Source organism: Rhinoderma darwinii, chromosome 4 (genome assembly GCF_050947455.1).
Source record: "Rhinoderma darwinii isolate aRhiDar2 chromosome 4, aRhiDar2.hap1, whole genome shotgun sequence".
In the NCBI taxonomy this organism is placed as follows: domain Eukaryota; kingdom Metazoa; phylum Chordata; class Amphibia; order Anura; family Rhinodermatidae; genus Rhinoderma; species Rhinoderma darwinii.
The window spans coordinates 273,985,809-274,057,897 of NC_134690.1; positions in this window are offsets into that span (position 1 = coordinate 273,985,809).

Here is a 72,089-nt window from a genome sequence, read left to right on the forward strand (position 1 = left end):
TCAGTTTGATCAGTAAACTCAAAGGACCGGGACAGGGCGTCTGCTTTGGTATTCTTCTCGGCTGGAAGGTAGTGTAGCACGAAATTAAATTGGGCAAAGCAGAGCGCCCATCTAGCCGGCTATGCAATTAAGCATTGTGCAGTCTGTACGTGGACCAAATTTTTGTGATACGTGAAAATAATGGGATGTACAGAGCATTCAAGCAGATGGCTCCAATTTTACAGCGCCAATTTAATGTCCAGCAGCTCCTGTTCTCCAATAATATAGAGAAGACATAGGTTACAGCCCTCCCAGTAGGACTCTTTTGCATCAGCACTGCATCGCAATCAACAGAAGAGGCAACCACCTCCAAGAAGAATTGTTTGGAAACATCTGGATGTTGCAGAATTTGAGCAGCAGCGAAGGATTTCTTTCATTGAGTTTTCCCTTAATCATTATTTATCCCCTATCCCCGGTATAGGAGATAAATATCTCATCGATGGGGGTCCAACCACTGCTCCGCCATCTACGGCAGCCCCAAAGAAATTAATGGAGCACGCATGCTCACTATCGCTCCATTCCGATGGTAAGCCCCTTTTCGTGAACGGTAGGGGTCCCAGCGGTTGGACCCACACGATCAGATATTTATCACCTATCCTGTGGATAGGTGATTAATATTGATTATGGGAAAGCCCCTTTAACTTTAGAAAGGCAGTTTCCACCTGTGGTGTTCATCTTTTGGCATCTACCCCTTCTTCGTTAGGGCTGTTATTGGAGCCATTAACGAGAAGAAATAAGGAATGAATTGCCAATAGAAGTTCACAAATCCAAGTAAGTGTTGAATTGCTCGAGGACCCTGAGGGTGAGGCCAATTCAATACAGCAGACAGCTTGTCGGGATCCATTCTTAATCCCTTGTCAGAGACGATGTAACCAAGAAAAGAAAGGGAGTATCTCTCAAAGACACATTTCTCCAGCTTGGCATAGAGGTTATTTTCCCACAGCTATTAAAAAACTTGTTGGACATGTTTCCGTTGAGCAGTCAAACCGGGTGAGGAGATCAGGATGTTGTATAGATAAACCCCCACATTGATGTGTAGCATGTCCCCGATAATGTCATTCAGAAAATGGAAGACAGAAGGAGCAATGCAGAGTCCGAACGTCATTACGAGGTATTCATAGTGGCCATCACTAGTATTAAAGGCTGTCTTCCACTTGTCAACTTCACGGATGCAGATAAAGTTGTAAGCTCTGCACAGATCCAATTTAATGAAGATCCTAGCTCCATGAATCCTGTCAAAGAGTTTGGCAATTAACGGCAGTGGGTTCTTATTCTTCACAGTGCTCTTGTTAAGACCACGTTAGTCTATGCATAGGTCGAAGAGATTCATCATTCATCTGGACAAAGAAAAATCTGGCTCTGGCTGGAGAGGAAGACTTTCTGAATAACCTCCTTTCCATGTTTTCTTTGATAAATTCAGACATGGCTTGATTCTCCAATAGAAACAACAGATAGACTCAACCCCAGGGAGGAGTTGTCCCTGGCATAAGGTCAATTGGACAATCATAGGGTCGATGAGGAGGTAATGTCTCTGCTTCCTTTTTACTGACATCATCAGTATACACCACGTTCCAAATTATTATGCAATTATTATGTTATTTTTCGCTGATTTTCCTAAATAGTCGATGCAAATTACAGTCAGTATAATCTTCAAGCCATCAACCGTTGGAGTATAATGCTAATTTTATTGAACAAATATCCTAATGATAACAGATTTTTTTTAGAAGTAAAAAACTCAAAATGCACTGTTTCAAATTATTATGCACAACAGAGATCAAAACATTTTAAATGTTGTAAAGAGAACTAAAATGGTAATTTGTTGAATTTGCAGCATCAGGAGGTCATATTTATAGAAATCAAAAGCTCTTTCAATCAAAAAAAAACTGGACAAGTTACATGTTAACATAGGACCCCTTCTTTGATATCACCTTCACACTTCTTGCATCCATTGAATTTGTGAGTATTTGGACAGTTTCTGCTTGAATATCTTTGTAGGATGTCAGAATAGCCTCCCAGAGCTTCTGTTTTGATGTGAACTGGCTCCCACCCTCATAGATATTTTGCTTGAGGATTCTCCAAAGGTTCTCAATAGGGTTGACTCACTCCATGAGTTTCTCTCCTTTTATGCCCATAGCAGCCAATGGCAAAGAGGTATTCTTTGCAGCATGAGATGGTGCATTGTTATGCATGAAGATAATTTTGTTACGGAAGGCACGGTTCTTCTTTTGTACCACGGAAGAAAGTGGTCAGTCATAAACTCTACGTACTTTGCAGAGGTCATTTTCACACCGTCAGGAACCCTAAAGGGGCCTACCAGCTCTCTCCCCATGATTCCAGCCCAAAATATGACTCCGCCACCTCCTTGCCGGCGTCGCAGCCTTGTTGGGACATGGTAGCCATTCACCAACCATCCACTACTCCATCCATCTGGACCATCCAGGGTTGCACGGCACTCATCAGTAAACAACACGGTTTGAAAATTAGTCTTCATGTATTTCTGAGCCCACTGCAACCGTTTCTGCTTGTGAGCATTGTCTAGTGGTGGCCGAATAATAGCTTTATGCACACTTGCACACCTCTGGAGGATCCTACACCTTGAGGTTTGCGGGACTCCAGATGCACCAGTGGCTTCAAATACCCGTTTGCTGCTTTGCAATGGCATTTTAGCAGCTGCTCTCCTAATCCTATTAATTTGTCTGGCAGAAACCTTCCTCATTATGCCTTTATCTGAACGAACCCGTCTGTGCTCTGAATCAGCCACAAATCTTTTCACAGTACGATGATCACACCTAAGTTTTCTTGAAATATCCAATGTTTTCATACCTTGTCCAAGGTATTGCACTATTTCACGCTTTTCGGCAGCAGAGAGATCCTTTTTCTTTCCCATATTGCTTGACATCTGTGGCCTGCTTAATAATGTGGAACGTCCTTCTTAAGTAGTTTTCCTTTGATTGGGCACACCTGGAAAAAAATTATCACAGGTGTCTGAAGATTGATTACAATGATCCAAAGAGCCCTAAGACACAATACCATCCATGAGTTTAACTGAAAAACTAATAATTAAATGTTTATGACACTTAAATCCAATGTGCATAATAATTTGGAACACGGTGTAGAACAGGTGGTATCTTTCCAGTCCCACTTGGGACAGTAACACTTGTTCCCATTGGTCCAGTGTTCTTTCCGACTGTAAAGGGGGTGGTAGTTATGTTGGTCGTGAACATAGTAGGTAATGTAAAGGAAAAGATAGAGGATGGGACTGAGGTGGGTACTCTGGATGAATTCTCTAGGCCAAGATGACCGGGGGAAGGTTGGTTTTGTTCCTTTACAGTCGGGAAGAACACTAGACCAATGGGAACAAGTGTTACTGTCTCAAGTGGGACAGGAAAGATACCACTTGTTCTAAATACTTTGTTTCCTTTTTTAGGACCACCCAATCCAGGTTGGAACCAAGTATATTAATGGAATCCAGCCTTGCTAATTCTCAGACCATAGAAGACAAAATGCAGATTTGCAATTTGTCCACCTTTCAACTGAATCCCCACCAGGTGGTACTTCTACAGAAAGGTTTATCCTATACCCCTACCCCTATCTATGATGAATTCATCTGGATCAAAGACATCAACCTATTCGCAAGGAAGTTAGCTCTACATAAACATTTTAAGGGCAACCCATCTTCCAATACTTCTCTCAATAGTAATGAACTGAGGACCCTTATTGATCTTGAAGAATTACTTAATGAAAATGAATGTAGAGCAACCATTGCCACGGGCCCCTTCTCTTCTCAGTGCAGACCAACGGAGATTTAAATATTCTAAATCTAAAGTTCGGGGTAACCTTAGCAAAATGGAGCAGGTTGCGTTGGACGAACTCTGCAAAAATGAATCTATTATCCTAAAGCCATCCGACAAGGGGGGTAATATCGTGATTATGGACCAGGACGATTACGTATGTATGGTCCATAGGCTTCTAGATGATGTGTCCACCTATACGATTCTGGACAAGAATCCTACTGACCACTTTCTCAGTGAACTACATCCCCTCATTATTGAGGCTTAATCACAGAACCTTATCACGCAAGATGAATTTAAACGGATGTTTAATCCTAATCCAACCTTGTCAATGTTCTATGCCCTGCCCAAGGTTCATAAAAAATCTCGCTCGATACCCGGTAGACCTATTGTCTCCGGGAACGACAGCCTTACACAAGGGATTAGTTTATATGTGGACAAAATGCTCTCATCCTTTGTCACAGCTTTGCCCTCATATCTCAGAGATACTAAGGACACTGTCACCAGGATCCAGGGGATTTCTGTCACACCAACCACATTGATAGCTAGCATTGACGTCAAATCTTTATACACCAACATCAAGCACGACCTTTGTTTAATTGCTGTCCAATATTTTTTGAGCACTAAGGGGATTCAGTTGCAAGCATATAATAGATTCATCATTTCACTATTAAATTTCCTTTTGACTCACAATTACTTCATTTTTTATGGTAAATGTTATTATCAAATAAAAGGCACCGCCATGGGCACAGTGTGTGCACCCACCTATGCCAATCTCTTTTTAGGGTGGTGGGAAGACACTTTTGTTTTTATTGAAGATTTATGTTGTTTCACGTGTCACATTTTGTTTTGGGGTAGATACATCAACGACATTCTTATTTTTTGGGATGGGGCTAAGACACTTTTTTTGGATTTTATGGAGATTCTTAACATCAATGATATAGGGATAAAATTCACCTATGAGATACATGAGAAAGTATTTAATGTTCTGGATCTCAAAATCTCACTCGACCCTGATGGCAGTGTCCACACTGACATTTATCGTAAGGCTACAGCCCCTAATAGCTTTCTACACTGGGAGAGCTTTCACACACCGGCCCTTAAAAGAGAAGAGAAACTGCTCTGATGAACAGTCCTTTCAATCCTAGTGTGATAATCTGTACACTAAATTTCGTGCACGTGGGTACCCCAAAAAATCTTTACATAAAGCTTATGCTAGAGCTAGGGCTGCCACTAGGAGAGAGCTACTCCATGGAAAGGGGAAAGTAAATGTCCCTTCTGCAGCATCCATCAGATGTATGGGAAACTTCGATGTATGTTCTCCTCAGATTTTTAACGTATTGCAAAAACACTGGCCCATTCTTTAAGCCAATCCTGATTTCAAGGATGCTATATCCATCACACCCAGTATCACCTACCGTAGAGGGAAAAATCTCAGAGAATTCCTTGTACATAGTCATTACTCTAAACCTCATATTTCGAAGAGCACCTGGCTCCCCCCTCCCAATAAGGCATCCCATCCATATGGGAGATGCTCATTCTGCTACCTCATGCCGACTACCAAGACCTTTACCAATCCGGTCGATGGAAAATCCTTCGTTATTAAGCAATTTATCAACTAGGCAAAACCATACAGCAACTGAGAAGGAGAATCTCCAAACATATCAGTACAATTAACAATGACGAAGATACTCCATTATCTAGGCATATTAGATTGATATACAATGGGAATATTAAAAAGCTTCAATTCTGGGGAATTACCCATTTGAAACTGGGCCCCAGAGCTGGTAACCTTGACAAAAAACTCCTACAGGAGGAAGCTCGATGGATTCATAGGTTAAGCTCCTTGAGTCTCCTTGGCCTCAATGAGCGCTTTACTTATGCTGCCTTCCTTCTGAACTAAGGTGGCCCTGTTCCCACCCCTCTGTACATAATTATTTTTGATCCCGTGTTAGGGCCTTTACTATCACTGACTACTATAACTTCCTCCCCTTGATCACTACCTACTTGTGATCTAATATATTTACATGTAAATGTTACTTCAGGATACGAGTAATCACACGGTTATATATATATAGCCTAGTTATATACTTAGGCTATAAACTCTTCTTTTCTAGTCCCTTCTTCTTTCCTTATACCTCCTTCCTATCTACTCCCCAATAAACCTAATGTTACTTGATTATACATTATGTTCCAATAACTGGTCCATTTTGTATGGATGATAACCCATACTAATCTCAATCGCTTTATAACTATGCTGATAATTTATTGATAATTTATTTATCTATCTTATCTATTTCAATATATAATTAACTTCACATAGTTCCTATCCATAGGCATCTATGGCACTGTATATTAATATTCCTCACCCTTGTCGATAGCATATTTATTTCATCTACTTACATTATTCTAGAATTCCTTCTTTATTTTTCAAAGTGCTGCGACACGCGCACTGCCGGTTTTCTTATACTTCTTGATTCAGCAAATACTTGCACATTTAATATGCATGCACGCTTACCTTGTGTTTTGTTCCCTGCTCTATCTCACGCATTACACTGAAATTCTTACTACTATTTTTCTAAGTGTCGTGACATGCTCACTCCTCGCTTTCCAGTACTTCTCGTCTCAGTAAACACTTGGATACGCAGTGCGCAGGCGCGTTCCCTGTGTCTCTGATAGGTGGAGGTTATAGGCCATCACGATTGGCTCTATGACCTCTCTGTCTCAGAAATGAGGGCTGTTTTGTTTAGCCCCTTTTCATTGGCTCCCTGTGGACCCACGTCCACTGTCATGGCGGCCCGAGGTTATAAGAAGGGCGGATCAGCAACACACTGCCAGTAGCCCCATTTGAACCCCTAAGGACACTACGTTTGTAGCGAAACATGTCGGGGGGGCTCCGTTCTATATTTTAATATCAATGCTCTACTGACAGCTAGCTACGGTTACCTGTTCAATTCAGTAAATCACAGCGCACTGCAGGCGCTGCCCCAATACATATATACCTTACTGCACTGATTGTATGTATTCTTGGCATCTTGCCACGCTAATCTCCTGTTGCCAGTGAGCATTGGCTGATTTTTAACAAGTGTGATTTTTCGTTTTGGTCTCTTTAATTGTATCCAATAAAAGTGATATTTTATTACTCCATATTAGCTAGACGGAAATAAGGGCATTTTTTTTGCTTAATTGAAAATCAGTAAATGTGTGACAGTACATATATGCAGCACCAGAACAAATACAGCTCAATTTAGTGCAACCCCTGCCGTATAGGTTTGTACGGCGTAAAACTGTTTCACAGAAAAAAAAATCATACCACCCATCATCTCGCTGCAGATCACACAGTGACTACAGTTCTGATTAGAGGCAGAATAAACATTTACATTAAGTCACTCACCGGTGACGTCTCAGATTCTAGTTCTTTTCTTCTCCCTCCGGTCCAGACCTCTATGATGGATTTCTCCCGGCCATGACCCATTTCTGCAGTTTTCCGCTCAGATGTCTTCAGCTTCTCACTTTGAAAACATTTCTGCACCTATAAACAAAGTTAAAATTCTCAAAACCTCCAAATATAATAAAGCATCATACACTGCACCTCTAACTATAATAGCGCTCATACACTGTGTCCCTGATTATAATAGTACCCTACACTGTGTGTGTAGATAGTACCTCACCCCCCATATATAGTGTCCCACATATAGCTCCCCCTGTATATAGTGCCCCACATCCCCACATATAGCTCCCCCTGTATCTAGTGCCCCACATCCCCATATATAGACCCCCCTGTAGATAGTGCCCCACATCCCCACATATAGACCCCCCTGTAGAGAGTGCCCCACATCCCCACATATAGACTCCCCTGTATATAGTGGCCCACATCCCCACATATATACCCCCTGTACATAGTGGCCCACATCCCCATATAGACCCCCCTGTATATAGTGGCCCAGATCCCCATATAGATCCCCCTGTATATATACATCCAAACATATAGACCTGACCCCCCATATATACAGAGGCCCACATCCCCACATATAGACCCCCCTATAGATAGTGCCCCACATATAGACCCCCCTGTAGATAGTGCCCCACATCCCCACATATAGACCCCGCTGTACAAAGTGCCCCACATCCCCATATACACCCCACTGTATATAGTGTCCCACATATAGCTCCCCCTGTATATAGTGCCCCACATCCGCACATATAGCTTCCCCTGTATATAGTGGCCCACATCCCCACATATATACCCCCTGTACATAGTGGCCCACATCCCCATATAGACCCCCCTGTATATAGTGGCCCAGATCCCCATATAGATCCCCCTGTATATAGTGGCCCACATCCAAACATATAGACCCGACCCCCCATATATACAGAGGCCCACATCCCCACATATAGACCCCCCTATAGATAGTGCCCCACATATAGACCCCCCTGTAGATAGTGCCCCACATCCCCACATATAGACCCCGCTGTACAAAGTGCCCCACATCCCCATATACACCCCACTGTATATAGTGTCCCACATATAGCTCCCCCTGTATATAGTGCCCCACATCCACACATATAGCTTCCCCTGTATATAGTGCCCCACATCCCCATATATAGAGCCCCCTGTAGATAGTGCCCCACATCCCCACATATGGACCCCCCTGTACATAGTACCCCACATCCCCATATAGACCCCCCTGTATATAGTGGCCCTGATCCCCATATAGATCCCCTATGTATATAGTGGCCCAGTACCCCATATAGATCCCCCTGTATACAGAGGCCCACATCACCACATATAGACCCCCCTGTACATAGTGCTCCACATCCCCATATAGACCCCCCTGTATATAGTGGCCCAGATCCCCATATAGAACCTCCTGTATATAGTGGCCCACATCCCAACATATAGACCCGACCCCCCCCTATATACAGAGGCCCACATCCCCACATATAGACCCCCTGTATTTAGTGCCCCAAATTTAGACCCCCCTGTAGATAGTGCCCCACATCCCCACATATAGACCCCCTGTACATAGTGCCCCACATCCCCATATAGACCCCCCTGTATATAGTGTCCCACATATAGCTCCCCTGTATATAGTGCCCCACATCCCCACATATAGCTCCCCCTGTATATAGTGCCCCACATCCAAATATATAGACCCCCCTGTAGATAGTGCCCCACATCCCCACATATAGACCCCCCTGTACATAGTGCCCCACATCCCCATATAGACCCCCCTGTATATAGTGGCCCTGATCCCCATATAGATCCCCTATGTATATAGTGACCCAGTACCCCATATAGATCCCCCTGTATACAGAGGCCCACATCACCACATATAGACCCCCCATGTATATAGTGCCCCACATGTAGACCCCCCTGTATATAGTGCCCCACATCCCCATATAGACCCCCCTGTACATAGTGCCCCACATCCCCACATATAGCTCCCCCTGTATATAGTGCCCCACATCCCCACATATAGCTCCCCCTGTATATAGTGCCCCACATCCCAATATATAGACCCTCCTGTAGATAGTGCCCCACATCACCACATATGGACCCCCCTGTACATAGTGCCCCACATCCCCATATAGACCCCCCTGTATATAGAGGCCCAGATCCCATATAGATCTCTATATAGATCCCCCTGTAAATAGCGACCCACATCCCCACATATAGACCCGACCCCCCCTGTATACAGAGGCCCACATCCCCACATATAGATGACCCCCCCCTGTAGATAGAGCCCCCACTGTAGATAATGCCACTCACAGCTTTAGTAGAGAAAAAAAACAACTTTACATGCTCACATGATCCCGTCCGATGGCAATGCAGATCTGCTCTCTTGCCCGGCCATTCAGCACTAATGCAGGTATTTGTACCTGCGTGTTATAGACACAGGTATAATTACTGCAAGACGGGGTGTGCTGTCGCTAGCACCGGGCCCCCTCCGGTGCAAGCGATGCCCCCGGGCATGAGGGGGCCCCATGTTGCCCGGCCCATAAATGTTAGAGGCCCGGCAGTACGGGGCCCGTAGTGGCGTCGCTACAGCAGTAGCAGCCATAACGGCTGCTATCGGCGCCAGCGGGCATATGAGGGGGCGTGTCGGCTAGCGGCACGGGCCCCCTTTAGCCACGGGACCCGTAGCAACCACTACAGCTGCTACCGCGGTAGTTACACCACTGATGCCACCCCCTATTTTTGCCTAGGTGGCGCCGCCTGAGGCTGTCGGCTCGACTCGCCTCATGGCAGGTGCGGCACTGTCTCCACTCCGAGCTCCTCCCATTCTTTGTCTTGCCCAAAGCCGTTAACTATGTGCTTCTGGGCCTGCCTTGGCTCTGACTACATGTCCCAGTCCTGGACTGGAACTCTGGAGAGGTTCTCCAGTGGGGCCCCGAGTGTCACAACCGTTGCCTGCTACAGATTCGTTCGGCTCAGTCTCCTCTGTCTCAGTCAGTGGCAGGATTACCTGGTCAGTATGCTGAATTTTCGGACGTCTTCAGCAAGGGGGAGGCGGAGATGCTGCCCCCACACTGGGCGTATGACTGTCCTATCGAGCTGATTCCTGTTGCATCCCTTCCCCGTGGTAGGGTATATCTTCTCTCCTTGCCAGAGACTCCTTCCCTGTCTGCCTATGTTAAAGAGAACTTGGAGAGGGAGTTCATACGGAAGTCTTCCTCCCCAACAGGAGCCGGGTTCTTCTTCGTCAAGAAAAAGTATGGTTCCCTGCGTCCTTGTATCGATTACTGGGGTCTCAACCAGATCACGGTGAAAAATAAGTATCCAATGCCATTAATCTCAGAACTGTTTGATCGTATACGTGGTGCCAAGATTTTCTCCAAACTAGACCTGTATTAGGCTTACAACCTAATCCGGATTCACCGGGGTGACGAAAGGAAGACTGCATTTAACACCTGTGATGGACACTATGAATATCTAGTAATGCCCTTTGGCCTGTGTAATGCTCCCGCGGTCTTCCAGGAGTTCGTTAATGACATCTTCTGTGACCTCCTCTATGTATGTGTAGTAGTCCATCTTGATGACATCTTGATTTTTTTCTCCAGATCCTAAGACTCATCAGAGACATGTCCGTCAAGTTTTGCTGGGGTTAAGGGAGAATCGTCTGTACGCCAAGTTGGAGACGTGCGTGTTTGAGAAAGATACTCTACCCTTAATGGGCTACATCGTCTCGAATCGGGGTCTCCAGATGGATCCTGAAAAGGTAAAGTCCGTCCTGGAATCGCCACGCCCTCAAGGCTTGAAGGCCATACAGCGCTTTCTGGGATTCGCCAATTTTTACAGAACGTTCATCCCAAACTTCTCCTCACTGACCTCTCCTATCTCTAACCTCACCAAGATTGGCATGAACGCCAAGGTGTGGACTCCTGTGTAATGCTCCCGCGGTCTTCCAGGAGTTCGTTAATGACATCTTCTGTGACCTTCTCTATGTATGTGTAGTAGTCCATCTTGATGACATCTTGATTTTTTTCTCCAGATCCTAAGACTCATCAGAGACATGTCCGTCAAGTTTTGCTGGGGTCAAGGGAGAATCGTCTGTACGCCAAGTTGGAGACGTGCGTGTTTGAGAAAGATACTCTACCCTTCCTGGGCTACATCGTCTCGAATCGAGGTCTCCAGATGGATCCTGAAAAGGTAAAGTCCGTCCTGGAATCGCCACGCCCTCAAGGCTTGAAGGCCATACAGCGCTTTCTGGGATTCACCAATTTTTACAGACCGTTCATCCCAAACTTCTCCTCACTGACTTCTCCTATCTCTACCCTCACCAAGATGGGCATGAACGCCAAGGTGTGGACTCCTGAGGCAGAGTCTGCATTCAATAGCCTGAAGAGTGCCTTCACGTCAGCCTCTATCCTCCATCATCCAAATGTTTCTCTACAGTTCTCGTTGGAGGTGGATGCCTCCTCTGTCGGTGCTGGTGCACTCCTCTTCCAGAGAGGTTCCAAGGGCAAGTCAATGGTATGTGGATATTTCTCTAAGCTCTTTTCTTCCGCAGAATGCAACTACTCGATTGGGGATCGGGAGTTACTGGCCATCAAATTGGCTCTGGAGGAGTGGAGAAATCTACTAGAGGGCGCAGCTCATCCCATCCTAATTTTTATGGACCACAAGAATCTCACCTACCTCCAGACGACCCAACAGCTGAATCCTCGTCAGGCCAGGTGGTCACTGTTCTTTACCAGGTTCCAGTTTGAGCTCCATTATCGCCCGGCTGACAAGAATGTGAGGGCCGATGCCTTGTCCAGATCTTTCGAGACAGAGGACACCATGGAAATTCCACAGAATATTATTGACCCATCTTGCATTGTCTCTGTCAACCCCCTGCAAGTTGGGGACATTCCTCCAGGGAGGACCATTGTGCGCCTGGCTGACAGAAGGAAAATCCTCCGCTGGGGACACTGGCAGGTCATGCGGGGACCCATAAAACCCGAGACCTGATTGCCCATAATTTCTGGTGGCCCACGCTGCCCAAAGACATTATGGACTTTGTTTCTTCCTGCTCAGTGTATGCAGCAAACAACGTCGCTCACTCCAGACCTGCTGGTCTGCTCCAGCCATTGTCTGTGCCTGATGCTCCCTGGCAGCATATAGCTATGGACCTTGTTACGGACCCGCCTCCCTCTGTGGGATGCAGTACTGTCTGGGTGTGGTGGACCGATTTTCGAAGATGGCCCACTTCGTTCCACTGACTGGTCTTCCGTCTGCTCCTCAACTGGTTAAACTTTTCATCCAACACATCTTCCGCCTGCACGGCTTGCCATGGCATATTGTATCTGATCAGGGGGTTCAGTTCACCTCGAAGTTGTGGAGAGCCCTCTGCGGACTCCTCGGTGTGAATTTAGAATTTTTCTCAGCCTACCATCCTCTGTCCAATGGTCAGGTCGAGAGGATTAATCAGATCTTGGAGAACTACCTACACCACTTCATATACATACAAACATTCATATGAATTATTAATTTTATTAATTCTACATATCAAATAATTGATTGTTGGGGTCGTTCATAAAGTTATTAATTATTAGTCATTCAACAATTTATTAGTTGTAAAGATTCAATTGATTATATATGTATACGTAATATATACATATACACACACATTTAGATAAAATAATGTATTCCTATATTTGACAGTTCTATTAATTCTAGATACTAATTGATTCATTGTTAGGGTCGTTTATAAATTTATTGATCAATTGATTAGTGGCCTTTTTCTTTGTTACTTTTATTACAATTGTTACAAAAAATAAGTTAAAAAAAAATACGTGACAAAATGGCACGCAAGTTATATACCGCTGAAGAGGCATTTGCTCTCTTGGATTCTAATAGTGAATGGGATCACTTTTTGGGGGTTTCTGCTGTTTTGGTCCTTCCAGGGCGATGCAAATGTGACATGGCATCGAAAACCATTATAGCAAAATTTGAGCTTCAAAAGCCAAATGGCGCTCCTTCCCTTCTGAGGGCTGTCATGTGTTCAAACATAAGTTTATGACCACATATGGGGTATTGCCGTAATCAGGATAAATTTCTTTACAAATGTTGGGGTGCTTTTTCTCCTTTATTCCGTGCAAAAATTAAAAATGTCTATGTTTCTTCAGAAGAAATGTAGATTTTCATTTTCACAGACTAATTCCAATAAATTCAGCAAAAAACCTGTGGGGTTAAAATGCTCACTATACAACTAGATAAATTCCTTGAGGGGTGTAGTTTCCAAAATGGGGTCACTTTTTGGGGGTTTCCACTGTTTAGGCACCACAAGACCTCTTCAAACCAGACATGGAGCCTAAAATATATTGTAATAAAAAGGAGGCTTCAAAATCCACTGGGTGCTCCTTTGCTTGTGAGGCCTGTTTTTCAGTCCAGTAGCACACTAGGGCCACAGATGTGATATTTCTAAATACTGCAGAATCTGGGCAATAAATATTGAGTTGCAATTCTCATGTAAAACCTTCTGTGTTACAGAAGTTTTTGTATTACAAATGAATTTCTGCAAAAAAAAATTACATTTGTAAATTACACCTCTAATTTTTGCTTTAATTCCTGTGAAACGCCTAAAGGGTTAAGAAACTTTCTTAATGTGGTTTCGAATACTTTGAGGGGTGAAGTTTTTAAAATGGGGTGATTTATGGGGAGTTTCTAATATATAAGGCCCTCAAAGCCACTTCAGATATTAACCCCTTCCCCCTGCTTGCATTCTGGGCCCTAATGGCCAAGCCATTTTCTACATTTTTCCATTGTCACATTCGAAGAGCTATAACTGTAAGGTCTTGTTTTTTGCGGGATGACTTGTAGTTTTTGTTGGTACCATTTGAGAGTAGATGTGACTTTTTTATCACCTCTTATCACATTTTTTTAAAGTCAAGATTAACAGAAAACAGCAATTCTTCCATAGTTTTTTATTTTATTTCTTACGGCGTTCACAGTGCGGGTTAAATAATGTAATCAATTTATAGTCGGGGTCGTTACGGATGTGGCAATACCAAATATGTGCAACTTTTTTGCTTTATTGTGTTTTTTTTTTTTTAATAGTAAAACAGTTTGTAAGGGGAAAAAGTGGGTTTTTCATTTTTTTTTTTTCACATTTTTTTTACTTTTATACTAGTCCCACTAGGGGACTTCACTATGCGATCCTCCGTTCGCTTTATAATACACTGCAATACTTTTGTATTGCAGTGTATTACTGCCTGTCCGTTTAAAACGGACAGGCATCTGCTAGGTCATGCCTCCGGCATGACCTAGCAGGCATTTACGACAGGCAGACCTTGGGGCCTTTATTAGGCCCCCGGCTGCCATCGGAGACACGGACACTCTGCGATTTTATCGCCGGGTGTCAGTGGGATGAGAGGGAGCTCACTCCCCCTCTACAAAACCACTCAGATGCGGTGCACGCTATTGTGCACCGCATCTGAGGGGTTAAACGGATGAGATCGATACTTATATCGATCTCACCCGGCAGAGTAGGGACGCCCCCAGCCCTCAGCTACCTCTGCTAGCTGAGAGCAGGGAGATTTGACAGCTCCCTGCTCTGTTTACTTTATTCTAATGCAGCGCCGTGGAATGGCGGCGCTGTAAAATAAAGCCCATTAATGACCGCCGTGAAAAGGCTTATCGGCGGTCATTAAGGGGTTAACTGGTCCATGAAAAAATAGGTTTTGGAAATTTCTTGAAAGTGTGAGAAATTGTTCAAAAAACGTTATAAAAATATGCAAACATAAAGTAGACATATGGGAAATGCTAACTAGTAACTATTGTGTGTGGTATTAATATCTGTTTTGCAAGCAGATACATTCAAATTTAGAAAAATGTAATTTTTTGCACATTTTCTCTAAATTTTGGTGTTTTTCACAAATAAATACTGCATTTATCGACCCAATTTTTTCACAGACGTAAAGTACAATAAGTCACGAGAAAGCAATCTCAGAATCTCTTGGTTAGGTAAAAGTATTCCAAAGCTATTACCACATAAACTAACGCATGTCAGATTTGAAAAAATCGCCTGCGTCCACAAGGCCAAAACAGCTGTGTCCTGAAGGGGTTAAGAACTCTAGGGTGTAACCCATCTGGTCCCGGGGCCTTGTGTACATTCCATCTCCCCAGAAATATTGGGGGGTCTATAGATTACAACTAGAGATGAGCGAACCGGGACAACCGAACCCGGTTTCGGTCCGAACTTCCGGAAAAGTTCGGTTCGCAGCGAATCCGAACTTCACCGGGTTCGGCCGAACCCGTTTTGACCGAACCCGGTCAAAAATATTATACAAATCGGCAGCCACTTGTCTCTATCAATCACTGATAGAGAAAAGAGGCTGCTGATTAAAAATAAAAAGCATTTCATACGTACCTGGTCGTTGTCTTGCGGACGAGTCCCTCTTCTTCCTCCAGTCCGACCTTCTTTTCTGACGCGGCAGCCTGTGATTGGCTGCAGAGGCCTCTGCAGCCCGTGATTGACTGCAGAGGCCTCTGCAGCCCGTGATTGGCTGCAGAGGCCTCTGCAGCCCGTGATTGGCTGCAGCGCTCACATGGGCTGCATCGTCATCAAGGAATGTCGGGCCGGATGTCGCGAGGGACGCGTCACCAAGGCAACGGCCAGGAGACCGGACTGGAGGAAGCAGGGAGTTCCCGGTAAGTATGAACGTCTTTTTTTTTTACAGGTACTCTATATTGTGATCGGTAGTCACTGTCCAGGGTGCTGAAACAGTTACTGCCGATCAGTTAACTCTTTCAGCACCCTGAAGAGTGACTATTTACTGACGTCGCCTAGCAACGCTGCCGTAATGACGGGTGCACACTTGTAGCCACCCGTCATTACGGGGCCTCATGCACACGACCGTAAAAACACCCGTTATTAAGGGTCGTAATTACGACCCGAAATAGCGGGCCCATAGACTTCTGTTAGCCACGGGTACCTTCCCATTTTCTCACGGGAAGGTGCCCGTGCCGTTAAAAAGATAGAACATGTTCTATTTTTTTATTTTACGGGTCGTGCTCGTAATTACGACTCGTAATTACGAGCACGGCCGGCCACGGGCAGCCGGCTGCTTTTACGAGCCGTGCTGTCATTATAAGGGTATGTTCACATGACAGCATCAGTTACGGCTGAAATTACGGGGATGTTTCCGCCTGAAAACATCCCCGTAATTTCAGCCGTTACGGCATATGCAGGCGCTTGAACGCCGCGTCCATTACGGACGTAATTGGCGCTGCTATTCATTGGAGTCAATGAATAACGGCTCCAATTACGGCCAAAGAAGTGACAGGTCACTTCTTTGACGCGGGCGTCTATTTACGCGCCGTCATTTGACAGCAGCGCGTAAATTACGCCTCGTGTGAACAGACAAACGTCTGCCCATTGCTTTCAATGGGCAGATGTTTGTCAGCGCTATCGAGGCGCTATTTTTGGACGTAATTTGGGGCAAAAACGCCCGAATTACGTCCGTAATTAGTGCGTGTGAACATACCCTGTGTTCACACGCACTAATTACGGATGTAATTCGGGATTTTTTTGCCCCGAATTACGCCCGAAAATAGCTCCTCGATAGCGCTGACAAACATCTGCCCATTGAAAGCAATGGGCAGGAGACGTTTGTCTGTTCACACGAGGCGTATATTTACGCGCCGCTGTCAAATGACGGCGCGTAAATAGACGCCCGCGTCAAAGAAGTGACCTGTCACTTCTTTGGCCGTAATTGGAGCCGTTATTCATTGACTCCAATGAATAGCAGCGCCAATTACGTCCGTAATGGACGCGGCGTTCAAGCGCCTGCACATGCCGTTACGGCTGAAATTACGGGGATGTTTTCAGGCGGAAACATCCCCGTCATTTCAGCCGTTACGGACGCTGTCGTGTGAACATACCCTAAATTTTATAGCAGCACGGCCCGTAAAATAGAAAAATAGAACATGTTCTATTTTTTTAACGGCACGGGCACCTTCCCGTGAGAAAACGGGAAGGTACCCGTGGGTAACAGAAGTCTATGAGCCCGTTATTGCGGGTCGTAATTACGACCCGCAATAATGGGTGTTTTTACCGTCGTGTGCATAATGGGAGCACGGCTTGGAAAAACGACCGGCTGCCTGTGGCCGGCCGTGCTCCTCTCCTGAAATACTCTGTGCTGCCTTAAACTCTGTGGACAGGTCAGGATCCTGTTTCTTTTAAATGCTGCTAGGGAACCTGCTCGATCCACTATATAAGGCTGCGCTACAGTGCAGCATTTAAAAGAAACAGGATCCTGACCTGTCCACAGAGTTTAAGGCAGCACAGAGTATTTCAGGAGATGAGCGTGCAGATTCAGTGCTGCTGTGAACTCTGCTCTTACCATTACGTAGCTCTCAGTCTGTTACCTCTCCTCCACTACTGTCCTCAATGACACCTTCATGATTGGCAAGTCACCACGTAACGGTAAGAGCAGAGTTCACAGCAGCACAGAGTATTTCAGGAGATGAGCGTGCGGATCTTGTGCGCAGTGGTGACTTGCCAATCATGTGAAGGTGTTCTTGGGGACAGGAGTGGAGGAGAGGTAACAGACTGAGAGCTACGTAATGGTAAGAGCAGAGTTCACAGCAGCACAGAATATTTCAGGAGAGGAGCGTGCAGATTCTGTGCTGTTGTGAAATTTGCTCTTACCATTACGTAGCTCAGTCTGTTACCTCTCCTCCACTCCTGTCCTCAATAACACCTTCACATGATTGGCAAGTCACCACCCCGCACAAGATCCGCACGCTCATCTCCTGAAATACTCTGTGCTGCTGTGAACTCTGCTCTTACCATTACGTGGTGACTTGCCAATCATGTGAAGGTGTTCTTGAGGACAGGAGTGGAGGAGAGGTAACAGACTGAGAGCTACGTAATGGTAAGAGCAGAGTTCACAGCAGCACTGAATCTGCACGCTCATCTCCTGAAATACTCTGTGCTGCCTTAAACTCTATGGACAGGTCAGGATCCTGTTTCTTTTAAATGCTGCACTATAGCGCAGCCTTATATAGTGGATCGAGCGGGTTCCCCAGCAGCATTTAAAAGAAAAAGTGTGTGTGTTTGGGTATGTGTCTTTGTCTGTTTTTTTTTTTACATGTGTGTTTGTGTTTATGTGTGTTTGTGTATATATGGGTGTGTTTGTGTATATGTGTTTGTGTATATATTTGTGTGTATATATGGGTGTATGTGTATATGTTTGTGTGTAGATGTTTGTGTGTGTGTGTGTTTGTGTATATGTGTGTATATGGGTGTGTATTTATGTGTGTGTTTGTGTATATATGGGTGTGTTTGTGTATATATATGGGTGTATTTGTATATATGTTTGTGTGTAGATGTTTGTGTGTGTGTGTGTTTTTGTATATGTGTGTGTTTTTGTATATGTGTGTGTTTGTGTATATGGGTGTGTGTGTGTATGTGTGTGTGTATATATGGGTGTGTTTGTTTATATGTGTGTTTGTGTATATGTGTGTGTTTGTGTATGGTTGTTTTTGTGTGTGTGTGCGTGTATATATGTGTGTAGGTGAGTAGAAGTATTGTTATTGTTCACATTGATAACTGTTTTTTTATGTTGTTGCAGATTTTGATGTACCAATTGGACTACGTCTTCGATTCGTTGGACTACTGCGTAGATCTACGTTTTTTCAAATTTTAATAAAATGGTTAACGAGGGTTTTGTTGGGGATTTCTTATTTCAATAAAAAAGAATTGTCTGTTTTTTTTAAACTTTATTAGTGCCTAGATAATGGCAGTTGGCTGATTGACAGCATCCATTATTAAGGCGGTACTTAGTGTTAGCCGGTGCAGAGGCTAGCACTAACCACCCATTATTACACCGGTACCCACCACCACCAGGGGTGCCGGGAAGAGCTTGGTATGATCCAGTACCTGACCATCTGTTGTGATGGTCGGGTACTGGGGCGGCCGTAGGCTGGTATTATGAGACTGGGAAGGGCCAAAAACAGTGAACCTTCCCACCCTTGTAATGCTAGGCTGCTGCTGCTGTGTTGTATCGGGCTGGTTATAAAAATGGGAGGTACCCCACGTCGTTTTTTTTTTTTTAAATTTAACAATAGACGTTGGGTCCCCCATATTTTTAATAACCAGCCATATACAAGGCCGCAGCAGTCTGGCATTACATGGGTGGGAAGGGCCACTGGTTTTGTCCATTCCCAGGCTAATAACACTGTGTTGTATGTGGCTGGTTATGATAAATTGGGTGGAACCCCATGTCTTTTTTTAAAAAAAAAATAAAATAAAAAATAATTTAAAAAAAATGACGTGGGGGTCCCCCCCACTTTTATAACCAGCCAGATACAACACAGCAGCAGCAGCCTAGCATTACAAGGGTAGGAAGGTCCACTGTTTTTGGCCCTTCCCAGACTCATAATACCAGCCTGCGGCCGCCCCAGAGCCCGACCATCACAACAGATGGTCGGGTACTGGATCGTACCTAGCTCTTCCCGGCACCCCTGGTGGTGGTGGGTACCGGGGTAATAATGGTGGTTAGTGTTAGCCTCTGCACCGGCTAACACTAAGCCTCGCCTTAGTAATGGATGTTGTCACTCAGACAGCGGCTATTACTAAAGTAAATTGGATAACCCCAATATAGATGTTTCATCACTATTGAAACAATTTAAGGACTTAACGTTACAACAGACTCAAGCCTGGTGGACTAAGTCCACGTTAGAGCAATACCTATCTTTGAATCTTATCACTAGAGGCTTGAGAATACCTTTATTCCCAAGCTACGAACTGAGCACACCAGAATTAAAAACTAGGTGGGAGGAAGCTCTGACAATTTGCTCTAGAACACTGATGACAATTTTGGTGGAAGATGAAACCATCCTGCTAGAAAAAATAGAACCCCAGCTAAATAAAACAATAGAAGCCCTTGACACACATAAACATAATAAAGAATTTGAGGATAAATTTGATAAAGTCCTGGTCCAGATTGATAAAATTGAAGCTAAAATAAAAGAAAAAAAGAGAAGGAAATTCCTGCGTGACCAGCGAGACTATAAATCCAATTCAGTATATATCTGGGGAAACAGATCTCAGAGAGCTGCAGATAAAAACTATAATAAAAAAAAAAAGTACTAGACCAGGATTCTCTCGATATACTCAAGAAAACAGAGAATCTGAAGTTTCAGATTCGTCAGAAAAAGAAGGGGAATACCTCAAGAGCTCAATTTAACCCAGAGATCCAACAAGAACAATCCACTTTTTTACGGGACAGGCTACGCTGGGGTTACAGGGGACAACAGAGAGAAAGAGGAGGTCCGCCCAGAGGCAGGAGAAGGAGATAAATACATGTACTAGTGAAAATAACATGATGCATATGTAGTGTCCCACAGGAGCACTACTATGAAAACTATGTTTGTCTTCATGTGTTGTGTTATGCTGCCATCTACAGGTTCAGAAATGTTATGACATTGTGTTTCAGCCTATGCGGAGTGTTTTTCTATAATGTAACAGAAGCTGGGAGGAGTTAATTAGGGAGTGGTGAGAGTGGTGAGCTAGGAGGGGATGCAGCAGGAAGCACAGGAAAGGTGCTCCTGAGTTCAGCCATTGGCGGATTACAGAGAAAGACAGGCCTAAAGAGATTTATGGGAATAACAGCTCAAGGAGCCAGAAGAGTCCAGAAAGAGAGACTGTGAGTAGAGAGATAATAGCACTCCTGCATTTAGCATTGGGCTACACTGATTGAGCTGAATTTGGATGACATATTTGTATTGTACAATCTCCATCTTGAAAAGTAAAAGTGTGCTGCAAGCTCTCCTGATTAACTGCCACCACCGTCTCCTGTCTTCTATTTGCACTCTACACCAAGGGCACCCCAAATAACACCAGACAGGAGTCAGCCACCAAGGGAGTGCCCCGGGGGAAACAACAGTCATCATCATCATCTTGTGCAACCCCCTCATCACTGTGTGTGTGTGTCCCTGGGAGGTGGGAAGGCCTGCAAGGCAAAATACCACCGTGACACAAGACAGAGAGCCCAGTATCCACCATTTTGGGTTCCTGCATTCCCCGCCACCCACGGGCCACCACATATAATTTTGGCGTCACGAACAGGATATCTATGGCCTCTGTGCCTTATGAACTAAGTCAGCGCTGATGCGCCACAGCCGGAGCCAGATTATCGCAGCCGGAGCAGAGTTACAGACATTTCGCTACAGCCGGAATAAAAGTTTCCCGCCAAGTCGCCGCCATATTGGAAGTGGCAAGGAGCTGCGCAAGAGAACCCGCGAAAACAGCGGAGCAGCTAAGAGAAAGCTGGTGAGTGCCTGAATAGGCCAGTAAATGAGATTTAAAGTAAAAAGTAGCAGTTAACAGTGTAGAGACACCGGAAAAGATATCCGGAAAAGAGGCTTAGTGCATAGCCTGAAATTGAACACCCGTTGCTAGGGGTTACTGTAGGACTTATTGCAGAAAATGTCTGACGACGGAGATAACGGCTCTCCAAGCCCCAGTGGGTCACCTCCAACAGCGCAAGTGATGCCACTCACTATGCCCTATTACTTTGGAGCACCATGGCTTCCTCGCTACAAAGGCGAAGTTCATTCCCTGAGGGAATTCAAAGAGAAGATGCTGTCCATGTTCCGTTTGTATCCTGTCTCAACAGACCAGAGGGTTGAGATATTGATAGGACAACTAGAGGGCGCAGCATTAAGAGAAGTGAAATCCTGGCCCAGAACAGAGAAAAAAACAGTGGAACAGATACTGGACCGATTGCGTGCCACATTTGAAGTAAGGACTGTGGCAGAGCTCAAGATGAGATTCTTTGGAAAGAAGCAGCAGCCCGGTGAGTCATTGAGAGACTTTGCTTTATCCCTGCAGGAGGCCCAGCGGGCAATTATGCAAGTAGAACCCTTAGAGGCTGCAGAGGCTGACAAGGCCTTAAAGGAGCAGTTTGTTGAAGGAGCTGCATCTGAAGCTCTTAAAAGTCAGCTCAGAATGTTGGCCTCCCAGAACCCAAGCTGTATCTTCTTGGACTTTAAAGAGCTCGCAATTAGAATCCTGGGGACTGAAGCCGCAGCGGTTCAAGCCAAAGTTTTCCCCTATTCCATAGAGACTCCTACGGAGTCGCAAGTAGATCATCCTACAGCAGCGGGAAGTCAAGTTGCACTAGCTCAGTGTGCTCACATGCAAGCTCAAGATCCAGTTGGTGAACTGAGGGACCAAATTGCTGTCCTCACCAAGAGCCTCAGTAAAATGTGCCAGAAAATGGAAGATATGGAGCAACGCCAGAAAGAAAGCCGCCGCTACTCCAGTAACAGGTTCAGTAACCGATCAGAAGGGGGAAGTTACCGGAATTGGGGTAGACGCTCTTCTGACAGATTTGATACCACCGGAAGACCCATTTGTCGTAGGTGTCAAAGAGCTGGCCATATTGAAAGAGAATGTCGTCAGTTAAACGACAATCCCCCGAGGCAGAGGACCGCCCCTCGGGAGGAAGACCAATAAGTCCCACAACACCAGAATGGATTCCCCGGTACATTGGGCAGTGTCCAGTGATTACGATCCACCTAAATGGGATCCCACTGTCGGCCTTACTGGACACTGGCTCTCAAGTCACCACTCTGCAGAGAAGTTGGTTTGAGAAGTACTGGGACCTCGACCAGCTGATACAACCCCCAGACACGTGGCTTAACATTGTAGCCAGTAATGGACAATCGATACCCCATCGGGGCTACTGGGAACCCACGATCCAGATGGGAGAAACTGAACTGCCCCAGCAAGGCGTAATTGTAGTGAACGTCTGGGATGATGACTTTCCACCAGTGGTGCTGGGCATGAATGTTCTTAGGAATTGCTATGAAGAGATGCTAGATGCCCTACACCGAGCACTTTCTACAGTCCCTGTCTCCAATCAAAATGCAATTCAGCATGCTATCCGTCTCTTGAATGCCCAACAGAGGTTCACGAATGAAAAGGGTGAGATCTGCCGTGCCCGCATCATGGACTCACAACCAGTGACTCTGGAACCAGAGACGGAAACCATTCTGTGGTGTCGAGCTCGTCCAGGTTTGCAAGGTCAAGATTACCAGGCCCTTGTGGAACCTCTTCTTCTGGAAGATCATCCGACCGTGCTAGCAGCCAGAAGTCTAGTGACTGTTTCTAATGGGAGGGTACCTATTCGCCTCCTGAACATTGGTGATACGGCTGTGGTACTGAGTAAATACCGTCCAGTTGCTAAGCTCTCACAGGTCTTCTTCCAAGATGTCTGGAGCCCTGAGACTACAGTGTTCCAGCAAGCTACCCAGAATCAAGTTACCCCTGAGATGACAACAAAACCTTGGTGGACCGAGATCCATGTTGGCGATGCTAATACTACCGAAGAGGAGATCGAAGGAGCCCTGATGGTGGCCAAAGACAATCAACAAGCCTTCAGTAAACATCCTATGGATTTTGGGAAGGCTACTATCATTGAGCACACCATCCCTACAGGCGTCCATCCACCCATCAAAGAAAGGTACCGTCCCCTTCCACCAGCCATGTACCAGCCAGTGAAGAAAATGATTCGGGAGATGAAGGACGCAGATGTGATTCGGGAGAGCTACAGTCCATGGGCTGCACCCCTAGTCCTGGTGAAAAAGAAGGATGGCAACATTAGATTCTGCGTGGACTACCGCAAAATCAATAATATCACTCACAAGGATGCGTATCCCCTGCCACGCATTGAAGAATCCCTGACTGCTTTGGGGTCTGCTGCCTGCTTCTCAACTCTGGATTTGACCAGCGGGTATTGGCAGGTACCGATGGCTCCCGAAGATAGGGAAAAGACTGCTTTCACTACTCCCATGGGGTTGTTCGAGTTTAATTGTATGCCCTTTGGGCTATGCAATGCCCCGGGAACCTTCCAGAGGCTGATGGAACGCTGCCTGGGTCACCAAAACTTCGAGACCGTCCTCTTGTACCTGGACGACGTAATCATCTACTCAAAGACTTATGAGGAACACCTACAGCACCTGGCAGAAGTCCTCAAAACCCTCATCAAATATGGCCTGAAAGTGAAACCCTCCAAGTGTCATCTCCTGAAGCCGGAAGTCCATTACTTAGGCCATGTCGTGAGTGCAGAAGGAGTGGTTCCTGATCCAGGCAAAGTAGCAGCAGTAAAGAGCTGGCCAGCCCCTACCACAGTCAAGGAGGTGAGAAGTTTCTTGGGATTTGCAGGGTATTATAGACGGTTCATCCCACACTTTGCCCAGATTGCAGAACCCCTCCAGGGATTGTTAAGAGGTCACTCCAAGGAAGCTATGAAGAGAAGGATCCCGATTGAGTGGGCTGAAGCCCATGAAGCCGCTTTCCAGAAGCTGAAGCAGCTGTTAACCGAACCACCTATCCTGGGATATCCTGACTACAACCAACCCTTTAGGCTGTATACTGATGCCAGCCAGAAGGGATTGGGGGCCGTCCTGTCGCAGGTACAGGACCAGAAAGGGAGAGTCATCGCTTATGCCAGCAGAGGTCTTCGAGGCGCTGAACGGAACGACCAGAATTATAGTTCCTTTAAGCTGGAATTCCTGGCCCTTGTGTGGGCAGTGACCGAAAAATTTAAAGATTACCTGGCTGCAACACCCTTCATCGTCTTCACGGATAATAATCCGCTGGCCCACTTGGATACAGCGCGACTGGGAGCTCTTGAACAGCGATGGGCATCCAGACTGGCGAATTATCAGTTTGTGATCAAGTACCGGACTGGTGCGTCCAACGTGAATGCCGATGCCTTATCCCGTTTGCCTGTGGGTGAAGAACTGGTCCGATGTAATGATGAATGGGAAGAGGTAGAGATGCCTACATTCTATGCTCAGTTTGCAACCCAGAATTCGGTGATCGCTCAGAGGAAGCGAAACGAACATCCGCAACCAAATGTTCCTGACTGCTCCCAAGATTCCAGACAGTGGGCTAGATTCCAACGGGAGAGTAGAAACCTACAGGAATTGCAGACTTCCCTTCTTCAGAAGAGGACTCCGGACCGAATACGTAGAGGTCAAGCTGATCAGGAATTAATTTGTCTATGGAGACTGAGGAATCGACTTTTCGTGTCCAGAGGTCTACTACAGAGGACTGCCCTGGATCCAGTAACGGGTGAGCGTCTACATCAAATTGTGGTACCCCGGCGAGATTCCAAATCCATCTTGGAAGCCTACCATGACAGATCGGGACACTTTGGGGTTCATAAAACGGAAGATACCATACGCCGACGATTTTACTGGATTGGCATGAGAGACGACATAGAGAAGTGGTGCCGAGAATGTCCCACCTGTGCTCAGAGCCGAGGAGAGCGTCATGACCAGAGAGCCCCACTTCACCCCATCATCAGTCATAGACCGCTGGAACTGGTAGCCATTGACCATGTCAAGTTTGAACCAAGCCGCACTGGGTATACTTATGCTATAACTATAATTGACCACTATACGAAGTTCGTGGTAGCTATGCCAGTGAAAGACCTGACTGCCAAGACCACCGCTGCCATCTTTTGGAAGAATTTCGTACTCCCCTATGGCTGTCCGGACAAGATCCTGACTGATCGTGGTTCCGCATTTGAGTCTCAACTGTTCCACGAGTTGTGTTCCCTCTATGGCTGTCAGAAGCTGAGAACTACCGCTTATCATCCACAAGGTAATGGCTTATGTGAAAAGATGAACCAGACTCTTATTGGGATGTTAAGAACTGTTCCGTCCCAGAAGAGGGCTGATTGGCCGACTCTCCTGCCAGAATTGGTGTACCTGTATAACAACACTGTGCACTGCTCCACAGGGTACACTCCTTACTATCTCCTGTTTGGCCGTCAGGGCAAATTGCCTTCGGACTTGGCCATGGATGTCGAAGTTCCAGATACTATCAACCCCCTGCCAAACACAGAGTGGGTGAGTGATCACCAGCGTCGCCTGGCTGAAGCCAACGAGATTGTGGAAAGACGGATGGAAGATGCTCGTCAAAGGCAACAAGCAGGTTTTGATCAAAAGGCCAAAGCAGAACCCTTCCAAATTGGAGACCGTGTGTGGCTGAAAAACAACCATCGTTCAAGTAAGTTGGACAGCAAGTGGCAGAAAGAACCATACACAATTAAGTCCATCCCGCACCCTGGGACTGATGTCTATGAGATTGTGCGCGAAGGCCGAGATTCCCAAGTCGTCCACCGTAATCGTCTCAAGCTCTGCCTAAAGGAAGAGGTACCAGCAGAACCACAGACAACTGAGAAATCTCCTGCAGCTGAACCGCTACCGCCAACAACTAGTATGTCCCCTCTTGATTGGCTGTTCCAACCTTGGCTGTCTATTTTTGTTCCAAGAACTGTTCTGGATCCCGGCGAAGACCAAGTGACCTCGTCATCCGAGTTCCGGCCTGGTCCAGAGGAATCCAGGGACCCTGAAATTGTTATAGAGGAGCCCCTGAGGAGATCTGATAGAGCTACCCGAGGTAAGATGCCAGCTCGATATCAAGATTGAACTGTTGAATCTGAGACTTCATTTTTGGATTATCCTTCACCAGAGACATTGTATTGTTTGCATCCCAATTGGGTAACAAGCCCTTCATTTTCCCCAGTTCATATGACAAGGACTCTTGGACATTTTCCCTGTTCAGCATTATATCCTCATATTCCTCAGAGACTGTATGGACTCTTAGTTTATTATTGCAATTGTGATTAACCTTTGTTTTAGGTTAACCCGCCGCCTGGAGAGTCGGACGCCGAGGACGGCTTTATTTAAAGAGGGGGTGTATGTAGTGTCCCACAGGAGCACTACTATGAAAACTATGTTTATCTTCATGTGTTGTGTTATGCTGCCATCTACAGGTTCAGAAATGTTATGACATTGTGTTTCAGCCTATGCGGAGTGTTTTTCTATAATGTAACAGAAGCTGGGAGGAGTTAATTAGGGAGTGGTGAGAGTGGTGAGCTAGGAGGGGATGCAGCAGGAAGCACAGGAAAGGTGCTCCTGAGTTCAGCCATTGGCGGATTACAGAGAAAGACAGGCCTAAAGAGATTTATGGGAATAACAGCTCAAGGAGCCAGAAGAGTCCAGAAAGAGAGACTGTGAGTAGAGAGATAATAGCACTCCTGCATTTAGCATTGGGCTACACTGATTGAGCTGAATTTGGATGACATATTTGTATTGTACAATCTCCATCTTGAAAAGTAAAAGTGTGCTGCAAGCTCTCCTGATTAACTGCCACCACCGTCTCCTGTCTTCTATTTGCACTCTACACCAAGGGCACCCCAAATAACACCAGACAGGAGTCAGCCACCAAGGGAGTGCCCCGGGGGAAACAACAGTCATCATCATCATCTTGTGCAACCCCCTCATCACTGTGTGTGTGTGTCCCTGGGAGGTGGGAAGGCCTGCAAGGCAAAATACCACCGTGACACAAGACAGAGAGCCCAGTATCCACCATTTTGGGTTCCTGCATTCCCCGCCACCCACGGGCCACCACATAAATAATCAATCTGTCACAACATGTGCTTACGAACGCACAAACAAACATCCTCAAAAGAGGTTATAATTTTTGCATAACACCCAGGCTCAACAAGTTTGAGGTCATCAAAGACCTACACTTGTTTGGGCGTAAATTAATATACAAAAAAATCTTTAGTCAAAGAGATAGAGAAATGGATCCTTTCCAAAGGAGCCTCAATGCACAAGAAAGTGCAACTTTGAGAAATTTAGAAGAACTAGCGATAGAAGGCGAAACCATGAATGAAGCATTTGATCTGGAAATTGCAACAACAGAATTAGAAGAAACAAACACTCTTAATCCGAGATTAAAACTAAAATCCAAAAAAATGCCTTCCTTGGACCTATGCCCACAAGTTAAAATTTTCGTGGAACTTGTCACCAAAGATCTCCACAAATTAAGTGAAAGTCCACGACATAATAACATTACAAGTGAAGAATATAAAGCTCTTGAAGAATTCAAAACCTGGACCGATGTGGTATTCAAACCATCGGATAAGGGTGGGAATGTGGTTATCTGGCCCAAAGACCTTTATACTAAGGAAGCCAAGAAACAGCTTAATAATAAAGATTGCTACAAACCCCTATGGGGGGACCCCACCCTTCAATTTCAACAAGAATATGAGAAACGTATTAAGTCAGGCGTAGAAGAAAGGGCCATTTCTGAAAGTGAGGCCAAGTATCTCTCAGTTGGGCACCCTAAGGTGGCAACTTTTTATATGCTACCAAAAATACATAAAAATGTGGATCAACCACCTGGCAGACCCATCGTGTCTGGCCAAGGATGTCTAACTGAGAGATGCAGTCAATGGCTAGATTTGGAACTAAGAAAATTTGTATATAAATTACCCTCATACACCAGGGATACAATGCAAATACTCCAAGAGCTTAATAATGCTAACTTGGAGGAGGGAGAAATCCTTGTAACCCTGGATGTGGAGAGCCTTTATACGAACATCAGACATGACCTGGGCTGCAAAGCTGTGGACTTCTTTCTGGGTCGTGAACAAGATTATAATCCCAAGAGGAGGATCTTTGCCAATAAGATATTGAAATTTATTCTAAGTAGGAATTACTTCTTGTTTGATTCGCGCTTCTTTCTACAAATCCAGGGAACGGCGATGGGGACAACCTGTGCACCTACCTTTGCGAATCTGTTCCTTGGATGGTGGGAAGAGGAAATTGTTTTTGGCGAGCCCTTCCAGATGTATATAGAGAAGATCTCGATATGGCGAAGATATATTGATGATATCGTGTTCATCTGGCGGGGCTCGGAGGGCGAACTTCATAACTTCATTGAGGAACTTAATACCAATGAACTGAACCTCAAACTGACTCTAAACTATAGCAAGCAGGAGGTCACATTCCTAGATATCAAAATTGGTATTGATCATAACCATGATATTATTACGAACTTGTATCGGAAAGAGACAGCTACTAATAGCCTGCTAGATGCAAACAGTGCTCACCTCAAGAGAACAATTAGAGGAGTCCCCAAAGGGGAATTCCTCAGATTAAGGAGAAATTGCTCTACCTTCGAAAATTTTAAGAAAGGAGCAATAGATCTGAAAAAACGACTCAAGGATAGACATTATTCTGGACACCAGATAAAACAGGCTTACAATATTGCTCTCAGGACAAATAGGGACACATTGCTGGTTACGAAGGCAAAATTGAAAAGTGAAAATACAGTGAGGTTTATCACCACACTGCATGAAAAGTGGCATGAAATGCACAACATCATGGCAAAACACTGGCAGATCTTATTACTGGACGAAGATCTCCAACAATATTTGAGCACAACAATCTCCTCAGGATATAGAAAAACCAACACTATAGAACAACATATTGTTAAAAGTCATTTTTCGAGGGATTGTATAAAAAAGAAACAACAAAAATACCCAGGGTTCTTTCCATGTGGCCTATGTACAGCTTGTAAGATTCTGGAAAAAAAGCAGGGCTTCAAAAATGGAACGGGTGAATATTACAAAATTCAAGAACACATCACCTGTGCTACCAAGGGGGTGATATACGTCATAAGGTGTACATGTAATTTACACTATGTGGGTAAGACTAAGAGAGATCTCAAAACTAGAATTAGAGAACATATTGGAAGTATAAGAAATTATGACAAATTGGAAATGGAGACTAAAAAACAAAATAAACTGTTTCAACCTACACCAGTCGCTAGACATTTCAAATACTGTCATAATCTCAACCTCAAAGAACTATCAGGTTGGGCCATTTGCCACCTCACCACGGGAATCAGAGGTGGGGATGTGGATTCCATATTGCTGAAAGAGGAGAGCAAGTGGATCTTTAAAATTAACTCTGTGAGCCCAAATGGATTAAACGAATCCTTTAATTTTGGCTGCTTCCTCTAAGGATGTGATAAGTTCACAATCATTTTTCCTACCATGTTTCCAATTTGTGTACATAAATAATGCCACATGATGTGCTAAAACATGTTACAAGTCTAGTTAACAACACAATATCATAAGATGTCCACTAAAAAACTTGAGAAAAAGGTAAAACAATATGGAGAACAATCACGGTCGTGCACAACAATGTGCCACGATTTTAAGGAATATTCACAATATGGCTACCTATACGTAAATGATTAAAAAATATTGTAGAGGTCCAAACCTCAAGAATATTAAGGATATAATAATCACGGGATTGACACGTATGTGGCAATGATATCTATATAGATACGTAAATACTCTATATTAAACTATATGGAATAATAGCTTACAGCAATGATGTTTAATTCCATTTTAAATTTCTTAACAGTGTATGAACCACATAATATGTGAATATATGTTTTCTGTGTAGAATTATCACAACTGGTAATCTGAATACTGTATTTAACATAAAGGGTTAATTATATGGAATGTATTAAATATATAAAATAAAAAAATAAAAATAATAAAAATAATAATAAATATAAAAATCATTAAAACAACACAAAAAGAATTAATGAGAAATATAAAAACAACAAAATTTCACAAAACACAAAAAAATATAAAAATATAGTATATAACAAAATAACTAAAAATAAGAAATATTATAATTTATTTGACAATTCCATAAAACTTCCTGACCAAATCATCAATATAAAGGAGAAGAATAGATATCAACTTAATGAAAAATGTGTCTAATTCGCCTTGTGTGCTCAAATAAACCAATAAATGGTTAAGAATCCAACCAATCCATCTAAAATTGCTGAAGATACTTTTGTATGTAGTGGTGATAGGTTGCCACTTGTAACAAAGACATACATCATAGCTTTGTTAACAAAGGAAACAGTGTAACAAGTCACCCCTATGCTGATTGGCCATAATTAATGTCAGTCAAATTCTGGCCTATAACAAGCACCAGAAACAAAATGCTCCCGCCCCCGGAAGAAGCTGACTCAGTTCAGTGAAACGTACGTCGGGACATACCGACCCTGACAGTAGGGAAAGATTACAGACTACACAGGGCAAGATTGGAGCCATGAATAATAATTAACTAATCCTGCCGAATTCAAGTCCGCTCCAGACAGCTGGAGGGAACGGACGTAGTGGCGACACTTGGAGACATACCGACCCTGACAGTAGGGAAAGATTACAGACTACACAGGGCAAGATTGGAGCCATGAATAATAATTAACTAATCTTGCCGAATTCAAGTCCGCTCCAGACAGCTGGAGGGAACGGACGTAGTGGCGACACTTGGGGACATACCGACCCTGACAGTAGGGAAAGATTACAGACTACACAGGGCAAGATTGGAGCCATGAATAATAATTAACTAATCCTGCCGAATTCAAGTCCGCTCCAGACAGCTGGAGGGAACGGACGTAGTGGCGACACTTGAGACCAGTGTGTTGCTGAGTGCTCATGACGTCGCGGCACTCACAGCCAATACTCTGAAACAGACAGCAATCCTTACAACTGCACGAACCAGTAGTTTTCACTGCTAACAGGCAGGCTGTCTGTTTGCCTAGACACAGCGTACGCTGCTGTCTCTGTATTGCCGCCGAATTGTGTATCGCAGCGGCAACGCTGAGAACACTAAATAAAACACAACAGGCAGTTTGTCTCTCTGCATTGCCGCATAATTAAGAACCGCAGCGGCAACGCTGAGAACACAAAACGCACTCGGTGACCAGCTAGCTGCTCACTGAGATAGATTGCTTTCTGTCCGCGTTGCTGGCCGAGCTGCTGCTTGAGCCAGGAATGGAACAGCAACGCTGGTAACAGAACAAATACAACACAATCTGAAGACTAATTAACTGTTCATTGACACAAAAATTTTAATCCTTTTGCGCTGCTACTCACCAAAAGTTTGGAGCGGCAACGCTTAAAAGGTAGTCAATGATCAGGCAGTTGCTCATAGAGTTTGAACACAACCTCCTGTAGTGTGCATATGCAAGGTATCTTACAGATACAAAAATAACCCTTGCAGCACCACCTCGTTTATTTCCACCTGAGTAGTAGGGCCAACAAGCTCCCTACCCAGTGGAATTTGTTTAAAGCTGTAATCACACTGTGCAATAATTTAATCAAAATACCACACAATGTGGCAATAAAGGGGACATTGCATAGTATAATCCTTCTCCTACTACACTAGTCGGTATCAATAAAAAAAAAAAATTGAAGGCGACATTGTCCACCATGCTCTACCTTTCCTCCTCTCTCCCTATACCTACATTTTTCATGATTTAATAGGTGGTGTACACCAGAGCATGGAGGGATAAATTTAACAACTTATAATATAAATTGGAGGTCTACTCTACCAATTTCGCTATTACTAAAGTGGTAGTAATAAAATTTGAAAAGAAAAAGACAAAGATATAGATAAAATATTTTATTGAAATAAAGCACCCCCAACACAACCCTCATTAACCATTTTATTGTAGAAAAAAAAACCGTCATCGAAGTAGTCCTCGAAACCGACGTAGTCCAAACAACAAACCTGTAAAAAAAAATAATAAATGAAATAAAACATGTCGTAGTCTTAGATTCAGTTTAATGTGTGATACTGACTGTTATACCATGTATAGAAGCCTGCCACGAAGTTGACTTAGATACAGGGCGCCAGCAGACAGTATCATACATGGCCATACAGACATATATACAAACAAACATACATGCAAACATACATACATACATACATACATACATATATACAAACATACACACATACATACATGCAAACTATCATACATACATGCATACACACACACATGAAACCATACATACAAACATGCAAAGATACATACATACATATATACAAGCATGCACAAATATACATGCAAACATAAATACATGCAAACATAATTACATACATGCACATATATATAAACATACATGCAAAAATAAAAACATGCAAACATACATGACAACCTACATACATACATAGATACATACATGCAAACATACATACAAACATGTATACATACATGCCAACATACATGCCAACATACATACATGACAACATACATACATACATACATACATGCAAATATACATTCATGCAAACATACATAAATGCAAACATACATGCAAATATATACATGCAAATATACATACAAACATGCACATATATACATGCATGACAACATACATACATGACGACATACATACATACATGCAAACATACATAAAATGCAAACATACATACATACATACATTCATGCAAACATACATACATACATGCAAATATACATTCATGCAAACATACATAAATGCAAACATACATGCAAATATATACATGCAAATATACATACAAACATGCACATATATACATGCATGACAACATACATACATGACGACATACATACATACATGCAAACATACATAAAATGCAAACATACATACATACATACATACATTCATGCAAACATACATACATACATGCAAATATATACATGCAAATATACATGCACATATATACATACATGCCAACATACATACATACATGCAAACATGCACACATGCAAACATACATACATGCAAATATATACACAAACATACATGCACATATATACATACATGACAACATACATACATACATACATACATACATGACAACATACATACATGACAACATACATACATGCAAACATACATTCATGCAAACATACATTCATGCAAACATACATTCATGCAAACATACATACATACATACAAACATACATTCATGCAAACATACATACATGCAAACATACATACATACATGCAAATATATACATGCAAATATACATACACACATGCACATATATACATACATGCCAACATACATGCAAACATACATGCACATACAGTGAAGGAAATAAGTATTTGATCCCTTGCTGATTTTGTAAGTTTGCCCACTTTCAAAGACATGAACAGTCTAGAATTTTTAGGCTAGGTTAATTTTACCAGTGAGAGATAGATTATATTAAAAAAAAGAAAGAAAATCACATAGTCAAAATTATATATATTTATTTGCATTTTGCACAGAGAAATATGTATTTGATCCCTTTGGCAAGCAAGACTTAATACTTGGTGGCAAAACCCTTGTTGGCAAGCACAACAGTCAGACGTTTTTTGTAGTTGATGATGAGGTTTGCACACATGTTAGATGGAATTTTGGCCCACTCCTCTTTGCAGATCATCTGTAAATCATTAAGATTTCGAGGCTGTCGCTTGGCAACTCGGATCTTCAGCTCCCTCCATAAGTTTTCGATGGGATTAAGGTCTGGAGACTGGCTAGGCCACTCCATGACCTTAATGTGCTTCTTTTTGAGCCACTCCTTTGTTGCCTTGGCTGTATGTTTCGGGTCATTGTCGTGCTGGAAGACCCAGCCACGAGCCATTTTTAATGTCCTGGTGGAGGGAAGGAGGGTGTCACTCAGGATTTGACGGTACATGGCTCCATCCATTCTCCCATTGATGCGGTGAAGTAGTCCTGTGCCCTTAGCAGAGAAACACCCCCAAAACATAATGTTTCCACCTCCATGCTTGACAGTGGGGACGGTGTTCTTTGGGTTATAGGCAGCATTTCTCTTCCTCCAAACACGGCGAGTTGAGTTAATGCCAAAGAGCTAAATTTTAGTCTCATCTGACCACAGCACCTTCTCCCAATCACTCTCAGAATCATCCAGATGTTCATTTGCAAACTTCAGACGGGCCTGTACATGTGCCTTCTTGAGCAGGGGGACCTTGCGGGCACTGCAGGATTTTAATCCATTACGGCGTAATGTGTTACCAATGGTTTTCTTGGTGACTGTGGTCCCAGCTGCCTTGAGATCATTAACAAGTTCCCCCCGTGTAGTTTTTGGCTGAGCTCTCACCTTCCTCAGGATCAAGGATACCCCACGAGGTGAGATTTTGCATGGAGCCCCAGATCGATGTCGATTGACAGTCATTTTGTATGTCTTCCATTTTCTTACTATTGCACCAACAGTTGTCTCCTTCTCACCCAGCGTCTTACTTATGGTTTTGTAGCCCATTCCAGCCTTGTGCAGGTCTATGATCTTGTCCCTGACATCCTTAGAAAGCTCTTTGGTCTTGCCCATGTTGTAGAGGTTAGAGTCAGACTGATTAATTGAGTCTGTGGACAGGAGTCTTTTATACAGGTGACCATGTAAGACAGCTGTCTTTAATGCAGGCACCAAGTTGATTTGGAGCGTGTAACTGGTCTGGAGGAGGCTGAACTTTTAATGGTTGGTAGGGGATCAAATACTTATTTCTCTGTGCACAATGCAAATAAATATATATAAGTTTGACAATGTTATTTTTTTTATTTTTTTTTATATAATCTATCTCTCACTGGTAAAATTAACCTAGCCTAAAAATTCTGGACTGTTCATGTCTTTGACAGTGGGCAAACTTCCAAAATCAGCAAGGGATCAAATACTTATTTCCTTCACTGTATATACATACATACATGACAGCATACATACATACATACATGCAAACATACATGCACATATATACATACATGACAACATACATACATATATGCAAATATACATACATGCCAAAAAAAATAATAATACGTTCATACTTACTTTCCTCCTGTCCGGCCTCCAGCGATGACGTTTCATCCATGTCGCCGCTGCAGCCTGTGATTGGCTGCAGAGGCGGTCACGTGGGATGAAGCGTCATCCTGACGTGCGTGACCGCCACTACAGCCTGTGATTGGCTGCAGCGGCGAAAGGGATGAAACGTCATCGCTGGAGGCCGGACAGGAGGAAAGTAAGTACGAACGTATAATTTTTATTTTTTTATTACATTTAAATTGTATTTTCCGCGCGCCGAGCATGTACTGTCAAGGTTGCTGAAAGAGTTAGTGCAGCCCATTAACTCTATCAGCACCCGAGACAGTAGCATGCTCGGCGCACGTAAGTGACAGTTTCGGTCCGAACTAGTTCGGTCCGAATCGAACTTTTTTGTGAAATTCGGCGAACTAGCCGAACCGAACTTTTGAAAAGTTCGCTCATCTCTAATTACAACAAAAGTAATATTTTCAGTGTTTACCTCCCTTTGTAATTCCACCCACAAGGTTTGAATCTCCTCACAATCTTCACCCTCTAATGTCTCTTTCACACTCACCTTCATATCACTTCTCACATACAGACATACACCACCACCTTTCCTATTTGTCCTTTCTTTCTGAAACAGTGTAACACCCTGTAGATTTACAGCCCAGTCATGTGAAGAGTCCAGCCATGTTTCAGGAACACCAACTATATCTATATGTTCCTCCAGTACAAAGGCCTCCAGCTCCTCCATTTTGCTTGGTAGACTTCTGCCATTTGTGAACATACACTTTAACTTAATTTTTTCACTTTCAGTTTCAGAAATGTGATTATTTGACATTATTTGGGAATTTTTATTTTCATTGCTGTTTTGTAACAGTTGTCTAGTTCTCTCCTCACAGTATATTTCTCCCCCCACCAATATGGTCTGACCCATCTCTAACCTAACTACCCCTTTATTTTCTACATTGACCTCCCTCCTCAGCCCTAGTTTACATACTCCGCCACCCCTGCTAGAATTCTCTCCCCCAACACAGCAGACCCCTTTCCATTTAGATGCAAACCATCTGCAGAATACAGTTTGTACCCCAATGAAAAGTCAGCCCAGTGCTCTAGGAACCCAAAGCCTTCTCCTCCACACCAAGACTTCAGCCATGCATTTAACTCCCTGAGCTCCCGCTGTCTTTCCTGTGATGTACATAGCACGGAATACAACCTTGGAGATCCTTCCCTTCAGCTTGTAGCCTAGTTCTTTAAAGTTATTCTTAAGGCTCCTCCACCTACCATGTATTCAATCGTTGGTTCCCACGTGGACCACAACAGCTGGATCATCACCAGCCCCTCCCAGTAATTTATCCAACCGTTTCACCACATGCCAAACCCTGGCACCAGGGAAACAGCAAATCATTAGTTTGAGGTTTCTTGGCGACAAATTATTCTATCCTACTTCCTGATTATAGAATCCCCTACAACTACCAATTGTCTTGCTTTACCTGCATTACCATCCCGCCGACTACTAGCTGGGCTGTTCTCCTGGCTGTTAGGAAGATCAGTATCCACTAGGGCTGCCATTTCTGAGACCGACACCCTCGCATCATCACCCAACTTGGCTATTTTACTTGGAATATCAGAAACAGGATTGGCCTTCCTTTTCTTGGACCCCTTTCTACTGCCCCTAACTACATTAACCCAGCTACTTGAATAATCTCGCTAACCCATGTCAGGATAAAGGTAGCAGGGCATGGGAACACAGGGAGCAGGAAACAACTAACGGACCATTTGCAAGACTAATAGAGGAATACAAACAATGCTCAGGCAAAGAGTGAAAGGGCAGGGCTCCTTATATAGTCCATGGTGATCTTGGAGTAATTAGTTAGTTCTTAACATGTGCGCGTGTTGGCCCTCTAAGGACTGGAATGAGCTTGCGGGCACACCCTAGTAGTCACTGCAGGACAGGACAGCCGCATCTGCTGGCATCGCCATGGAGGAAGATGTTGGCAGGATGAGAGGGGTCATTACAGTTTTCTTTTTATAATGCTTTTTATACGATTCCCGCGATACCAAATTGTACCAAATTACCAAATTTATATTGTTTTTTTATGTTTTACAACTTTTTCGATAAGAAAATAACTTTTGTAAAAATAACTTATTTTGTGTCGCCGGAATCATACTGGCCCGCAGAATAAATGTAACATGTCATAGCGGCTGCTAGCGGCACCACTCCGCATTGGGGGCATGACGGCAGGCACCGTAGTAGACGCTATGGCTGCTACAGCGGTAGTTACGCCACTGCTGTATAGACAGTACACCAGGGTGTATGTACGTTATGGCTGCCAAAATGATTAGAAGTCAATTAACAGAGAAATGTCATAGATTTCTTCAGTCTCCAGAAAGAGATGGATTACAGCCCTCTCCCCCAGAGATCAGATTGTGACAGGGGAGATACATGCAGAGCCTTCACTACGCTAATTCACTATTTTAATTTAAAGAGAATCATTTGGCATGCGGATCAGCACGTGGATTAGCTCCACTAAAGTTCACACTAAATCCTGACAGAATCCATGATGTGTGAACATCACTTTATCTCTTCGTGTGTAGTGTATAATGTTCCTAACCTGCCTTATATATCCCCCCCCCCCCAGAAATACAATAAAGCATTTATGTAAATCCCCTGCACTCTCATGATATTGAAAAGATTTTTGTCATCCTATTCCAGTCTATACAGTAAGGCCTTATGCACACGACAGGGTTTCCCGGCCATGTGACCGCCGTTCAAAAAACGTCCGTCAGACGGCCGCAGTAGGAACAATAGACCCCTAATGGGGCTATTCACACGACCGATTTTTTTGACCGGGCCGTCAAAAAATGGGACATACCCTATTTTTGGCCGTTCTCCCGGCTGCCCGGCTCCCATAGAAGTCTATGGGGCCGGGTAATACACGGCCATCACTTTAATGAGCTCCAAGTGACGGCCGTGTATTCCGTCGCTCGCTCTCTCCTCCTTCTCTCCTCAGTGCGAAGGGTATTTTTTTGCTCCCTGAAGGAGCAGAAACCCCAATCCCCGGCCACAGCTTCGGCAACGCTGTGGCCGGGTATTGGGGTTCCGCTCCAAGAGGGACATCTGAAGCGGACTATATGGCCAAAAGTATGTGGTCACACCTTCTAATTATTGAGTTCAGGTGTTTCAGCTGCAGAATTTACATTGTCCATTAACGTTGGACATTATCTGCATTTGTCTATGAGTTCCAAATTAAGAAATGCTCTCTCAATGGTGGATCTGAGAGAGGCCGGCCGGAGAGACCATGACACGCAGCTTCAGTGTTCAAACAGTCTCTGCCCACAGGGGGCGATCCATCTTTATTTATAGGAAAATGAGAGTAGGTGGTAACTTCATACTTGCAAAGCATGAGCATTCTAAATATGGTAATATGCAGTCTTCCCATCCCCTCTTTAATACATATCTTTAGCCATAAGAAATACAATGTCATCACGTTTTCTCACGTTGCCTTTGGAACAGCTGAAATGCAAAGCCATAAACTAAATGACTTGAAATAGAATAGCCATCCCCCATGTAGGCTCTTTTGTCAGCAGAGCTGTGAGCTTCAGTGACATAATACATAGCACTTTTAGGTTCACACATTTAAAATATTTTTGACAATTCCCTTCTTTTGAACATAAATTTGCTTAGCCATGTATTAGAATATTCATCCGAGATTACGTTCTGGTCAGTTCCCATGATCCAGGGTATTTTTAATGCCATTCACCTCGACATGAATACTCAGTATACGTGTCTAGCAATAGGTGAGTGCACAGCGTTACATGAACTTTAGAGCCCGTGACGAAACATGGCTCGTACAACTGGACCAAATATTCAATGAGGACCCTGTTTTAGTTTCAGTTAGTGGTGGTAGGGAGAGTAGGGAGCTCAGTACTAAACTAAAGCTCCTTTTAAACAAAAGAACCAGAATCTGGTAGAACAAGGCTTTTCTTACTAAATATATTTCTAGAGGCCTTGTCCCCAGAGGACTGAGGGTTCAAGTGTTCCCCTCTTTTGACATAGAAAATGATGAGTTCAAACGGAAGTGGGAGAGCCTGGCAGATACATTCTCTAAGTGCTTTATGGACCTTTTGGTTCAGTCAAATTCCAATACCTTGATTGAATTGGAAAATGAGATAGAAGATATACAAGCTGTCCTTAAAAAAGATTTTTCCAATGAGGTCCTCAGTAAAATACAAGAGGATTTAGATAAAGAATATCTCAAGTGGGAGAAAGATATTTATGCGACAAAATCAGGGAAATTCCAAAGGGATTTACAAGACTATCAACTCAATAAGGTGTATAGGTGGTGTATGAGGCGCGGTCGCTCTAGATCAAGATCTTTCTCCCAGTCGAGATCCTCGTCAGTTTCATCCCGAACTTCGGGTGAGGACACGAGCAGAGTTAGGGATATCAACACCAACAGTACCACTGGGACTAATCAGGGACCCTCGGGCTCAAGACGGCATTATGATAGAAATGCAAAGCACAAGAACATACGTAACTATCAACAGGATAAGAACCCAACCAATAAGTTAGAGGTAATTAACCTATCCTCTCATGCCCTCTCCGATGCCCAATGTGAGGTCCTCAGTAAGGGGCTGACCTTTTCACCCACCAATTCTTTTGATTTTTTTACAGCGTTAAAGGATCTCCATTTATTTTCGCGCAAATTGATTTAAAAAAAACTTCATAGTAGAAGCACTGATACCTTGACTGTGACCAGTGAGATGGAAAGAGAGGCCTTACAGGCTCTTGAGGAACTTTTGCGTGAACAGACAGCAGAGGTAACAGGTTCTTTTCCTACATCTGCTTTGCCTAGATCCACGATGTTTCCCCCCTTGTCCCTGTGCCCCCAAGTAGAAATTTTCACCCGACTAGTCATGGATGAGTTCAAACAACTGTCCATTACGAGAGGTGGTGACAATTTGACTGTCAGTCAGAGGAAGGCGCTGAGTGAAATGCAACTGCTGGATGATGTTGTAATCAAACCAGCAGACAAGGGGGGGAACATAGTGGTTTGGCCAATGGCCAAATATGAAAAAGAAGCCCTGAGACAATTGTGTGATAAACAGACCTATGTCAAACGAACACATAGCCCTTTGTCTGCTTTTTCCTTAGAACTAACTAAAATTCTTGACAGAGCCTTGGACAAGGGGCTTATCCCAAAGAAAATACATGAGGAACTCCTAATTGAAGAGCCTAAGATCCCTACGCTTTACTTTCTGCCTAAGGTGCATAAGAGTCTTGTGGACCCCCCAGGACGTCCGATTGTGTCAGGTATGGGTGGTCTCTGTGACCCTATTTGTAAATTTGTTGATTTTTATTTAAAACCTTTGGTCGCTGAGCTACCCTCATACGTCAAAGACACGACGGAAGTCCTGGGTAGGCTGGATGGCATTCAAATTGAATCAGACATGCTACTGGTTATGGCAGACGTAGAGTCTCTGTATACCTGTATACAGCACTGTGATGGAATGGAGGCGGTCCGCTTCCTCCTGGGGACCAGCAACCGGGATGGTGAAATGTGTGATCTCATTTTAGAATTACTTCAATACATTCTGACTCACAATTTTTTTTCAAATATATTTTTATTCAACGTCAGAACAGTTACAGGTATAAAGTACGTGTCACACATACAATAATAAGTACATCATATAACAATGTGTTCTAACTCCAAAATATTTTTTTTCATTTTAGTTGTCATCATCAAGTTACAAGGCATTGAATAAGGCAAAACAAAGCCGAACATCCCCTTCCCTCCCCCCAACTCTCCTCCATCTCGGTGAGCAGGTTCTTAACTAGCCAGTAGCATGCCTAGCGTGCCCTGGATACTCTGTAAACTATACCTTGATGTGTGTTGAAATGTGCGCAAGAACACCCCTATCTCCGCTGTGGAATAATGTTTTTCAATAAATCTACGCCAAGTTTTAAAAAATTGTTCTGTAGACCTTTCTTTGTGTCTTTCTAGGTCCGTTTTATCATATCCCAATAAAGTTTTAAGAGTAGTCACAACCAGTGATGCAAGATGCACTTCTTGATAGCCAATAATGCCATATGGATTCCTTTCCGGGCTACTGGAGGTGGTCCCCCCCCCCCACATCTGGATCCATGGGGATATAGTGAAACAGCACTGCCGGTGGGTTTGCGTGCACCTCTTCCCCCCAGGTGTCTTTAATAAATTGTAGAGCAAGGTTCCAAAACGCCAGAATTTCTGGGCACAACCACATCCCGTGAAGTAGATTAGCTTTATGTAGGTCACATTTAGGACAACTACGCCGATACTGTGCTGGAGCGTCCCTATAGGATAAATTAAAGGCATATGTCGCTCTGTGCATAAGCCGGAAGTGCATCTCACGCCACTGCTCATTTACCATGAACTTCCTCACCCTCTCCCACCCTTTCCGAATTTTGCTAGAGAGTTCTGGATCTTCCAGCTCCACTTCCCAGGTCCGAAAGCAGGAGGTACTAAAAGAGTCAAGGTGGACATTCCGAAGCTTACCATATAAACTTGCAAGACTTCTACCCATAACGGCCTGCGGCACCATCCCATCAAATGCCCCCCACATCTCCACTACATCAATATTGCGTACTTTGGTTTTACATAACTCTGTTACTTGAGCATATTGCAGATACTGATTATCCCTTAAATTATACTTGCTAGAGAACTCCTGCCACGTAAACCATCTTCCCTCTTCAACATTCATGAGTTGGCCCAGAACATTGATCCCCTCAGATCTCCACGGCGAAAATAATTTATTCTGGCTCCCCTGTGGGAACATGGGGTTGTCCCATAATGGCCAGAATTTAGAAAGACCATAGGGAAGGCCAAAAAGCTTCCGCAGCGCCTTCCAGGCGCCTATAGTATCCCTTAGCAACAAACTTGACAACATTATTAGGCAGCTGAGCATAGGGCAGGTGTAACAGTGCCGTCAACGAATGCGATCCAGCCAAAGCCTGTTCCAGTTGAACATTGGAGTACAAATTAGTGTTATGCAGCCAATCACCTATGTGCCTACAGATGGCCGCTAAATTGTAATATCGAATAAGTGGTAACTGTATGCCACCATCAACTTTGGGCAGTGCCAATTTTTTATATGCAATCCTAGGTCTTTTCTTCTGCCACAAGAATTGTAGAAATGCTGTCTGTAATTTTTGGCTATCTAGGTGCTTGATCAATATGGGTATTGTTTGCATTGGATATAGCAGACGAGCAAAGCTTATCATTTTTAAAAGAGCAGCTCTCCTACAATGACAACGGCAGTGACGCCCATCAATTTAGTTCCTTATGAATTTTTTCAAACAAGGGTGAATAATTTAGTTTATAGAGGGAAGAGGGAAATTTGCCTATTTTAATCCCCAGGTATGTGATATAAGATCTGGTTATTTCCACCATACCCTGCAAGGCTGGTCTTGCCCCTGATTCCTTCAAGTAGAGTAATTGACTCTTTTGCACATTGACTTTATATCCTGAGAATGATCCAAAGTACCGTAGCTTCTCCAGCACCCCCCCCCCCCCCAAATGATACCCAGGCGATCTCAGAAATAGCAAAAGATCATCAGCAAAGCATGTCAGTTTAATCTCCTGACTACCAACCATTATCCCTTCAAAATCACTGGAGGACAGAAGATGTCTCGCCAGAGGTTCCAAAGCCAAGTCAAACAGCAATGGAGACAGGGGGCAGCCCTGTCTTGTTCCCTTCTGTAAATGGATCGGTGCTGAAAGAAAACCTGTGGTGAACACCCTAGCTAGGGGTTCTGAATATAACGCTTCCAGGTAATTCCTAAACAGACCCTGTATCCCAAATCTATCTAGAACTAACCCCAGCCAATCCCAGTGAACATTATCAAAGGCCTTTTCGGCGTCTAATGTTAAAAGTGCTGGCGACTCGTACCCCTCCATGCTAGTAGTCTTTATTGAGTCTTGTACCGCCAGAACCGTGCGTATATTTTTGACCGCCGATCTCCCTTTAACAAAACCCACCTGGTGTGACCCAATCAGATCCGGGAGAAACAGGGCCAACCTGTCGGCCAATATCTTCGACAATATTTTAACATCCTGATTTATCAAAGAGATTGGGCGATAGGAGCCGGGTTAGTCGGATCTTTCCCTTCCTTGTACAATACCTTGATATAAGCTACATTGCCAGATTTCAGGAATTCCTTATTTAAAAGCATATGATTATATACCGGCAATAAAATGTGTGTGACCTCCTCCCTCATAATCTTGTAAAAGTCACTAGAAAACCCGTCCGGTCCTAGCGCTTTATTATTCGTCAATGATTTAATGGTTGATACTATCTCTTGTTCCGTGATCAAAGTATCGTTAAAGAGTCCAGAAACGCCCTCCCCTCAGTCTTCCCCGAAGTATCCTGTGCATATAGTGCAGTGTAGTAATTTCCCAGTATATCATTGACGATCTTTGGATCTTTCTGTATTTCCCCGTTCCCATCTCTCAACCCCCCTATGTGAGTCGGGCGAAATTGCCCTTTCGCCATTTTGGCCAACAGGGATCCTGTTTTATTACCATACCTGAAGAAATGCGCAGTTGTTTGCTCTCTCTGGAACCTTTCCTTTCTATCTAGCCACATTTCAAACTCTGCCTTAGCAGTAAGCCATTCATCCCGAAGCGCTAATGTGGGATTTGCCGAGTACGCTGTATATTTCATGCGAAGATTTCTACTAGACTCGTTATAAAGTTTGTTGGTTTTTCGTTTAAGCGACGCCACAAAAGAAATGATCCTCCCCCTCAGTACTGCCTTGGCTGTGTCCCAAAACAAGTGGCTGTCTTCCCTATGGGCTTGATTTTCCTGACTATATTCCAATAACCAGCCCTTCAAACATGCCTGAAAGGATTCATCAGTTACCAAGAAAGAAGGAAATTTCCACAAGATATCCGATCCCCGGCAGAAGGTAAATACAGAAGGAGTCCTCCAGCTCACCTGACACTTGCTGTGTGTGTCGCGGTCATCGCACGGGCTCTCGTGTCGGCTCACGATGGGTATAGACAGGCAGAGGCAAAGGGGTTGAGTCCAGCGCTGAAGAGGATAAAACGGAAACTAGTTCCAAGTTTACTGAATAATCGATTAAAAGGTCCAATGAGTTGGAGTCCTGGTGTGCAATCGGGAGTAAATGACGATCCAGTCCTGAAGCCTACGCGTTTCAGACGTTAGGCACGTCCTTAATCATGGCTGTTGAAGTTTTTGATACTAGGGCCCCGGTTTTTATATGCGTGAGTTCCGGGTTGTGCAGCTGATTAGACTTGATTGCGTGTCAGCTTACAATGAATCATTGGAACGCACGCCAAAGCGTCTCCAAGATTCTAAGTGCAAAATTGCTATAAAGTGGAACGTTATTAAACTAAACTTGTAGGAGAATGAGGGACAAAGTCTGGGGAAACATAAGACGTGTGTTTCTAACTGCAGGTTTTTGGTTGCAATTAGGAAATGTTAGGACATCGCTTCTATGTGTTGCGTAACATTGACTTCTTTGTTTGTATACTAGAACTTATGTGTGTAATTGGCTGGCCGGATAGGCCAATGGGGAGCAAGGGAACCTGACAAGCCTCCTGGAGACAGCTGTTGATCCAAGTGCGATGTTTATCTGGTAAGTAACTGTATCGAGCTAGCTACAAACGTTCATTGTGACATTGTTTCGACTTTACGAAGTCTATAAATGTAGATTTAGATTAGATTTTTTGCTGTGGAGCAACGTGATATATTAATATATATAAAAGATGACATGTAGTTATAACGGGCGGCGTCTTTTTGAGAACTTGTGTTAGAGTTTGTCAGGATTTGATTTGCGTTACTGTGGGCCGGCAAAGATAAGTGTGAACTAGGAGTAGGTGATATCGTGGGTCTATGCAGAGGGTGCTGCTCTTGAATGTCCCAGACTAAAGATTATTATGTAATGAACGGGTTAGGTACATATTATATTTTATTTTGTGTAAGATGTTGGTAGTCTTGTTGTCAACTAGTGAGGGAACTAAAAAAATATATTGCAGTTCGTTGATGGGAATATTAATCAATTGGGGAGGGCCCTTGGTATCTGTACGCTGGATCAAAGAATAAATGTAGAGTGCAGGGAGTGTGGGGAAAAGAAAAATAAGCAAAAAGATTTTAAAACATGTGGTGAGGGTGAGTGACTGGCTAAAAAAGAAAAAAAGTCAAAATATTGTATCGTTTGCATTACAAAAAGCACATGTTATGTATGCAGAAGAATTTGATTGACTTTAGGGACAAACGGAGAGATATCATTGGTTTGAGACTGTTGCTCATAGAATTAGTTACTGTGTAGATAGTATGATATATCCTTTGGAATACAGACTATAATATTAATACTGGAACATAAGTTCTTTCTTAAGGTTGAGTCCCTGTGGGAACCTTGTTTTTAGTCTGTATATCCAGAAAGCTTCTCGCAGGTGAGTTTTATGTTTTATGTCACCTCCTCTTTTGGGGAGATGGATTTTTTCTATGGCAAAACATCGGAAAAATTTAACTGATCGATTGTGATGATGGATAAAATGTTTGGAGGCACTAGAAATGTTTAAGATATTTGCATTTCTTATATAGCTGAGGTGTTCGAGAATTCTAATTTTAAATTTACGGTTTGTGCAGCCTATATATTTTAGTTGGCATTCTGTGCATTCGATGATATAGATAACGGATTCAGAGTTGCAATTGATGTAATTTTGAATAGTGTAGGTCTCTGATTGTGTAGAGTCGCTGAACATTTTGGTGGGGTAAGCATATTGGCATACCTTACAGGGGTGCTGTCCGCATTTGTAGAACCCTTTAGTCTCCAGCCACGTTGATTTGGTCTCCTGGGATGTAAATAGGGATGGTGATAGTGTGCTGCCTATTGTTGGAGCCTTTCTTGCTATAATTCTACAACCTTCCTTCAGGATGGACCTTAAGTCAACGTCCTCCATGAGAACTGGTAAGTACCTATCCACTAGGTTCTTTATTTCCTCAAACTGGTTACTTTGCTGTAGAACCAGAGTTGGTTGATTGGATTCTGATTTGGTAGTTTTGTGTTGTTCTAGAAGTAGGGTTCTTGGTTTTTTGGTGATGATGTTTCGGGCTCTGTTGAGGGACCACTGTGGATAGCCTCTCTTTCTCAATCTAGTTGTGATGCATTCTTGCTCTATATTGAACTGGTTAGTTGATGTGCAATTTCTTTTAGCGCGATGAAATTCTCCTACTGGAATGGCTTTGATTGTATGTCTAGAATGATTACTTGTAGCATGCAAAATGGAGTTGGCTGAGGTGGGTTTCCGGTGCGTTTGAGTTGTAATGATTTGCCCTATTTTTCCCTCGAGTTCTAGATCTAAAAATACTATTGACGATTTGTCATGGTTGTGGGTGAACCTGAGATTGTAGGGGTTCTGATTTAAATAGTCAACGAAGTTTGAAATATGATCCGTGGGTCCCTTCCATATTAGCAGGAGGTCGTCGATATAACGTCCATACCACTCAATGTTTGTACCATGAGGGTTGTTGATGGAAAAGATATATGATTCCTCCCACCACGCCATTACCAGGTTTGCAATTGACGGGGAGAATTTGGCTCCCATAGAGACGCCTTTCAGTTGGAGAAAAAATTTTCCATCAAATTGAAAGAAATTGTGCTTCATTAGAAACATAAGTACATTTAGGATATAAGTTTGAAAATTTCTATCATAAGTACTGTGTGTCTGAAGATGACTTTCTAGAGCACTGTGTGCTACATGATGAGGAATTGATGTATAGAGTGAAACAACGTCACAGGTTAACCAGATGTAATTCTCGTTCCAAATTTTATCTTTTAACGAGATAAGGACATTTTTGGTATCTTTTAGAAAACCTGGAGTTTGCTGGGCCAGAGGTTGTAGCAAGGTGTCGAGCCATTCTGATAGTTTTTCTAATATGGATCCTATCCCTGAGACTATAGGTCTCATCGGTGGGGGATTAGTTAGTTTGTGGGTTTTAGGTAGAGCGTGAATTATGGGAGTAATGGGTTGTTCAACATATAGATAGTTAAATTGTTTCTGATTAATGAAACCCCCTTCAAGACCTTCGTTCAGCAAACTTTTCATTAAGAATTTTATTTTGTCTGTTGGATTTGAGTCAAGTTTTTTGTAGGTGTTGACATCAGATAGCATATCGATTATTGATTGTTGATAATCTGATTTATTCATGATGGCAATTCCTCCGCCTTTGTCTGCCATTTTAATCGTGAGTTCTTTATTGTCTTTCAAGGTTTTCATTGCTTTTTTCAGGCGGTTGGGCATGTTGGGTTTTGGATGGTTAGTTTTGAGTCTGTCTGCTATACTTTGTAGTTCTTGTTCAATGATGAATTGAAATCGGTCCATAGATTCAGTTCGTGCATTAACAGGATAGAATTTGGAGTTGGAGGTTGTGAAGTTTGAAGCCATCATGACAGTTTGGTCTGTTCTCTCAGGTTGCAGACTTTCCAGGCATGCTAGAGTTCTGAGTTCTTGGAAGGAGAATTCAGACATAAGTTGGTGTTTAAGGTTATTGGAATCCCTATTGGGTTGGCTTGTGGGAGTCGTAGCAATATTGAGGTCTTCTGTTGTGGTAGAATTTTTAAGAAAGTATTTTTTGACAGTTAAATTGCGAATAAATTTGTTTATATCTAATAATGTATTAAATAGATTGAAATTATTGTTGGGGGCGAAATTAAGACCCAAAGTGAGGACTTCTTCTTGATCTGCCGAGAGAGGGAAGGATGAAAGATTTGTTACGTTGGAATTTAATAATGCTGGAACTTTCGCGACCGGAGGTGACGGGTTGGTTCTTGATAGGGTCGATTTGTGCTTCCTCCCGCCCCTCCTGCCTCGTTTTTTGACATATGTACGGTGGCTTCTTGTCTAGGGTAAGGACGGGAAGAAGTTCCAACAGGTTCTTCTTCTGATAAGCCTTCTGCAGAGTCAGGTTCCGTGGAGCTGAAGCTTACCCTGCTCGGTATATCTCTATAGCGTTTGTGTTGTTGATTGCGTTGTTTTAGAATGGGTCTAGGTCTGGAAAAATTGCGTTCCTTTCGATTCCAGTTGTATACTTCTTTGTTCATATAGTCTCGTGTATCCCGCTGGAACTTTGATTTCTTTGTTTCAGCTATGGATAGGTCTAGTTTGTCGATGTAAGAAGACGTGCGTGAATCCAGCTGTGAAAAGGCAGGTAAGCTTGAATAGACATCCAGTTCTTTTTTGATGTCAATTATTTTGATTTCCAATTCTATTAATTTTTGTTCTTCTTGTCTCGTGATGAGGTTCATTAGCTTGATGGAACAGTCAGAGAGAGTTTGGTTCCATTCTGTGTGGAAGTCTTCATTGTATATAAAGGAGGGCATCTTCTTCAAGCGTAGTCCCCTAGGAATCATATTTTTTGAGACGTAATTTTTGAGGGTAGTGAGATCCCACCATAATTTTGCCTGTTGCGCCAAATGTTTCTCCAAGTTATGAAATGAGGCTTCCAAATCCGGGTTTCTTTCAGAGGTGTTGCCACTGCTGCCAAAGACTTTTGCGGCCAGTTCAGATCTTGTTAACTGAGCCTCGTTTGACATGTTGAGCGTAGTCTCAAGAATGTATATGAGTATAATTATTGTAAAGTATATTTCTTGTGGCACATATACATTAGGTGTCTCTCCAAATGTACAGGAATTGGTGAGGAAAAGTTATAAAAACAATGAGAAAATATATTTTGAGCCAGAGTATGGTATACAAAAATGTTTTGAGAATCTTAATTTGCATAGACGATTGGTTATATCCCTGTAGACATATTATCGTGACAGACTTGCATAAAACTTCTCCTGTTGCACCAGAAATCAATGCAGGACGGTTGTACACATGTGTAGAGAAATAGATTCTTTTAGTCCTGAATAGGGCATGTGTAAGTAACAAGGGTGAGCACGTGAGGCAAGGCCGAAAGCTCAGGCAGAAGGTAAATACAGAAGGAGTCCTCCAGCTCACCTGACACTTGCTGTGTGTGTCGCGGTCATCGCACGGGCTCTCGTGTCGGCTCACGATGGGTATAGACAGGCAGAGGCAAAGGGGTTGAGTCCAGCGCTGAAGAGGATAAAACGGAAACTAGTTCCAAGTTTACTGAATAATCGATTAAAAGGTCCAATGAGTTGGAGTCCTGGTGTGCAATCGGGAGTAAATGACGATCCAGTCCTGAAGCCTACGCGTTTCAGACGTTAGGCACGTCCTTAATCATGGCTGTTGAAGTTTTTGATACTAGGGCCCCGGTTTTTATATGCGTGAGTTCCGGGTTGTGCAGCTGATTAGACTTGATTGCGTGTCAGCTTACAATGAATCATTGGAACGCACGCCAAAGCGTCTCCAAGATTCTAAGTGCAAAATTGCTATAAAGTGGAACGTTATTAAACTAAACTTGTAGGAGAATGAGGGACAAAGTCTGGGGAAACATAAGACGTGTGTTTCTAACTGCAGGTTTTTGGTTGCAATTAGGAAATGTTAGGACATCGCTTCTATGTGTTGCGTAACATTGACTTCTTTGTTTGTATACTAGAACTTATGTGTGTAATTGGCTGGCCGGATAGGCCAATGGGGAGCAAGGGAACCTGACAAGCCTCCTGGAGACAGCTGTTGATCCAAGTGCGATGTTTATCTGGTAAGTAACTGTATCGAGCTAGCTACAAACGTTCATTGTGACATTGTTTCGACTTTACGAAGTCTATAAATGTAGATTTAGATTAGATTTTTTGCTGTGGAGCAACGTGATATATTAATATATATAAAAGATGACATGTAGTTATAACGGGCGGCGTCTTTTTGAGAACTTGTGTTAGAGTTTGTCAGGATTTGATTTGCGTTACTGTGGGCCGGCAAAGATAAGTGTGAACTAGGAGTAGGTGATATCGTGGGTCTATGCAGAGGGTGCTGCTCTTGAATGTCCCAGACTAAAGATTATTATGTAATGAACGGGTTAGGTACATATTATATTTTATTTTGTGTAAGATGTTGGTAGTCTTGTTGTCAACTAGTGAGGGAACTAAAAAAATATATTGCAGTTCGTTGATGGGAATATTAATCAATTGGGGAGGGCCCTTGGTATCTGTACGCTGGATCAAAGAATAAATGTAGAGTGCAGGGAGTGTGGGGAAAAGAAAAATAAGCAAAAAGATTTTAAAACATGTGGTGAGGGTGAGTGACTGGCTAAAAAAGAAAAAAAGTCAAAATATTGTATCGTTTGCATTACAAAAAGCACATGTTATGTATGCAGAAGAATTTGATTGACTTTAGGGACAAACGGAGAGATATCATTGGTTTGAGACTGTTGCTCATAGAATTAGTTACTGTGTAGATAGTATGATATATCCTTTGGAATACAGACTATAATATTAATACTGGAACATAAGTTCTTTCTTAAGGTTGAGTCCCTGTGGGAACCTTGTTTTTAGTCTGTATATCCAGAAAGCTTCTCGCAGGTGAGTTTTATGTTTTATGTCACCTCCTCTTTTGGGGAGATGGATTTTTTCTATGGCAAAACATCGGAAAAATTTAACTGATCGATTGTGATGATGGATAAAATGTTTGGAGGCACTAGAAATGTTTAAGATATTTGCATTTCTTATATAGCTGAGGTGTTCGAGAATTCTAATTTTAAATTTACGGTTTGTGCAGCCTATATATTTTAGTTGGCATTCTGTGCATTCGATGATATAGATAACGGATTCAGAGTTGCAATTGATGTAATTTTGAATAGTGTAGGTCTCTGATTGTGTAGAGTCGCTGAACATTTTGGTGGGGTAAGCATATTGGCATACCTTACAGGGGTGCTGTCCGCATTTGTAGAACCCTTTAGTCTCCAGCCACGTTGATTTGGTCTCCTGGGATGTAAATAGGGATGGTGATAGTGTGCTGCCTATTGTTGGAGCCTTTCTTGCTATAATTCTACAACCTTCCTTCAGGATGGACCTTAAGTCAACGTCCTCCATGAGAACTGGTAAGTACCTATCCACTAGGTTCTTTATTTCCTCAAACTGGTTACTTTGCTGTAGAACCAGAGTTGGTTGATTGGATTCTGATTTGGTAGTTTTGTGTTGTTCTAGAAGTAGGGTTCTTGGTTTTTTGGTGATGATGTTTCGGGCTCTGTTGAGGGACCACTGTGGATAGCCTCTCTTTCTCAATCTAGTTGTGATGCATTCTTGCTCTATATTGAACTGGTTAGTTGATGTGCAATTTCTTTTAGCGCGATGAAATTCTCCTACTGGAATGGCTTTGATTGTATGTCTAGAATGATTACTTGTAGCATGCAAAATGGAGTTGGCTGAGGTGGGTTTCCGGTGCGTTTGAGTTGTAATGATTTGCCCTATTTTTCCCTCGAGTTCTAGATCTAAAAATACTATTGACGATTTGTCATGGTTGTGGGTGAACCTGAGATTGTAGGGGTTCTGATTTAAATAGTCAACGAAGTTTGAAATATGATCCGTGGGTCCCTTCCATATTAGCAGGAGGTCGTCGATATAACGTCCATACCACTCAATGTTTGTACCATGAGGGTTGTTGATGGAAAAGATATATGATTCCTCCCACCACGCCATTACCAGGTTTGCAATTGACGGGGAGAATTTGGCTCCCATAGAGACGCCTTTCAGTTGGAGAAAAAATTTTCCATCAAATTGAAAGAAATTGTGCTTCATTAGAAACATAAGTACATTTAGGATATAAGTTTGAAAATTTCTATCATAAGTACTGTGTGTCTGAAGATGACTTTCTAGAGCACTGTGTGCTACATGATGAGGAATTGATGTATAGAGTGAAACAACGTCACAGGTTAACCAGATGTAATTCTCGTTCCAAATTTTATCTTTTAACGAGATAAGGACATTTTTGGTATCTTTTAGAAAACCTGGAGTTTGCTGGGCCAGAGGTTGTAGCAAGGTGTCGAGCCATTCTGATAGTTTTTCTAATATGGATCCTATCCCTGAGACTATAGGTCTCATCGGTGGGGGATTAGTTAGTTTGTGGGTTTTAGGTAGAGCGTGAATTATGGGAGTAATGGGTTGTTCAACATATAGATAGTTAAATTGTTTCTGATTAATGAAACCCCCTTCAAGACCTTCGTTCAGCAAACTTTTCATTAAGAATTTTATTTTGTCTGTTGGATTTGAGTCAAGTTTTTTGTAGGTGTTGACATCAGATAGCATATCGATTATTGATTGTTGATAATCTGATTTATTCATGATGGCAATTCCTCCGCCTTTGTCTGCCATTTTAATCGTGAGTTCTTTATTGTCTTTCAAGGTTTTCATTGCTTTTTTCAGGCGGTTGGGCATGTTGGGTTTTGGATGGTTAGTTTTGAGTCTGTCTGCTATACTTTGTAGTTCTTGTTCAATGATGAATTGAAATCGGTCCATAGATTCAGTTCGTGCATTAACAGGATAGAATTTGGAGTTGGAGGTTGTGAAGTTTGAAGCCATCATGACAGTTTGGTCTGTTCTCTCAGGTTGCAGACTTTCCAGGCATGCTAGAGTTCTGAGTTCTTGGAAGGAGAATTCAGACATAAGTTGGTGTTTAAGGTTATTGGAATCCCTATTGGGTTGGCTTGTGGGAGTCGTAGCAATATTGAGGTCTTCTGTTGTGGTAGAATTTTTAAGAAAGTATTTTTTGACAGTTAAATTGCGAATAAATTTGTTTATATCTAATAATGTATTAAATAGATTGAAATTATTGTTGGGGGCGAAATTAAGACCCAAAGTGAGGACTTCTTCTTGATCTGCCGAGAGAGGGAAGGATGAAAGATTTGTTACGTTTAGTTTAATAACGTTCCACTTTATAGCAATTTTGCACTTAGAATCTTGGAGACGCTTTGGCGTGCGTTCCAATGATTCATTGTAAGCTGACACGCAATCAAGTCTAATCAGCTGCACAACCCGGAACTCACGCATATAAAAACCGGGGCCCTAGTATCAAAAACTTCAACAGCCATGATTAAGGACGTGCCTAACGTCTGAAACGCGTAGGCTTCAGGACTGGATCGTCATTTACTCCCGATTGCACACCAGGACTCCAACTCATTGGACCTTTTAATCGATTATTCAGTAAACTTGGAACTAGTTTCCGTTTTATCCTCTTCAGCGCTGGACTCAACCCCTTTGCCTCTGCCTGTCTATACCCATCGTGAGCCGACACGAGAGCCCGTGCGATGACCGCGACACACACAGCAAGTGTCAGGTGAGCTGGAGGACTCCTTCTGTATTTACCTTCTGCCTGAGCTTTCGGCCTTGCCTCACGTGCTCACCCTTGTTACTTACACATGCCCTATTCAGGACTAAAAGAATCTATTTCTCTACACATGTGTACAACCGTCCTGCATTGATTTCTGGTGCAACAGGAGAAGTTTTATGCAAGTCTGTCACGATAATATGTCTACAGGGATATAACCAATCGTCTATGCAAATTAAGATTCTCAAAACATTTTTGTATACCATACTCTGGCTCAAAATATATTTTCTCATTGTTTTTATAACTTTTCCTCACCAATTCCTGTACATTTGGAGAGACACCTAATGTATATGTGCCACAAGAAATATACTTTACAATAATTATACTCATATACATTCTTGAGACTACGCTCAACATATCAAACGAGGCTCAGTTAACAAGATCTGAACTGGCCGCAAAAGTCTTTGGCAGCAGTGGCAACACCTCTGAAAGAAACCCGGATTTGGAAGCCTCATTTCATAACTTGGAGAAACATTTGGCGCAACAGGCAAAATTATGGTGGGATCTCACTACCCTCAAAAATTACGTCTCAAAAAATATGATTCCTAGGGGACTACGCTTGAAGAAGATGCCCTCCTTTATATACAATGAAGACTTCCACACAGAATGGAACCAAACTCTCTCTGACTGTTCCATCAAGCTAATGAACCTCATCACGAGACAAGAAGAACAAAAATTAATAGAATTGGAAATCAAAATAATTGACATCAAAAAAGAACTGGATGTCTATTCAAGCTTACCTGCCTTTTCACAGCTGGATTCACGCACGTCTTCTTACATCGACAAACTAGACCTATCCATAGCTGAAACAAAGAAATCAAAGTTCCAGCGGGATACACGAGACTATATGAACAAAGAAGTATACAACTGGAATCGAAAGGAACGCAATTTTTCCAGACCTAGACCCATTCTAAAACAACGCAATCAACAACACAAACGCTATAGAGATATACCGAGCAGGGTAAGCTTCAGCTCCACGGAACCTGACTCTGCAGAAGGCTTATCAGAAGAAGAACCTGTTGGAACTTCTTCCCGTCCTTACCCTAGACAAGAAGCCACCGTACATATGTCAAAAAACGAGGCAGGAGGGGCGGGAGGAAGCACAAATCGACCCTATCAAGAACCAACCCGTCACCTCCGGTCGCGAAAGTTCCAGCATTATTAAATTCCAACGCAACAAATCTTTCATCCTTCCCTCTCTCGGCAGATCAAGAAGAAGTCCTCACTTTGGGTCTTAATTTCGCCCCCAACAATAATTTCAATCTATTTAATACATTATTAGATATAAACAAATTTATTCGCAATTTAACTGTCAAAAAATACTTTCTTAAAAATTCTACCACAACAGAAGACCTCAATATTGCTACGACTCCCACAAGCCAACCCAATAGGGATTCCAATAACCTTAAACACCAACTTATGTCTGAATTCTCCTTCCAAGAACTCAGAACTCTAGCATGCCTGGAAAGTCTGCAACCTGAGAGAACAGACCAAACTGTCATGATGGCTTCAAACTTCACAACCTCCAACTCCAAATTCTATCCTGTTAATGCACGAACTGAATCTATGGACCGATTTCAATTCATCATTGAACAAGAACTACAAAGTATAGCAGACAGACTCAAAACTAACCATCCAAAACCCAACATGCCCAACCGCCTGAAAAAAGCAATGAAAACCTTGAAAGACAATAAAGAACTCACGATTAAAATGGCAGACAAAGGCGGAGGAATTGCCATCATGAATAAATCAGATTATCAACAATCAATAATCGATATGCTATCTGATGTCAACACCTACAAAAAACTTGACTCAAATCCAACAGACAAAATAAAATTCTTAATGAAAAGTTTGCTGAACGAAGGTCTTGAAGGGGGTTTCATTAATCAGAAACAATTTAACTATCTATATGTTGAACAACCCATTACTCCCATAATTCACGCTCTACCTAAAACCCACAAACTAACTAATCCCCCACCGATGAGACCTATAGTCTCAGGGATAGGATCCATATTAGAAAAACTATCAGAATGGCTCGACACCTTGCTACAACCTCTGGCCCAGCAAACTCCAGGTTTTCTAAAAGATACCAAAAATGTCCTTATCTCGTTAAAAGATAAAATTTGGAACGAGAATTACATCTGGTTAACCTGTGACGTTGTTTCACTCTATACATCAATTCCTCATCATGTAGCACACAGTGCTCTAGAAAGTCATCTTCAGACACACAGTACTTATGATAGAAATTTTCAAACTTATATCCTAAATGTACTTATGTTTCTAATGAAGCACAATTTCTTTCAATTTGATGGAAAATTTTTTCTCCAACTGAAAGGCGTCTCTATGGGAGCCAAATTCTCCCCGTCAATTGCAAACCTGGTAATGGCGTGGTGGGAGGAATCATATATCTTTTCCATCAACAACCCTCATGGTACAAACATTGAGTGGTATGGACGTTATATCGACGACCTCCTGCTAATATGGAAGGGACCCACGGATCATATTTCAAACTTCGTTGACTATTTAAATCAGAACCCCTACAATCTCAGGTTCACCCACAACCATGACAAATCGTCAATAGTATTTTTAGATCTAGAACTCGAGGGAAAAATAGGGCAAATCATTACAACTCAAACGCACCGGAAACCCACCTCAGCCAACTCCATTTTGCATGCTACAAGTAATCATTCTAGACATACAATCAAAGCCATTCCAGTAGGAGAATTTCATCGCGCTAAAAGAAATTGCACATCAACTAACCAGTTCAATATAGAGCAAGAATGCATCACAACTAGATTGAGAAAGAGAGGCTATCCACAGTGGTCCCTCAACAGAGCCCGAAACATCATCACCAAAAAACCAAGAACCCTACTTCTAGAACAACACAAAACTACCAAATCAGAATCCAATCAACCAACTCTGGTTCTACAGCAAAGTAACCAGTTTGAGGAAATAAAGAACCTAGTGGATAGGTACTTACCAGTTCTCATGGAGGACGTTGACTTAAGGTCCATCCTGAAGGAAGGTTGTAGAATTATAGCAAGAAAGGCTCCAACAATAGGCAGCACACTATCACCATCCCTATTTACATCCCAGGAGACCAAATCAACGTGGCTGGAGACTAAAGGGTTCTACAAATGCGGACAGCACCCCTGTAAGGTATGCCAATATGCTTACCCCACCAAAATGTTCAGCGACTCTACACAATCAGAGACCTACACTATTCAAAATTACATCAATTGCAACTCTGAATCCGTTATCTATATCATCGAATGCACAGAATGCCAACTAAAATATATAGGCTGCACAAACCGTAAATTTAAAATTAGAATTCTCGAACACCTCAGCTATATAAGAAATGCAAATATCTTAAACATTTCTAGTGCCTCCAAACATTTTATCCATCATCACAATCGATCAGTTAAATTTTTCCGATGTTTTGCCATAGAAAAAATCCATCTCCCCAAAAGAGGAGGTGACATAAAACATAAAACTCACCTGCGAGAAGCTTTCTGGATATACAGACTAAAAACAAGGTTCCCACAGGGACTCAACCTTAAGAAAGAACTTATGTTCCAGTATTAATATTATAGTCTGTATTCCAAAGGATATATCATACTATCTACACAGTAACTAATTCTATGAGCAACAGTCTCAAACCAATGATATCTCTCCGTTTGTCCCTAAAGTCAATCAAATTCTTCTGCATACATAACATGTGCTTTTTGTAATGCAAACGATACAATATTTTGACTTTTTTTCTTTTTTAGCCAGTCACTCACCCTCACCACATGTTTTAAAATCTTTTTGCTTATTTTTCTTTTCCCCACACTCCCTGCACTCTACATTTATTCTTTGATCCAGCGTACAGATACCAAGGGCCCTCCCCAATTGATTAATATTCCCATCAACGAACTGCAATATATTTTTTTAGTTCCCTCACTAGTTGACAACAAGACTACCAACATCTTACACAAAATAAAATATAATATGTACCTAACCCGTTCATTACATAATAATCTTTAGTCTGGGACATTCAAGAGCAGCACCCTCTGCATAGACCCACGATATCACCTACTCCTAGTTCACACTCATCTTTGCCGGCCCACAGTAACGCAAATCAAATCCTGACAAACTCTAACACAAGTTCTCAAAAAGACGCCGCCCGTTATAACTACATGTCATCTTTTATATATATTAATATATCACGTTGCTCCACAGCAAAAAATCTAATCTAAATCTACATTTATAGACTTCGTAAAGTCGAAACAATGTCACAATGAACGTTTGTAGCTAGCTCGATACAGTTACTTACCAGATAAACATCGCACTTGGATCAACAGCTGTCTCCAGGAGGCTTGTCAGGTTCCCTTGCTCCCCATTGGCCTATCCGGCCAGCCAATTACACACATAAGTTCTAGTATACAAACAAAGAAGTCAATGTTACGCAACACATAGAAGCGATGTCCTAACATTTCCTAATTGCAACCAAAAACCTGCAGTTAGAAACACACGTCTTATGTTTCCCCAGACTTTGTCCCTCATTCTCCTACAAGTTTAGTTTAATAACGTTCCACTTTATAGCAATTTTGCACTTAGAATCTTGGAGACGCTTTGGCGTGCGTTCCAATGATTCATTGTAAGCTGACACGCAATCAAGTCTAATCAGCTGCACAACCCGGAACTCACGCATATAAAAACCGGGGCCCTAGTATCAAAAACTTCAACAGCCATGATTAAGGACGTGCCTAACGTCTGAAACGCGTAGGCTTCAGGACTGGATCGTCATTTACTCCCGATTGCACACCAGGACTCCAACTCATTGGACCTTTTAATCGATTATTCAGTAAACTTGGAACTAGTTTCCGTTTTATCCTCTTCAGCGCTGGACTCAACCCCTTTGCCTCTGCCTGTCTATACCCATCGTGAGCCGACACGAGAGCCCGTGCGATGACCGCGACACACACAGCAAGTGTCAGGTGAGCTGGAGGACTCCTTCTGTATTTACCTTCTGCCTGAGCTTTCGGCCTTGCCTCACGTGCTCACCCTTGTTACTTACACATGCCCTATTCAGGACTAAAAGAATCTATTTCTCTACACATGTGTACAACCGTCCTGCATTGATTTCTGGTGCAACAGGAGAAGTTTTATGCAAGTCTGTCACGATAATATGTCTACAGGGATATAACCAATCGTCTATGCAAATTAAGATTCTCAAAACATTTTTGTATACCATACTCTGGCTCAAAATATATTTTCTCATTGTTTTTATAACTTTTCCTCACCAATTCCTGTACATTTGGAGAGACACCTAATGTATATGTGCCACAAGAAATATACTTTACAATAATTATACTCATATACATTCTTGAGACTACGCTCAACATGTCAAACGAGGCTCAGTTAACAAGATCTGAACTGGCCGCAAAAGTCTTTGGCAGCAGTGGCAACACCTCTGAAAGAAACCCGGATTTGGAAGCCTCATTTCATAACTTGGAGAAACATTTGGCGCAACAGGCAAAATTATGGTGGGATCTCACTACCCTCAAAAATTACGTCTCAAAAAATATGATTCCTAGGGGACTACGCTTGAAGAAGATGCCCTCCTTTATATACAATGAAGACTTCCACACAGAATGGAACCAAACTCTCTCTGACTGTTCCATCAAGCTAATGAACCTCATCACGAGACAAGAAGAACAAAAATTAATAGAATTGGAAATCAAAATAATTGACATCAAAAAAGAACTGGATGTCTATTCAAGCTTACCTGCCTTTTCACAGCTGGATTCACGCACGTCTTCTTACATCGACAAACTAGACCTATCCATAGCTGAAACAAAGAAATCAAAGTTCCAGCGGGATACACGAGACTATATGAACAAAGAAGTATACAACTGGAATCGAAAGGAACGCAATTTTTCCAGACCTAGACCCATTCTAAAACAACGCAATCAACAACACAAACGCTATAGAGATATACCGAGCAGGGTAAGCTTCAGCTCCACGGAACCTGACTCTGCAGAAGGCTTATCAGAAGAAGAACCTGTTGGAACTTCTTCCCGTCCTTACCCTAGACAAGAAGCCACCGTACATATGTCAAAAAACGAGGCAGGAGGGGCGGGAGGAAGCACAAATCGACCCTATCAAGAACCAACCCGTCACCTCCGGTCGCGAAAGTTCCAGCATTATTAAATTCCAACGTAACAAATCTTTCATCCTTCCCTCTCTCGGCAGATCAAGAAGAAGTCCTCACTTTGGGTCTTAATTTCGCCCCCAACAATAATTTCAATCTATTTAATACATTATTAGATATAAACAAATTTATTCGCAATTTAACTGTCAAAAAATACTTTCTTAAAAATTCTACCACAACAGAAGACCTCAATATTGCTACGACTCCCACAAGCCAACCCAATAGGGATTCCAATAACCTTAAACACCAACTTATGTCTGAATTCTCCTTCCAAGAACTCAGAACTCTAGCATGCCTGGAAAGTCTGCAACCTGAGAGAACAGACCAAACTGTCATGATGGCTTCAAACTTCACAACCTCCAACTCCAAATTCTATCCTGTTAATGCACGAACTGAATCTATGGACCGATTTCAATTCATCATTGAACAAGAACTACAAAGTATAGCAGACAGACTCAAAACTAACCATCCAAAACCCAACATGCCCAACCGCCTGAAAAAAGCAATGAAAACCTTGAAAGACAATAAAGAACTCACGATTAAAATGGCAGACAAAGGCGGAGGAATTGCCATCATGAATAAATCAGATTATCAACAATCAATAATCGATATGCTATCTGATGTCAACACCTACAAAAAACTTGACTCAAATCCAACAGACAAAATAAAATTCTTAATGAAAAGTTTGCTGAACGAAGGTCTTGAAGGGGGTTTCATTAATCAGAAACAATTTAACTATCTATATGTTGAACAACCCATTACTCCCATAATTCACGCTCTACCTAAAACCCACAAACTAACTAATCCCCCACCGATGAGACCTATAGTCTCAGGGATAGGATCCATATTAGAAAAACTATCAGAATGGCTCGACACCTTGCTACAACCTCTGGCCCAGCAAACTCCAGGTTTTCTAAAAGATACCAAAAATGTCCTTATCTCGTTAAAAGATAAAATTTGGAACGAGAATTACATCTGGTTAACCTGTGACGTTGTTTCACTCTATACATCAATTCCTCATCATGTAGCACACAGTGCTCTAGAAAGTCATCTTCAGACACACAGTACTTATGATAGAAATTTTCAAACTTATATCCTAAATGTACTTATGTTTCTAATGAAGCACAATTTCTTTCAATTTGATGGAAAATTTTTTCTCCAACTGAAAGGCGTCTCTATGGGAGCCAAATTCTCCCCGTCAATTGCAAACCTGGTAATGGCGTGGTGGGAGGAATCATATATCTTTTCCATCAACAACCCTCATGGTACAAACATTGAGTGGTATGGACGTTATATCGACGACCTCCTGCTAATATGGAAGGGACCCACGGATCATATTTCAAACTTCGTTGACTATTTAAATCAGAACCCCTACAATCTCAGGTTCACCCACAACCATGACAAATCGTCAATAGTATTTTTAGATCTAGAACTCGAGGGAAAAATAGGGCAAATCATTACAACTCAAACGCACCGGAAACCCACCTCAGCCAACTCCATTTTGCATGCTACAAGTAATCATTCTAGACATACAATCAAAGCCATTCCAGTAGGAGAATTTCATCGCGCTAAAAGAAATTGCACATCAACTAACCAGTTCAATATAGAGCAAGAATGCATCACAACTAGATTGAGAAAGAGAGGCTATCCACAGTGGTCCCTCAACAGAGCCCGAAACATCATCACCAAAAAACCAAGAACCCTACTTCTAGAACAACACAAAACTACCAAATCAGAATCCAATCAACCAACTCTGGTTCTACAGCAAAGTAACCAGTTTGAGGAAATAAAGAACCTAGTGGATAGGTACTTACCAGTTCTCATGGAGGACGTTGACTTAAGGTCCATCCTGAAGGAAGGTTGTAGAATTATAGCAAGAAAGGCTCCAACAATAGGCAGCACACTATCACCATCCCTATTTACATCCCAGGAGACCAAATCAACGTGGCTGGAGACTAAAGGGTTCTACAAATGCGGACAGCACCCCTGTAAGGTATGCCAATATGCTTACCCCACCAAAATGTTCAGCGACTCTACACAATCAGAGACCTACACTATTCAAAATTACATCAATTGCAACTCTGAATCCGTTATCTATATCATCGAATGCACAGAATGCCAACTAAAATATATAGGCTGCACAAACCGTAAATTTAAAATTAGAATTCTCGAACACCTCAGCTATATAAGAAATGCAAATATCTTAAACATTTCTAGTGCCTCCAAACATTTTATCCATCATCACAATCGATCAGTTAAATTTTTCCGATGTTTTGCCATAGAAAAAATCCATCTCCCCAAAAGAGGAGGTGACATAAAACATAAAACTCACCTGCGAGAAGCTTTCTGGATATACAGACTAAAAACAAGGTTCCCACAGGGACTCAACCTTAAGAAAGAACTTATGTTCCAGTATTAATATTATAGTCTGTATTCCAAAGGATATATCATACTATCTACACAGTAACTAATTCTATGAGCAACAGTCTCAAACCAATGATATCTCTCCGTTTGTCCCTAAAGTCAATCAAATTCTTCTGCATACATAACATGTGCTTTTTGTAATGCAAACGATACAATATTTTGACTTTTTTTCTTTTTTAGCCAGTCACTCACCCTCACCACATGTTTTAAAATCTTTTTGCTTATTTTTCTTTTCCCCACACTCCCTGCACTCTACATTTATTCTTTGATCCAGCGTACAGATACCAAGGGCCCTCCCCAATTGATTAATATTCCCATCAACGAACTGCAATATATTTTTTTAGTTCCCTCACTAGTTGACAACAAGACCACCAACATCTTACACAAAATAAAATATAATATGTACCTAACCCGTTCATTACATAATAATCTTTAGTCTGGGACATTCAAGAGCAGCACCCTCTGCATAGACCCACGATATCACCTACTCCTAGTTCACACTTATCTTTGCCGGCCCACAGTAACGCAAATCAAATCCTGACAAACTCTAACACAAGTTCTCAAAAAGACGCCGCCCGTTATAACTACATGTCATCTTTTATATATATTAATATATCACGTTGCTCCACAGCAAAAAATCTAATCTAAATCTACATTTATAGACTTCGTAAAGTCGAAACAATGTCACAATGAACGTTTGTAGCTAGCTCGATACAGTTACTTACCAGATAAACATCGCACTTGGATCAACAGCTGTCTCCAGGAGGCTTGTCAGGTTCCCTTGCTCCCCATTGGCCTATCCGGCCAGCCAATTACACACATAAGTTCTAGTATACAAACAAAGAAGTCAATGTTACGCAACACATAGAAGCGATGTCCTAACATTTCCTAATTGCAACCAAAAACCTGCAGTTAGAAACACACGTCTTATGTTTCCCCAGACTTTGTCCCTCATTCTCCTACAAGTTTAGTTTAATAACGTTCCACTTTATAGCAATTTTGCACTTAGAATCTTGGAGACGCTTTGGCGTGCGTTCCAATGATTCATTGTAAGCTGACACGCAATCAAGTCTAATCAGCTGCACAACCCGGAACTCACGCATATAAAAACCGGGGCCCTAGTATCAAAAACTTCAACAGCCATGATTAAGGACGTGCCTAACGTCTGAAACGCGTAGGCTTCAGGACTGGATCGTCATTTACTCCCGATTGCACACCAGGACTCCAACTCATTGGACCTTTTAATCGATTATTCAGTAAACTTGGAACTAGTTTCCGTTTTATCCTCTTCAGCGCTGGACTCAACCCCTTTGCCTCTGCCTGTCTATATCCGATCCCCGTTTAAATGTATCTGCCAAGATCAGAGAAACCGGTGAATGATCTGAAATAACCAAGTCCTCTATTCGAGCACTAAGAATCCTAGGGAGGAGCACCGGAGAAGCCACAAAGTAGTCAATACGCGACCATGCGGTATGTGCATGGGAAAAGTGAGTGAACTCTACCTAATGGAAATTGTGTTCTCCATACATCTACCATGCCTGTGGAGGCCAGTAATGGGGCCAAGACTTTATCGTGCGTTCTTTCAACCAGTACCCTACCATCTCCCCTTCGCCTGTCCGTTGTGCATAAAACCGAATTAAGGTCCCCTCCCAAAAGAATCTGAGGTTCTTTATCCGCTAAAAGTTTACCTTCCAGGAATTGAAAAAAGACCCGATTGTTGTCATTCGGTGCATATATACAGTACAAGCTCATTCTCCCCATTGCACCATCTAAGATCACATGTAAATATCTGCCCCCTCCATCCTGCTCAGAAGTAACCACAGAACAATCAATTATTTTGTGTATGAGGAGTAAGACGCCCGCCTTGCCATTGACTGCTGGAGAACCCACTACTGTACCCACCCATAGCTTGCGAATTCTCTGGAAATCACATTCCAGCAGATGGGTTTCCTGCAAAATTGCTATATCCGCTTTCAACTTTTTCAGGTGGCGAAGGACCATCATGCGCTTATGTGGGGACTGCAGTCCCTTCACATTCCATGTTATTACTTTAGGCATCTCACAGCAATGGCAAAGCAAACCTCATCCACCGAGACAGTTTCCCCCCCTCCTCCCCCCTCTCTAAACATAAAACAAGATTGAAACCCCAACAACAGATCATTACTAGTTTCAGACATTTTTGGTATACCATGAACCCCCTGTATATCAGGAAAGTATCAACAAAATCGTACACTCCCACCCGACTCCATGTAGAAATTCCCTCAAGCCTCACAAAAAAAATTGGAACGCTTCACGATTCAGCTGCGCAATCCCCTACCAATAACATCAGTAAGCGTCAACCACCGATGCACCTATAGGTATAACAATTGTGCCTCAGACATTGTGAATCTTAAAATAACATGAGTCTCCTTCCATCACCATCTGGACATCTCCCGTCAGTCCGGAGAAGAAGAGGTAAGACCCCTCCTGGTACTTCTGTTTCTGGAACGTCCCCTGCGAGGCAATCCATCTCTGTATGTCTGGCGATCCCCATTGTTGTCTTGGGACAAGCTTTCCACAAATTTAGCCTCCTCCCCTGGAGATGAAAACGATTCCACACCACCACCTGGCTCGAAGATCTTAAGAATGGCGGGAAACATCAAAGAGAACCGAATGCGCTTCTGGACCAGTAGAGAGCACACCGTGCTGAAAGCATGCCGCTTGCGTGTAACCTCTGCCGAGTAATCTCCGAACATTAATATTCTGTTGCCTCACACTCTCACTTGTGCCGAGGACCTTCGATAGGCCTGTACACGTTTGTTTTATCCACATAGTCCAGGTACTTCACAATAACTGGTCGCGGTCTTGCTGGAGCGCCATCTTGGGTAACACTTCGCATTGGTCCCACTCTATGAGCTCTCTCCGCTCTCAGCGGGGCAGGCAAGCCCAGCGCCTGAGGCAATTCCACAGCACACAACTTTAGCAGCTGGCCTGCTGGTATAGATTCTGGGAGCCCAATGATGCGTAAATTGCAACTTCTCGAGCGATTCTTCAGGTCATCCACTTTATCTACCAGCTGGATATTGGAAGCAATCACCTTCTTCACCTCCTCCTGTGTTCCCGCTAACTCATCCTCCAATAAACTGAGACGTTGCTCCAAATCAGTGATTCGTTCCACCTGAGCTGAGACATCCGACTGTATTTGATGTAATAATTTCGACACCGTCGCCTCCAAAGAAGCTGTAATATCTGGGGCTATAAGTTTAGCTACTTCTATGGCCAAAACTCGACATGAAATGTCCATATTGTGAAGCATAGTATCAGGCTCACCTTCTTCCAATGCTGGCTGCGCCAGAGGAGGTTGTGATGCCGAGCGCGAGCTCGTGCTCCTCGTGTTCCTGGCTGGCTCAGGCGCCATTTTCCCCAGCGGCAGCATGTCATCAGTCTGCGGGGCCTGTGAGTTTAATCCTGGGGTCCCGGTTTTCACCAGGAATCTCTCCATACGCCGGAGAGAAGCCTGTACTTCGGATTGTCAGCCAATGGCCTCAAGTTGGGTATCAAAGCCTCGGGACCCCGATTTTTTGAGTCGGGTTAACGGAGCTCTCTTTACTCGCGTCTAACCATGTGCGCGCCGGAACCGGAAGTCTCCCTCACAATTTTTTTTGTGTTTAGAGACCACTTCTACCTTGAGAACATGGGTACTGCCATAGGCGCGGCCTGCGCGCCATCCTACGCAAATCTGTTTCTCGGTCTCTGGGAGAGGCAGGTTTTCCTTGGGGATGGCGCCCGGGTCGCTGAACATGTGCAGTGCTGGTTTAGGTACATAGATGATGTTTTATTCATTTGGCAGGGGTCTGAAAGTGAATTGGCAGAGTTCATGCAGCAGTTGAATTCGAATTCCTGTAACATCAAATTAACGTACAAATCACATAGACAAAAAATAGATTTTTGGGGATATACAAATTTTTGATGATTGCAATGGATTTCTTCAGACTGATGTCTATCGTAAATCCACATCAGTTAACTCACTGCTGCATGCAACATCTTTCCATACACGTCCTACTGTCAAAGCCATCCCGGTAGGGCAGTTCCTCAGGATGAAGCGGATCTGCTCCACTGATAGACTGTTTGAACTACAGTCAGATGAGCTTAAATCCAGATTAGTGGATAGAGGATACAGCACACGTCTCATCAAATCAGGCTACAATAGGGCCAGGAGAACTCCACGTTGTGACCTCCAGCAATCCAAAATACATCGATCCACAGATAACAATGTTCGGTTTATTACAACATACAATAACCAATGGGACAGAATGAGGGCAATTCTTGGGCAACACTGGCCGATTCTGAGATCATAACCAACCTTAGCACAATGTTTGCCTCCAAGACCTATGATGACGGCTAAAATGAGTAAAAACTTGAAAGATCTTTTAACAAAAAGTCACTATGTGCCCAAATCTGTTAACCCCTTTGGCCCACGTGAACCCAAAGTTGGATGCTTTCCGTGTGGTACGTGTATTGCATGCTCCAATATCAGTAGGGCCAATGATTTTACAACAGCAGATGGAACAAGAGCCTTTAAGATCAGAGACTATATATCTTGCAGCACCACACATGTAGTGTATTATGCACTCTGTGGGTGCCCTAAAATATATGTTGGTTTGACATCTAGGCAGTTGAGGATACGTACTAGAGAACACGTACGCGATATTTCTGGAGCAAAGACGAGTAGCGATTTTAGACAACTCAAAACGCTGCCTAGATACTTTAAACAACATCACAATTGCAATCCAAAATCCCTCATGATCCGTGGAATTGACCGCATACATTGTGGCATCAGAGGGGGTAATCTGAGGAAGGTTCTGGCCCAAAGAGAATGTATGTGGATCTTAAACTGGGATCCATGATGCCTGGTGGCCTTAATGAACAACTAAATTTTGCTCCGTTTCTCTGATCTCCCTATCACCATTTGTTTTTAACTTGTATTTTAAATTTGTGTCTTTTATTATTATATTGCTAGGTACTTGACGCATTATCCTTATTGACAACATTTCGACAAGATCTAGATACCTTGAGCCGGACCCTCTTTGGAAGATGGATGGAGAAGATACATATGGGATTCATCTATATTATGTATCTACACTAACCAATTGTCTGTATAGACATCCCTTTGCTATTTTTGTCAGTACTTTTGTTATTATTCTTGCTAAAATATGAGCTTTTTTGCCCCCGTTCTATAGGGAGTATATATCATAATTTGTATATATCCTATACATTTTTAAATATCTTCACTTCATGATTTTAATACCAGTGCACTTTTTCCACACCTCTTATTATTAATCTCTTTATGGGAGAATCTATTCCCCCTCGTATGTAATTCCTATTTTGGGATATTACCTCATTTTTGTCCTTTTGTTTTTCACTGTTCATTTAGAATGTCGTTCATATTAATATATTTTTTCAATAATGCCAATGTATGTGTAATGTATGTCTTCCTATTATCGTAACCTTACCATTCTAAGTATGATTCGCCGTGCATTCGAGTATGTTCACCTCACTTTTATATCCCCTTTTGAACTAGGGGGGTAATTTTAGCAACATGCATTTACCACTACTTATAACGCAGTATCTGTACACTGATACATACCTGTTTCCTCCCTCTGTGTTCCTCATCCAATGAGATGCGCACCTCTTCTGCGTGACGCCGGTGTGTGGCCGGCCCCGTTCCCGACCCCTATAGCGCACTGCGCATGTCTGGGATCTCTGTACGCGTCGGGGATCCTTGATGTGCGCTCCGGCGCTGGAAGTGGGGCATGCCTCACTTCCGGTCTCGGCATGAGACGTGCGCCGCGATCTCATGTGTATTAGGAAACACTGAATCCACCTGTGGCTCCTCCTATTTAAAGCTGTCATTTCCTTAGACACGATACACCCCTTGAGGAAGCATACCGCGAAACGTGCGTTGGGGTTCTCTGCACGCCAGTCTGACTCCCCCAAACATTTGACATGGGTACGTTTTTCCAGGAGTGGAAGATTGAGTGGTCTATTTGGTCTTTAGACCTGTAACATGTTTATTGTTAGCACTTGACTCACACGTGTACATTAGGTTTTAGACTCATTGCCTGCCTGCTACTAGCATCTCACTTTATGCCTATACATCTACATGTATTTGTCTGTATGAATACCATGACATGGCTTCTAGTGCTTAATACATTTACCACTAATACATGTATCACTCATACCTTATACCCATCTCCTTGATCACCCTATACCATCTCCTGTATATTTTAGGGAGTCTCTCTAGTCGTGTTTACACTGGAATTTCACAGTGTCCTCCTGTCCTGTATTGTACCTTTTTAACGCTTTCTATGTATGTATTTACGTGTTCAATAAAGCTATTTATTTTTATTTATGGCCTCTATGCTCCTCTTCTTTCTTGTGTATATAAGTATATATAGGAGTTGCCCTTCAGAACTATTTGGGTAGTATGCTGCACTTTGCTTTAAGCATCTAGCCCCGTATTTGCTATAGGAGTTATTTTGTGTATTCATAATACTGTGCACACATGAAGATTTAGGGGATTACAGGTTTCACAGTTCGGGCAATACAATCTATCTTGGTGGTTTTCTACGGCTTGACAGATAACTTTATCAGGTGTGGAAGCATTTAGTGTCACGTAAACAGGTGGCTCTGAATGTTTCCTCCCACCTCGGTTCTTAGAGTGGTGGGTGGTCTGGACCTCATGCACTTTAATATCGTGTGATGTTTTCTTAAGCTGATACTTTTGCAATCAAACATGTTACAAGTTTAAACATAATATATCTCTATCTAAGTAGCTGATTGTAATCTGGCTCGGGTACATACTCCTGGTCTCCCGGGTGGCAACCACTTATATGCTTTATAGCCACATATATGACATACATGTTGGGTTGAAGCACATCCCTGGAGTGATGAAACTCCTGCAATCCAGGAGAACAAGATCATGTCCCGTCCGGTAGCTTTCATCAATGCCACCCCCTTTATTAGTTAGATTACCTCGTATTGCACCTTCTAGGCCCTGCGTTAACCATTTTCTAGCTGTCTCTGAGCACTGGGAGCTGCCAGTTGCTCTTATCCCCAGACTATACATATTTTGTGTCTCTTCACTCACAGCCGGTGAGGTTTACAGCATCAAACAACATGTCATTTTTATTAACCTGACCCATGTTTACACATCACACGGTGTCATTGGGGTAGCATCTAATCATGGGCGGCGGTATTCCTGACCTGAGATCTATTTTCCACAGCGCTTCCCTCTTTGAATATCTTACACGGTTAAACAGACAGGGAACCAATGCCCACGCTGCTATTACACGAAGGACAACTCCAGGAGTGTAAGGGTTAAGCGCTAGGGAAAAGAGATGGGACCACAAGGCCAAGGCAATCACTTCATCTATCTTCAGATATGGCATCGTTTTTGAATGGAGATATATACAACAGTCCAGCAATTTAGTCAATACTGATATCGCTTGATGTTTGATAAACTTGTCATTAAACTCTTCTTCTGGCTCATCATTTAGACAATAGGTAAAGTAGAGATGACAGAGAAGATGGTGGTCAGCCGGAGCTTGACGAGACCCACAGTTCATCATCGTGATTGAGGACCTTTCAGCAGTGACCGGCGTGTGTCCAAGTTCTTTCCTTCCAATTTAACGGATGTGGAAGTTGTGAGCAGGACTTGGTACGGACGTCACAGTGCGGCTCCAGTGCTTTACGGTGTCTCTTTAAACAGGCCCAGTCCCCTGGCTGTATACAATGTCCTCCTATCACTTAGGATCTGGAATGGAATCATAAACATATTTATAGATCTGCGTGAGATATTTTTTCCAGATCTCCCACATAACTGATGAGGTCAGAGGGCAATAAGCAGACACTCAGTCCATGGTTTATGGGTTTCAGCCATGACCTTCTGGATTTTTAACTTCAAAGTCCCATTCCACCTTTCTACCTTCCCACTGTTCTTGGGATACGGGGTGTGAAACGCTTCTCTCTGCCCAGGACATGCACGATTTGTTGGAGTTCCTCTCCAGTAAAGTGAGTTCCTCTATCACTTTCTATTGTCTCACGGACCCCATATCTACATACCACTTCTGAGAGCAATCTTTTTACTTTTGCTGTGGCCCACGTTACTGGCCACGCCTCAGGCCACCTCGAGAACAGATCTACACAGACCGGTACATGTCATACTGTCCCACCTTTGGTAACTGAGTCAATCTGCAATGGCTGATATGGGTAGTCTGCCTTTACCATCTGCCTTTTTGCAACCCAATTGGTTTTGCCTATGTTATGGCAGACACATATCATGCACCTCTGGACAAATCTGGCAGCAGCACTTGCTGAAACCCCGGGGGTACCCACCATTTGGTCACCATTGCACTCATTCCTTCTCTTGACACATGCGTTGGTCCGTGCATTAGTTGGGTTATCATGGGGAAGAGGACTCTGGGTAGGCACAACCTGTTACCCACCTTCCATATTCCATCCTCCCCTTCACTGGCACCTTTTGTCTGCCAATGTCCTTTTTCCTCTTTTGTGGCTAGACTTTGTAGTCTACTTAATAGTATCATGTCTATAGCACCAGATGCTTTGCTGGTCAGGAATACTACGTCCTCCTCTATGAGGGACATGAGAGCCGCAGCTTTCGCAGCCTCATTTACTAGTCTATTTCCCCTCACTTCGGGGGCAGCTTGCACTTTAGTAAGAGCTTGCACTTTGCATATACCTGCCAGCTTTGGCAGTGTCAGAGCCTCAAACAGTTCTCTCACTCTCTCAACATTATGGGTTTACCCGTGGATCCAGACAAAATCTCTGCTTCTCCAGATTAGGCCATAATCATGTGCAATACCAAAAGCATATCTAGAGTCAGTATATATTTGTGGTTTTACCTTCAGACAGTCTACACACCTCAGAGAGTGCCTTCACCTCCACCTCCTGTGCTGACACGGAGGATGGGAGTGGTTGTTACTTTATTACCTCTGTTTCGGTGGTGACAGTATATACCCAGTCTTGTAGCATTCTTCATGGTGGTACCTGGAACCATCTACAAAAGAAACTCAAAAGCTGGATTAGATATTGGATCCTTTGTTACATTTTCTAATGTTTTCATCTCTATTTTCATTAATTCAAGACAATTATGTTGATGATCTGGGTACTAGGGAATCAAATCACTGTCTACTATTTCCTGAGACTTATCCCATTCCCTAAAGTTTTCCATTGACCATATATCCATCTCTTCCTCCTCTGTTGAACCGTGCGGAAGCAATGTAGTAGGGTTCAACACTGTAACACTGTACATCTTTATATGGTTCATTTTATATGGGGCCATGAGACTGGTCTTATTCTTAGTAGACATGCGCTTAGTGTGTGT